Source organism: Lissotriton vulgaris, chromosome 10 (assembly GCF_964263255.1).
Source record: "Lissotriton vulgaris chromosome 10, aLisVul1.2, whole genome shotgun sequence".
In the NCBI taxonomy this organism is placed as follows: domain Eukaryota; kingdom Metazoa; phylum Chordata; class Amphibia; order Caudata; family Salamandridae; genus Lissotriton; species Lissotriton vulgaris.
In genome coordinates this window covers 247,464,422-247,536,510 of record NC_141698.1, presented here as the reverse complement: position 1 = coordinate 247,536,510, position 72,089 = coordinate 247,464,422, and positions in this window count along the sequence as shown.

Genomic DNA, 72,089 nt, shown 5'->3' with positions numbered 1-72,089 from the left:
AATAAGGCTTGTATTCAGGGGCAGTTGGGGATTTCTTGTGTAAGATCTACTAGAGTGGGTGGTTGATTTGGGTCTTTTGAAGTGTTCAAAATACTTTATTCAGTTTACCCGACCCATCAGAGTGCAAAAATAAAAACATTAAATATATTAAAAATAGACAAAATCTATCATAAATAAATTTGATATCAAAATACAGTCACATAAAATCATTTAAGTTACGATTTATCGAAATAAAGCCTTTGAACTAGAACTAGAACTATTACCAGGGAACAGAAAACTAGAACTTCAAGGGTACTAGGAATTAGATGTACACTTACAATTTTCAATAGTCCAAGACTAAAAGAACAGTCAAATTAATGGCTACTAGCTAAAACTGAGAGAAACCATGATAAGAAGAAATTCATTCGAAAAAAATAGTTTGCTGAAATCCAGGAGCAAGATCAGGCTATGAAACTCCCTACTCAACCTAAAACTCACTATCCTACAGATGAAAACACTCATTCAACCAACACTTCAGGACCAAATATTTGGCTCTTTTGTTCCAGACACTGAACAAGAAGCAACTAACTGCAAAAAATAGGGCTAGAAGTGTCTATTTGTAAAACTCTCAGAGCTTCCCTAAAATGAGGGGTACCCACATTTCGACAAATCTGCAGTATTCACTTACAGCATGCATTTTAATACAGAACAAAAAAAGTGTTCCTCAGTTTCTGAGTTTTGACCACAAACTGGGCAAATAGCAGAAGACAGAACTTTATTCCCCTTAAAGTAAAAAAATATAGGGCCAGATTTAGGAAGGCTATTACCGGTCGGTAAAGGCCGAAATCGACCGTTACTGACCGTTAATAGGCTTTTCCTATGTAGGTGGTAAATTTACCAATTCGGTACATAACGAATCGGTATTTACCGATTCGGTATTTACCTAATCAGTAAATGACATGTAGGAAGCTCTTTAAAGAGTGCTTCTGTGCTTTAAGGATTCGTTATTTACCACCAAGTATTAGTTGGTGGTAAATAACGAAAACCCCTGTAAATGCAAATCTGAGCATTTACACCTGTGCCATGTGACAGACATAAATGCCCTTAGGGCATGTATGTGTGCCACATGTGCACACAAGCACTATTCAGGGGTGCAACAGGGTGTCAAAGTGACACCCTGCCACCCTTGACTCTTTCCCTATTTTACCGAATCAGTAATTACCGATTCGGTAATTGACATTCATTCCTATGGGCCTCATGGCCCATAGGAATGAATGGCAAATGCCGAATCGGTAATTACCGATTCGGTAAATACCGAATCTTAACGATTCAGTAATTTTTACCGAATTATTACCTACATAGGATTTACCGAATCTAAAATACCGAATTGGTAAAATTCAGTATTTTAGATTCGGTAAATCCTATTTACATACATCTAGCCCATAGTCAATAAACAGCCTAGGTGAAACCTCACATAAAGACTCCTGGCCAGTGGCGGAGTAATGGAGTCTAGGAAAAGTTCAAACTGAAGGTGCAGTTTAAGCTCTAGGAACTGAGTGGGCAGACTGCCAGAGAACCCACTTAATATCTGACTCTCAAGAACATAGTTCCGATGTATAGATTTAAATTTTAACAACCCTGACCTATGGATGGCACAGGGGTTGTTCCACAGCTTACTCAACCCACGTTTCCTGTACCAGCATGATAGAATCTTAAACCGAGGACTTTAGATGCACCTCTTGTGTCCAATAGGTCAACAAGGCATTCCTGGCACACTGAAAGCTCAGAGGTGGTCAAGATGCGTAACCAGTAAAAATAGTTTGCTGAAATCCAGGAGCAAGATCAGGCTATGAAACTCCCTACTCAACCTAAAACTCACTATCCTACAGATGAAAACACTCATTCAACCAACACTTCAGGACCAAATATTTGGCTCTTTTGTTCCAGACACTGAACAAGAAGCAACTAACTGCAAAAAATAGGGCTAGAAGTGTCTATTTGTAAAACTCTCAGAGCTTCCCTAAAATGAGGGGTACCCACATTTCGACAAATCTGCAGTATTCACTTACAGCATGCATTTTAATACAGAACAAAAAAAGTGTTCCTCAGTTTCTGAGTTTTGACCACAAACTGGGCAAATAGCAGAAGACAGAACTTTATTCCCCTTAAAGTAAAAAAATATAGGGCCAGATTTAGGAAGGCTATTACCGGTCGGTAAAGGCCGAAATCGACCGTTACTGACCGTTAATAGGCTTTTCCTATGTAGGTGGTAAATTTACCAATTCGGTACATAACGAATCGGTATTTACCGATTCGGTATTTACCTAATCAGTAAATGACATGTAGGAAGCTCTTTAAAGAGTGCTTCTGTGCTTTAAGGATTCGTTATTTACCACCAAGTATTAGTTGGTGGTAAATAACGAAAACCCCTGTAAATGCAAATCTGAGCATTTACACCTGTGCCATGTGACAGACATAAATGCCCTTAGGGCATGTATGTGTGCCACATGTGCACACAAGCACTATTCAGGGGTGCAACAGGGTGTCAAAGTGACACCCTGCCACCCTTGACTCTTTCCCTATTTTACCGAATCGGTAATTACCGATTCGGTAATTGACATTCATTCCTATGGGCCTCATGGCCCATAGGAATGAATGGCAAATGCCGAATCGGTAATTACCGATTCGGTAAATACCGAATCTTAACGATTCAGTAATTTTTACCGAATTATTACCTACATAGGATTTACCGAATCTAAAATACCGAATTGGTAAAATTCAGTATTTTAGATTCGGTAAATCCTATTTACATACATCTAGCCCATAGTCAATAAACAGCCTAGGTGAAACCTCACATAAAGACTCCTGGCCAGTGGCGGAGTAATGGAGTCTAGGAAAAGTTCAAACTGAAGGTGCAGTTTAAGCTCTAGGAACTGAGTGGGCAGACTGCCAGAGAACCCACTTAATATCTGACTCTCAAGAACATAGTTCCGATGTATAGATTTAAATTTTAACAACCCTGACCTATGGATGGCACAGGGGTTGTTCCACAGCTTACTCAACCCACGTTTCCTGTACCAGCATGATAGAATCTTAAACCGAGGACTTTAGATGCACCTCTTGTGTCCAATAGGTCAACAAGGCATTCCTGGCACACTGAAAGCTCAGAGGTGGTCAAGATGCGTAACCAGTAGGTCAAGGGTTTCAATTGCACCAGACCCGCAATTTGCTTCAAGCCTAAGTATAAAAAAAGTGGTAAAAGAGGTGTTGTTACCAGAAGTGGGATAAGTGATCTAATAAATAAATTCTCTGCTGCGGTAAGTCTGGGCATCAGCATAGTCCCACAGTTCGGCACCAAAAAGTGCTACACTCTGAACCTTTGCTCAATAGGCCTCAAGAGCAGGGGAAATAGGTCGTGAGTAGGAACGTTTATGAAAATGATAAATGGCACTGGATCAGTGGGTCAATAGCAGGGAGCTTTTGATAACCTCAGAGCTACAAGATTGGTTGTAAGTCAGTCTGACTCCCAGGTAATCAAAGCTACAAACTCACTCAAGAGGCACATTGTAAACATTGCAAACACAGTGGCGGGTTTTCCCAGATCCAAAAACTATAAGTACATTTTTATTAATATTTAGCTTGAGGCCTCGCTGATTACAATAACTCACAAATTAATTCAGAAGCAATTGCCCATCCATAGGAGTCCTCAAAATGAGCAGAGAATCGTCTGTGAATAATGGAATGGTCACGTTATTACCATTCAGAGGCAGAGAATCTTCCCAACCCCTCTCTCTCTCTATCTCTCTCTGTCTCTCTCTCTCTCTCTCTCTATATATATATATATATATATATATATATATATATATATATATATATATATATATATATATATATATATATATATATTCACTGAAAAAACCATAGGTTATAGACCATATATAGTTAGGAATTAGCATTAACAAAACCTTGAAAATTCACTGAAAAAACCATAGGTTATAGACCATATATTGTTAGGAATTAGCATTTACAAAACCTTATTTTACTCACACAAAACCATTGAAATTCGCATATATAGTTAGTTGCACTAACTATATATCGCGCACCCGCATTCCACTGCTGATCATGTCACATATTACATCATTCATGACATGGTCAGTGACATCACTGATGACATCACTGATGACATCTCAAATGACATCACTGATGACATCACTGATGACGAGTAAATAAACAGAGAGTAATGTGAAAAGAAAGACAAATAGAGGGAGTAACACACAGTTACTGTTGAAAGAGGGACTGATAAAACGAGTGAAAAGAGTAGTATAAATAAGTAATAGAAAAAGAAATGAAGGAAGTAGCAAAGGCAGGAAACTAAGGGTTAAAGAAATGAAGCAGTGGAACTAATAAAAGTTAAATGTGATAGACATGTAACGTAAAGAGTACTAAACACTTACCTTATAATTGTCATTAACGTAGTCAATTATCATTTTTATACTTTTAATCTGTGTAAGAAAGAACAAAAAAGTTTAAATTAAAAGAAGGTAGTAAAAAAAGAGTGAGCATGAGACAAAATGAATACATATTATAAATCACAATTCAAAGTACAAAATTAATTATACATATTTAATGGTTTATTTTTGCTGTTATCAGAAAATATCAAATTTCACTGAAAACAGTGAGTTGAAGGTATTCATCATATAACAGCGGGGAAAAAAACACAATCAAAATGATTGTGTTTAAAAACCCCAAATAATATGACTAATCAGAAATCAGAACTCCTCAAAAGTAACTTACTTTCTATGACGTCAAAGGATGTCCTATGAACAGCTTATACTCTGTTGTGCTGTTACTATTTTCTGCCCGCCACTTTCTGAAAGATAAACTCCATCGTTTTAAGAAAAATGAGACATACAAAGCAATTTAAAACAGCACACTAAATTACAGCAACACCTAGAATCATTATAGTCCAGTTACCTACCCTAAATTCTCACTTCAGTAAACAAGTCAAAAGGCAACATTGCTTCATACTCAATTGGTAATGTTTGCTGAAAGACTAGCCTTTTTTATATTTCAAATAAGCTGTATAATATCCTGATGTTGTCAAAGGACCATCATAATATATAATAGCTGCAGTTGCAAATGTTCTTCCTGAAATCGATGACTGTGTAGCCAAAACATTTTTAATTAAACTTAACAACTTTTTTTCATCCACTTTATGTAGTTGAAATTGTAAAATGACATTTCACCCATAAGTTTCCATAAATAATATGGACAGCATTGCAGACTTACATTTCCTCTACTCCTTATTTTGATCTGCTGCTTGACTTAGCTTATAAACACAAACAGTTTTCGCTCTGTACTACAATTATCCACAAGGCCATATAGAGTAGGAGCCATTAGAACCTCTGGAAATTCCTCTAAACAAATCCCATGATTCCTTTCTTAAAATTTGGGTTGTAAGAACACCAGGTAAGAATTTTGAAGGTGGAAAGGCAATCTTTTTTTGAAAGTTAAAACAGAATCATTGCAGAATGACCAGCCGTTTCCAGATTTTAAATAAGCTGTATAATGTCCTGAAGTAGTTGAAGGACCGTCATGATATATAATTGCTGTAGTTATAAAAGTCCTTCCTGATATTGACAACTGCGAAGCCACAAAATTATTAATTAAAGTTGTCAATTTAGTTCCATCAGGCCTACATCGTTGGAACATTAAAATGACATACTGGCCATAACTTCGTAAAATTAACATGGACAGCATTGCAGACTTACATTGGCTACACTCCATGTTTTGATCGGCTGCCTTTACTAGCTTATTGAAGGATACTGATTTACTGTCAGGCAAAGTTAAATTTATAAATCTTTCTGAGTCTACACTAGTAGTACTTGATAGCCTACAGTTCTCGCAATCATGCTGCCATAGATAAGAAAGGCCAAACAGATATTCTACATCTACACCTTCATCTTGCAATACATCAAGCATATACATTAAAAACTCCTGACAATCCTGCTGAATATTTTCAGAGAATTGTGTTTGACCTGAACATTCGTCTAACAGAAAACGACTTTCAGACACACTTTCTACTCTTGTTTTATCAGCGCTACATTTCTCTAACACAGAATTCAACTTTGTTCCGAATTGATCACAATCTGTTCTTTTAAAGTCTCTAGTGAAAAGAGAACATTGACAACTACATTAGCATAGCAGTTGACACCAGAACTATTTTTAAATTCAAAACCAACAACATTTTCAACAGAATTCATTTTATTCCTGCTTACAATTTTTGGTTCATCGACTTTTGGTCTTTTTGCTTCAACCTCCCTACTATTACTGATATTTCTTCGTTTCCGGCCTACCACACGTTTCTCAAACAAAGGATATTGAGGCAAATGTGGCGCATACTCTCTTCTTAACCTATTGTATTCCTTAACACAATCTAGATCCGCACAAATGTTTGTGACATCACAGTCAATCAAGTACAATCCCGATAAAGTTCTGACTCGTGACAATGCTACATAAGCCATACCCTCTTTGAACACAGAACTACCAATATTCACTAAAGCAGTGTCTACACTTAAACCTTGCGATTTATGAATTGTCACCGCATATGCCAAGCAAACAGGAAACTGCTTACAGCGAACATATAAGTCTTTTACAAGCAAAAACCTTGCTGTGCAACGACCAATTAGCTGTACTTCCTCAATGCCATCAAATTTAATTTTTAAAAATTCAATTCCATCTCTACATCTGTATTTCTCAAAATCAACAACATTACCCATTGATCCATTTACCAGACCTCTTTCAACATGTAAATTCCTTCTCAAAATGATACGGCAATTTAAGCACACATTCAGAGTCTTTTCAAAACCCTCAGTTTTAGATATAGTCTTCTCTAATGAATCCAATTTAGATTTCAAATTCTCAGACAAAATAATTGTTGCTCCCATCTGCTCTATTTTGTCAATAGCTTCCAGTTTCACAATCTCTTGTTTTTCTAAATTCAACATTTTGTTGTTGAAGATGGAACATTCTGCAAGAGTTGGCATCAAACATATTCCAGATTTCTTCACAGTAATTTTCTGAAAAATATCCTCTGGCAAAACGTCTTCTTCTGGATATAAATTTGACAGTAATCGTGCATGTAAAGCTTCTTTCCCACGCTCAGTCACTTTCCAGATTCTAACATCTTGTAGAATATTCTTGTAATCTTCGTTCTTCGCCTGACGCATATTTTCACGCAGCTCAGCATAACTGAAGTTTAACCATATGTTAATGTTGCCAATGCTCCCTAGGCACTTCTTGGTATCTTCATGTGTAAGCAGTTTAAACACTGGTTGTCCTTTCACTGGTGTCAGCTGCAGAAGATCACCAAAAACAATGATGTGTTTGCCACCGAATAACACATCATACTCTGTTTTAAGAACTTCCTGCATTCTCAAATGCGCAAAGGCAAGCATGACATTGGAAACCATGCTTACTTCGTCAATGATAAGAAGTTTCATCTTCTTCAACACTCTAGATACTACACAACAAGCATCCCCAGATAACTTGTGGTATTGTAATTTGTTATCATGCTTCACTGGCAGCATCAGTAGCCGATGCAAAGTAATCCCTTTAATGTTATGAGCTGCCAGTCCAGTTGGAGTGGTCACAACACAAGACAGCGATGACTCAGTCCTTTTCTGCAGATAACATGAAATTGCTTTAATAAGGAAACTTTTTCCAGTTCCTGCTTCTCCACTCACGTATAGTCGGACAGGCTTCAACGACGTACATGAGCACTCTTTCTTCTCATGACTTAATCCATGCTCAATTTGGTTGGTAACTTCGTCATATATTTTCCTCTGCTCAACGTTGAGTTGTCTTTCCAAATCTTCTAAGTTAACCGCATCCTCCTGAGCATGTGCCATGGCTCTTTCCACTTCAATCATGGCAGTGGCAGCTTCATTGTCGATAACTGGTTCTCCTAGTGGATCCTGACTCAATGAAACAGAACTCTGACTGTCCTGAGAACTGTCTCTAGCAATCTCAGCTGCAATTGTTGCTTCCTGCTCGATTTCTGCATTCAACATTTCTAGATATTTTGGAGAAACAGGACATTCTATGGACTCCTTGGCTGCATTGAAAGAGTCTTTGTAACAGAGGAAATCCCCAAGCAGTTCCTCTTCTGCACGCCAAGGCTTGAAAAGTTGCAAAAGAGCTAAATAGAAAAACTCTTTTCTTTCTGGTGATTCGCAATCCAATTTTCGATGATTTACCAAATGACATTTTCTTTGCTTGACCAGACAACCCTCACTTCCAATTACAGCATACACTCCTTTATCAATATCTTCTTTGATGTTCCTCTTGAAAACGTAATTTTGAAGAACATCATACAGACAAACATTCTCCAGGTGACTGCTTCTATTTGGATAATATGTATCCAACATGTTGGTCTTCAAAATATCTGTACTGTTTGGCTCCTTCTCCGCCAAATACTCAATTTCCTGTACAGGTTTCAGAACTCGATTACGCGTTGCAGCAAGTCCAAGACTCGCCCAAATGATACTCCTAGATTTGGCATAGAGACTTGCTGAAGATAACCGGTCAGAACATTCGTAAGCTCCGATTTCTCGATGCGACAACATCTTCAGACTGAAACTGTACAACTTCTTACTGAGGCTCTTTTCATGGGAAATATTCTCCCACATATCCTTCAATTCTGTCTTTTCTTTTTTGGTGATGTAAGACGTCACATACCGAGCCACAGCCATACAGTTGTCAGCCACAAACTGTATATCCATGTTAGCATTCCACATGGACAAAATCACTGGGTTGTAGTCGTTAATGTACTTGGACTCTTCGTTTCTTTTCAAATTGTATGTGTTTTTGGGTGATTTCCTCGTCACATTATGTCGCAGCGAAGACATCAAATTGTTAACTCTTCCTTTTGATATCACCGACCGTGGAAATGCAAAACGACATTTGGTGTAGTACTTGTCCTTGTTTCTGAATTTACGACGACAGTACTTTCCACAACGATGGCTTTGAAACCGTAAAACTTGTTCTCTTAGACTTTTGTCTTCGTTTGTCTTTAGAACAACACATGTAGCATACTGTTCTATGAAACTCATCACTAAGTCATCCGGATCTGTTCCAAATTTGGGTGCATCTTTGATCCATAGCAGCATATGTATATGAGGAGCTCCTCTTGCTTGATACTCCTTTCTCCAGAAGAAATCCAACACCTCTCCAAGAGGTGGATTTTTCTTGTTCATGATGAAAGACATCATAGCTTCAAATCTATGATTGAAGTACCTGCATACATTCACTGGATCGAAAGAGCACAGTTCTCCGGGTGTCTTGAATTCGATATTTTCAATATTTCCATTTGCCTCTCGTAGAAATTCTAGTAAGTCTTCCCAGCCATACTCAGCACAGCTGAGAGTGAGGAACCATGTGGGAGTTCCTAAGTTCCTCAGCATACATTTTAAGTCACCATGACGACGGTACCAATACTCATTAGTACCACGCTGACATGCCATCAGATTAATCAGGTGAGAATCCAAAATACTGTCTTGCACATTGACTTTATCCATAAAGTCCCTTGCCGAGATATTTTGCAGTTGTACACCACTTTTCAAGATGTGGTTCACTGCATAAGACAATCCAGAGAGATCACTTTCAAACAGTAGATGAAATAAATAGGGAATGCATTGACGAAACCTAGGATCTTCTGCATACAATCGTAAAGTCCGGTATTCTGAAGCAGGAATTTGAACAGGTCGCTCATCATATCGTCCTCCTCGACCTGTGGGAAATAACTGTGGGAAACACAGAGCTTCCAAACTTTCCTCCCAAACACTAATGGGACTCCCTTTGGCTTGTTTCATTTGAAACAAATCAATAGCATTCCCCATGACTTCCTTGGAATGCAAAGGATGAACACTATAATGTTCATATATTTCTTCCTTTTTAGAGGCTTCTACTTTCTCAATTTGTCCAGGACACAAATCGCTGTCCTCTTCTTCACTTACTTCCTCTTCTGCAACACATACATTCTTGTAGTACTCATTATTTTTTATCAAATACAATGTTGCCTTTTTGACTTTCCTAACATCCACTAAATCTTGCCAGATTTTCTTACTCTTTGTCGGAACACCCTTAACTATGATACCCAGAGGTTCCTCTTCAACTTTGTCTACTCCAATTGTATTAATATTTTTCTTCAAATCCAAAGGCAAACAAACAACCCTTCCCTTTAATCCTCTCTGTAAATCTGATGGAGGCAACTTCCCTGTCTTTGGCTCCATTCGTACAATAGCCTGAAAGGGATGGACACTTTGACTCAAAATAGATTCATAAGTATTTAAATCCTTCAATTCAGAAGGAATGTCAACTAATTCCAGATTATTATAAACCGCTCTAGCAGGCATCTGGTTTTTGGTTTAATTTGTTATAGCAATAAGTACACATACGTTGGTCTGCTCCCAAATCAAAACAATATTCTACCATCAAGTATGTGACAAAATCCTTCCATTCACTATTGTTTTCCATATCACTTTTTGCATATAAATCCACTAACTTAGTCTGATTCTTATAATAAGTCGGTCGACAACACACACAAGTGAAATTAGGCCTCTCACATGTTTTCACCATAAATGTAGAAATTTCCTTGTGAAACTTATGTGTACTGAAAATCTGTACACTGTCTTCCACATTACCTTCTTCTAGTGGTTCAATATCAACATTGTTCTCTTTACCAGCAAAGTAACAGAACTCAATTTCTTGACAAATATTCTTCACATCTACTTCAGAACCATGCAAAAGAGCTCTGCTTAATTTTTTAAGCATAATTGCTAGACTCTTAGCATAATACAACATTCTAACTAATTTCCTCACTTTATTATGATGCACTGCTAGCATCCTGAAATGATGAAAAACACTCTGGCATACTCTCCTACAAAGACAAGCCAGTGAATGACCATGCAAACCTGTCACTTCTCTCACTCTGCAAGGATCTAATTCTTGCAACAACTTTATTTTTTGTTTTAAACTTTTCTTATTAAATGTCCGTATAAAATCACAAAGCAAATTGATGGAATCCTGTCGCACACTGCAAATAGAACTACACTTCCAGGTGTACACTGGTCCCTTAGGACGTCTCCCTAAAACCTCATCATTTAACACCTCTTCTGCATCTGCAGACACAAGTATTTCTTTTTCAACCGGACGACCATCTTTTATCTCATATGCTCGACCACTGCTGTCAACTGCATGCACCAAATCATTGTCCTGAAAATAACTCTCCTCATTAAAAAATGCCTCACTATTTGAACTATGCATCCATTCTCCTAAGAAAACTTCACAAAAATTATTTTGATTAACTTCTCTCTTCCATCTACTATTTGATTTGAAAACATAGATTACCTTGTTTAGTTTCCTAATTCTATTAATTACCAAAATAAATAACTTTCGCTTAATTTCGAAAACCTGATCAATAATTTTCTCTACATTTTTCTTTTTCTTATAAAATGCCACTTTCTGTTGACCTTTCCTAAATTGTTTTAGCAAATTGACAATTACCCTGTTGCGGAACATTCGCCTACGAATGTCCCTGAATGTATTTTCCCTTCTACTGCCATGCACAGAGTTATCTCCTGCTCTAGCAGAAACTTTTTCGACGGGCCTTTCCTTTCCATTTAAATTGGCTCTCTTTTTCTGGACTAAAACTTGTTCTGTAGTTATACTTTTGTTTCTACAAATGTTTCTAAGGAATGATTTCATTCTCTTACCCGGAGCTTTCTTCGTGCGTTGAGGTGATTTTAATGTAGAGGACTGCTGCAAGCATTTAGTAATCTGCTGTCTTTGACGTTTCGTAGCCTTTCGGATTCTATCCTTAGACGGCATTGTCTAATTTCTAAATAATCTGCAGTTGAATCTGTGGTAAAATATAATAAAAAATGTTATTAACCACTATTACCAAACAGTAAATCAATAACAGTAAGAATTTGATTCAGCAATGCTATAAAGATGATTCAGTAAAATGTTCTTAATTTTACTGTGATAGTGATAGTATTACAAGGCTTTCATGCAAATGACTGCCCACCCTGCAACAAAAAGCCCACATGAAACTTTACGCACATTAAATTGTGTACTTACCTTCAATAATCCATATGCCAGTGTTTAGGTCCCTCCTCCCTGCCCCTCCCCCTCCCCGCCTGCCTGCCCCACCGTAACTCCCTCCACGACCCACGGCTGCTATCTTGCAACATGGTGCACACATGGGAGTGTATTTACAAGGACCTTGCTCCAGGGGAAATGTCTTAAATTAAAATTTGAAAAATTACATCAAAGGGACTCAAAGACCTTGTAAATATGCCCCAAACAACCTATGAAACACTAGCAGTACATATCAAGAAACCTAATTGATTTCAAAAAACGTTTTTAAACCTTTTATGTAAAACAATTATATACAAACATTCATGGGGAAATGACTTAAAATGCCCTAATACACATGAAAACGTTTTTTTAAGGTACTTGCACCTTTTTTTCAATAACTTTTAACATGGCTATGTAACTCAAACAAACAAAATCAAAATTTTTCAAGCACACATGGGGGCGTATTTACAAGGGCCTTGCACCACGGGGAAAGTGACTACAAATGACCAGACACACATGGGGACATATTTACAAGGCCCTTGAACCACGGGGAAGTGACTTGAAATGGCTAAGCACACATAGGAGAGTATTTACAATGCCCGTGCAACACTTATGCATCATTTTTTATATGTACACTGTAGAGCAGCATGGGACAATAACAACACAGATTTATCATGCATCTGTTCCACAAAAACGACACATTGCAGGAGTCACATCACAAGTAAATATATTCTCATAATTTTTAAAGCATTCCTTTTCCTTAAAAATGATTTTCTGATCATAATTTGAAAACACAGCACAGCTCCTATGTACAACCACACCTTGTCAGTACTAATACTTTACATTATCTGCAATTACAATAGGAAAAAGAATGCAAAATCGTCTTTGAAAGCATAATGCAAACAATTGACTCAAAACATCATTTTAAATACACAGCTGGCTTTCTTATTTACGCAAAAAAGCATACTAGTCTTTATCTAAAATATAGAAACGATAACTCACCTTTACAAATTCTTTTTGAATTTCCAAACAGTCTCAGAAACACACCAATTTTTCTTTAGCAGAATTAAAGGTATGCACTCCGGAGGCTGCAACCAACAAAGGCACTGAAATGCTGATATTCATCACACATATCTCTCATGTCAGCCAATCAAAACTCTTCCCTCACTATTTTCAAATCAACACCCTCCCCCCCTCTGCCCTTTCGGCCCTTTTTCCATAGCAACTACCGCCTGCCAGACCTCTCATGTTTACAAGTGCACACAACAATGTTTCAAATGAACTCTGAACTCTCAGTGCACCTGCTAATCCACTGCAATGTTTCATAACATCCTTTTTAAATAACCATTCAAATTACATCTTTCAAAGAACACATCCATGCACCCTAACTTTCTGTTTTCAGCAATGGAAATACACCAATCACTACTTATGAATCATTTACACTCAAACTCCGCAGTTTTTTTTCATTACAAACTTCACTATTTCAACTGCCATTTCATTCCCACACTTCATCTGACTGCAGCAAAAACTCCTCTAGCCATGTTTTCAGTCTGGATTCTTGGACATAGCTACATCCACTGGGCTCACAAGTATGCTGATAACAGAAATTTACACAACCTCAATTTACAAAATGTGGAAATCAAATGGATTGGCCGAAAAGGATTGAAATGTCACCAATTGATACCATTGGTGAAAAGCTTTTTACATTTGCCAAACCCTGACCTCATAATAGTGCACTGTGGAGGAAATGATTTGGGCACTTTGACTGGGGTAGGCCTGGAAATGCTCTTAAAAGACACTTTTGAGCAATTGATGACACTTTTTCCTCAAACTGCCTTGGTATATTCCAATATATGCCAAAGACAAAAATGGAGGTGGTCTAATCAATTTTGTCCACAAATTGAGAAATCGAGGTAGCATGTAAATAAGTCTGTTTCAGCTTACATGAGAGACCATGGAATGGGTGCTATCTACAACAATAACTTGTGTTACTATATGCAAGATATCTACAGAGGAGATGGCGTGCATTTCTCAGATGAGGGGAACAGAGTTTTCATACTAAATTTAAGAATGTGTATTGGTTCCTACTTATAAGTACCTAGAACTTACACAGAACCCAAAAGCTCTTTTCAGAGCTACCTTAACTTTATTTACTCTTTTTAAATTTCGAATGTACCTTTTTTCACTAATTTTCACTTATGTTCGCTTCCCAGTTCGCTACTCGGTTCGCGTACCGGCAGCTAACCGCGCGAAAAATTCAAATTTTATTTTCGACATATATGAGCCTCCTCAGCCACCCTCAGAAAACCTAGGGGGTCAGGATACGTCTAAAGTACCCCCTTCTACCCATTCTGAACATTATTTACCCTCCATCTTGTATCTCAATTCTACCAAAACACAAAATGGAGGACTCCCGTAACGCTGCAGGTTCGCATACCGGGACACGCACTGACAAGCACTCGCTCAAAAAAGGTGGGAAAGTAATTTACAGAAAAACCACTGGAGACACTTTCACCAATTAAACATTAGCTCATACTACATACCAATCCCTACCATTTTCACAAATTTGGTTGGAATTCCATTTAGCCATTTAGCATGTAGAACTCTCTAAATTCCCCGAGGTAAATTACTTCACAAAACATATCGGAAGTGTTGGAATTGACAACCAATTAAAATATTACTTTCAATTTCTACTATTATATCATGACATTTGATTGGTTATGTACCTGAATATATATAAAGAAAGAGAGAGAAACACAGCTATTTTGACTACTACTTCTTGAAGTACATATCAACTACATTTCAACTGATAACTTCAAGTTCTTTTTGAAAGGTAAGATATTATTTTAAAAACTGAAGTATGTTCTGTACTGTAAGCTAATTAGGAAAACATTTTCTGATAGTTATATTCTATCACTCTGTAATACTTATAGAATAAAATAGACTTCTCTGTTTTATTTATGGATGGAGTTAGACTTGTATTGTATAATTAAGAATTGACTTAGAGTTTATTTCATAATTGTTTTCATATTTCTACTTCCAGTTTGATACCATACACTGCCCAACGAAAAAATCACTGTTTAAAAAACCAAACTACCTGTCTGTACTTAAACCCAACAGTGCCCTATCTGTACTGATATATTTTTTTAAAATTCATTTTACAGCATACAAAATGGAAGAACAACAGAAAAATAACTTGGAAAATGTTGCAGGAACCAAAACAGATTCAGAAATTGACCATGAATTCAATGATGATTCACGGAACAATGAACTTCTGCAATGTGTGGAAGCAATAGATTTCCTACTTGAAAATGAAAAAAAAAAAGATAATGAATTATTAGAATTTCTTTTAAATTTTGAAAAAGAATCAGAAAAATAAATTTTTATTTAATAATTCAAAAATTGTTTGAGACATTATTCATTTTTATATGTATTATGTAAACTAGTAGCAAATTGATTATAATGTAAAGTCAGACTTTAAATATACTGTGCAACTTTTTTGTGTTACATACTAAGTTTGCTCATAGTTACTTCCTTATGGCTGAGATACCCGCCACCCCCTCTCAACACAATCCCCAAGGATGGGAAACTGGAAACCGATATGAAGTTTTTGGAAGACGGGAGGGAGTGACCCTCCCGGCCGTATTTATTAAAATATGAAACAAAATTAAAACATTAAAATAAACAGTTTCATATTATGTACAATTTCATTACCACATTGCGATGTTTGGCTAACCTTAACATATTCTCTAATACAAAGGTTCTCCTAGCCGAACTAACATCCTACAAAACATTTACTTGAAATTTTGAAATTGTACATCCTAACGTTTAAGGGCCAACGGCAAGGTCGTCACCGGTGTCAAGATCCCTAACCCAGAAAAATCCCACTCACTTGTGAGGGGCGACCGCACAGAGGCATACCTCAAGTGCAACTACCAATTTCCCTTGACTTGACGGGGGCCCCAATAAAACTCGACGCCATTTAAAGGTCGTACGAGGACTCGTGTGAGGTATCTAGAAGGTAGCGTAGACCCCCCCCCCAAATCCCACACAACTTACCACATCTGCCGTCGCAGACGTCCTGGCCCCGGGAAATTCCCCAGGAGGGGGCTGTAACCCCTCCTACCCAGGAAGGGGCCTTCACCGCCTTTCCTTTCCTTTCGGCGACCCATCCTTAGAAGGGACCGCCTCCCCGTTGAGGGGCCAATGGCCACCTCCCCCGAGCGCTCCCATCCGTAATGGGTGATGCCCACTCATAGGGATCTTCCAATTAGTGCTCACCGATCATGACCTTACCGCCCGACCAAAATAAATACGACAATGTTTAACTAAATTACTAAATGGCTAAATACTGAAAGACAGTAGCAACACAATTTTATTAAGAGCATGCTTACTAACGCAGAATTCTTTATTTTGAAAAACAAAACACACAATTGACCATTCTTTATTGCATACTCAAAGTCATCACGATAATAATCACAACCTGTAAACGAAAATCAGAGTTATCCATCAAACTTGCTGTCCTCAGGGGCTGGTGGGTGGGTCAAAATTGGCTCTTCGTTCCGTCTCGAGCTCACGTGCAGCGAGAAGGTGCAGCTTCAGAGCACAGGAACAAGAGGATGTCTTCTTGGCTTGTCGCTCCTTTTATCCGTCTTCAGGGCGGGCGTAAACCCGCCCCTGCCTGCCCCGAGGGCGTGGCCGGCCGCGTCAGTGTCTAGGCCAACCCACTCTAGGGCGGGAAAAGGCGCGCCCCGGCTACGCCGCTTCGGGCATACCAGCCGAGACTCGCCTCCCGCCCAAGATGGCTTCCCGGGGGGATCGTGGTACTCCGCCATACGTTCGGGGGGACCGAGTGGTCGCCCCTTTCCATATGGCTGAGATACCCGCCACCCCCTCTCAACACAATCCCCAAGGATGGGAAACTGGAAACCGATATGAAGTTTTTGGAAGACGGGAGGGAGTGACCCTCCCGGCCGTATTTATTAAAATATGAAACAAAATTAAAACATTAAAATAAACAGTTTCATATTATGTACAATTTCATTACCACATTGCGATGTTTGGCTAACCTTAACATATTCTCTAATACAAAGGTTCTCCTAGCCGAACTAACATCCTACAAAACATTTACTTGAAATTTTGAAATTGTACATCCTAACGTTTAAGGTCCAACGGCAAGGTCGTCACCGGTGTCAAGATCCCTAACCCAGAAAAATCCCCCTCACTTGTGAGGGGCGACCGCACAGAGGCATACCTCAAGTGCAACTACCAATTTCCCTTGACTTGACGGGGGCCCCAATAAAACTCGACGCCATTTAAAGGGCGTACGAGGACTCGTGTGAGGTATCTAGAAGGTAGCGTAGACCCCCCCCCAAATCCCACACAACTTACCACATCTGCCGTCGCAGACGTCCTGGCCCCGGGAAATTCCCCAGGAGGGGGCTGTAACCCCTCCTACCCAGGAAGGGGCCTTGACCGCCTTTCCTTTCCTTTCGGCGACCCATCCTTAGAAGGGACCGCCTCCCCGTTGAGGGGCCAATGGCCACCTCCCCCGAGCGCTCCCATCCGTAATGGGTGACGCCCACTCATAGGGATCTTCCAATTAGTGCTCACCGATCATGACCTTACCGCCACAGGCCGGATAGTTGACCAGCTATCCGGACCCCCCACAGCACTCCTACCTAAAGGTCATGTTTTAACGTTTTTAGCCAAGCTATGAAGTCTCCTATGAGTAACTCATTCCCCACCCAAGACAAATGCACACCATCCCCCAAATACATACTGTCATTATTAATACAACCATGCGAAATGGAATGCAGTGTATTGGAACGGAACAACCTACTTACTTTGTTATTAATTTTTCTTACAGAATGATTCAAAGCAGAAACAGAAAAAGCCCCCCGCCACACTTTTCGTGGGATCATATGGGACCACACAATTGTACACCCTGGAACTCTCCTCGCTAACCAACTTACAGTGGAAAGCATCGCCTCAAGAAGAAGTCGTCTACCAGTGGTGACCAAATCATTGCCCCCAAGATGTACTATGACTACAGACGGCGGTGACCTCGTCCGCCCTAGCAAACCCTCAAAGAATGATTGAAACTGGTCAATACAGAGACCGCCCCTTCCGTAGAAGGACACCCTGTACCCGTATTCCCCAGCCACGTGAATCATGTCACCTGCCTTGAATACGTCCGCGGCACGCCTCACGTATGAGTGGCCCACGACCCACACCTCCTTTTTCACAGCCGGTGATGTCTGACCGCTGGCCCGGTGTTGGGTTGACTGCATAGTCCGCCCCGCCTCGTAAGCTTGCGCAACTGAAAACCAAACAAAGACAAGAAGCGTGAGTATATCATAACAGCTTCACAACATGTGCAACCGCACATACCTTTTATAACAATTGGAGGACCAACGCCCCACACGTTTAACTTGTTCCACATTCAGACCCCTGGCTGTAGCCTCTGTAGCAGCCCCTATCCGAAAGGAATGGGTCCCACACTCGCCCGGGTTCAAGCCCGCAGCGGTAATCGACATCGCAAGCACCCGCTGAAACTGAAACCTCGTCAGTGGGGTGGCGTCAGCGTGTCTCAACAAGGTCCCCCCCCCATGATGCCACCCTTTGTGCTAAATAAACCTCTAAACACTTCACCGGGCACATGGAGGACCCGGGAATCCTGCGTATGATTATGCAGTCACCCATCCCGCTCTGATCGGTCTTGGACCTGACAAACGAGACAGTCATTGTCTCCCCTCTGATCTGAACATGCTCTCGGCACAGTCCCCCCGTCACATCCTGCTTGTTCCTTGCCACTAGTTCGCTTACCCGCATAGCCCCATGGAATGCCAGCGTAAAAGCGGCTCGGAATAACACTGTCTCAAACTGAGATGAACATGTTGCAGGGAGTGTGGATAATAACAGGGCCAACCTATCCCAACCTATCGGGCGCCTCTCATCTACTCTGCGACCCTCAAGGCGTTGCCACCCACGTAGCGCTTTTTGTACAACGAAAGACGCTGTCGGGTCCTGGATCCCATGAGCCCTAGCAACAAAGGAAATGGCAGCCCGATGCCTCTGGGCCGTAGCCACCGATTTCCCTGCCAGATGTAACGACATCAGAAATTTCACTACCCATTCCTCCTGGTCCCAAAACTCCCCTCTAACAGTCCCCAAAAAGGCCAAATAGGAACGGAACGCCCCTTCATATGCCTTCCTTGTCCTGGGTGCTAAACTCTCTCCCACGAGGTTACGAAGTTCGGGGCACCGAGAGACCAGAGAGCTTCGGGAAAGGGTGCCGGCTCCGGGTCCGCTGTGGGCAGAAAACCCCAGAAGGCCTGCATACGAAAACGAGAAAGGGCATCAGCCGCCTGGTTCATCACCCCCGGGACATGTCTTGCTTTGAATAGCACATTCAGTTGCATACACAGTAATACGATTTCCTTGAGTAGTCTCAAAATCCATTTGCATCGTGCTGCCTGGCTATTGATACACTCAACCACGGTCATATTATCAGACCAGAACACCACAGAGTGATCTCTGAACCCCTCGGGCCATGTTCTAAGGGCCACCAGAATGGGAAAAAGTTCCAGGAAAGCAATGTTACTTGTCAATCCATTGTCATGCCACCATGCCGGCCATTTTTGTGCAGACCATCGAGTGCCGAAAATGGCGCCAAAACCTGCGCTCCCCGCCGAATCTGTCCACAGCCCCAGCTCCTCAGAGGACACGGCCGGCTTGCTCCAGACAACTCGACCATTGAAATCCGCCAGAAAAGCCAACCAAATGCGCATGTCCTGGCGAACCTCCGCCGAGAGCCATGTGCGATGATGACCCTCTTTCAGGCCGACCATGGCTTGAGCGATCGAGCGGGAAAAGGGGCGGGCCATTGGTATAACTCTCAGGGCAAAATTCAACTGTCCCACTAACTGCTGTAACTGATGTAGCTTAACCTTAGACTCATTTATACACTTTTGCAGGGATGCCCTGAACCTTAACACTTTGTCACCTGGTAAACGAAAACAACCTTCTCTGGAGTCTAACTCGATCCCCAGAAACTCAAGGCAAGTCGATGGACCCACAGTCTTACCTGGTGCCAATGGCACGCCGAACTGATTCATTAAGACACAAAATGCAGCCAAAGCCTGCGCACATTCCGGATCCCCGGCTGCCCCCAGGAACAAGAAGTCATCAAGATAATGCATCACATGTTGAAAACCCGTCTTCTTTGTGAAGACCCATTGCAGGAAAGTACTGAATTTTTCGAAATAAGCACAAGATATAGAGCACCCCATCGGCATACACCTATCCATGTAATAATGTCCTTGAAACATGAAACCCAAGAGACGCTGATCGTCTGGATGTACCGGGAGCAACCGGAACGCTGACTCGATATCAGATTTTGCCATCAGCGCACCGGGCCCCAGGCGATTCAAAATGGCTACGGCCTCATCGAAGGATGCGTACCGCACCGAACACACTTCCGGGTCTATCGCTTCGTTAACGGAAAGACCACGTGGGGCTGATAAATTATGTATCAACCGAAACTCACCCGGGTCCTTCTTGGGGACCACCCCTAGGGGGGAACAAACAAAGCTAGCAACAGGCGGTACATTAAACGGACCGGCGACTCGACCTCGAGTGACCTCCTTCCGGATCTTATCCTGTACTACGGTCGTATGCTGTAAGACCGACATCTGGTTTTTACATTTAGCTACACCCTGAAAGTCCCCCACTGGGATGCGGAAACCATATGAAAACCCGTTTCGCAACACCCCAGCGGAAGCACGATCCGGGTATTCGCTGAGCCAAGGAATCATTGCCAAGGTATCAATCGGAGTAGGTAAAGGCGCCCCTCGGACTATGTTAGACCTGGTTGGCGCCTCCTCTACCCCCGTTATCACCTGTTTTGGCTCTACACGTGGACTCAGGATGGGATGATTGCCCACACCCACTACATTCGTGTTTAAATTTGCATGATCCCTGCGGCCTAGTACATTTTCCCCTGTTAAAGTTCCAACAAACCCCCCTTTTACCTGTGTTGCCGGTAGGCCTCGAGTGATTGTCGGTACTCGTACCTGAACGAAAGGGCGTCCCCGCATATTGGCGGGAGGATTCGCCAACGTTACTCCCTACTAATGGCAATTTCAACATACCAGTATCCTCCATTTTGGACCATGACACAGAATCATAACAATCCCAAGTTAAGTTTTTATCATGTTCTTTTGCTTTTCTGAAAAGATTATCATAGCAGAACCAATGATTTCCCTCGTGTGATACAGAGTACCCCATAATCCGTGACTGATAAATCGGCAATTCGGGAAGCAATTCGGGCCTACGTTCCCCCAAGATGGATGTAAAAATCCCCCACGCCTTACCCCAATTGCCAATGTTTTCGTTTACCTTAAAGGCGGCCATCTTTGCGCGCCAAACACTCGGATGCATGAGGTCTTTCTGGCACTTAACATGCTCCATCTCATAATGGTCAGTAAGCAACGAGAACATGTTTATATATTTCCCTGCCCATATCTTCTCTTTAATCGCTAAAGGAACATGCTGACCCAACTTTTCCCTTCGAGAGGGTGCCGACTCAACCCTCGTAATCGGCAATGGCCGCTTACCTGAACCGGTCGCTGTCTCTGAGGCTGAACCCATCCCCTGAGGTTTCTCCACTGCCGCAGCCGGCGTAGACGCCTTCGCTGCTTCCCGTGTTTCACGCAGTTGCTTCATCAACACCTGCGCGTCGACAGCCGTGGCGCCCTCGCTATCCTTTCCCAACCACGCTGCTAATTGTGCTGCCAGCTCGGGCGGCATATCTTCCCCGGACACGGGGGTGACCACAACGGGAATTGGATTCCCTTCCGCCGGCACAGGAGTGGGCGCTTCGAGCGGGGTACTGGGACCTGGGATGTCTCCCCCAGCTGCTCCCCTTCTGGGCCTCTTGCCTTTTCCCCCCGGAGCTGCTCCTGCCAAAGGACGTTTCGGTCCCCCTTCTTCGTCCTTATCCGCCATTCGCCTCTTCAGATCGGTCACCTCCTTCATGAGAACTCGCAGCATCTGGTCAGTAGTCATTCGCTTTCCCGCCTTCTTCGGCATTCTCCAACAGAGTATCTGGAAAACAAATAAGAACGATTACAACGCTCAAAATTGGCTCTTCGTTCCGTCTCGAGCTCACGTGCAGCGAGGAGGTGCAGCTTCAGAGCACAGGAACAAGAGGATGTCTTCTTGGCTTGTCGCTCCTTTTATCCGTCTTCAGGGTGGGCGTAAACCCGCCCCTGCCTGCCCCGAGGGCGTGGCCGGCCGCGTCAGTGTCTAGGCCAACCCACTCTAGGGCGGGAAAAGGCGCGCCCCGGCTACGCCGCTTCGGGCATACCAGCCGAGACTCGCCTCCCGCCCAAGATGGCTTCCCGGGGGGATCGTGGTACTCCGCCATACGTTCGGGGGGACCGAGTGGTCGCCCCTTTCCATTCTTCCACTATATTATCTCCAATGTGTATTTAACATCTCTTTATCATCTCCTACCTCCATATTGTTTCGGCTTTCCAGACAGACTATGGTATGAATTCCATATACCACAAAAACTTCAGAAACAACTTGCAAGATATCTACAAAGGAGACAGTATTTATTGATTTTTAGACTCTGCATTGGTACCTACATGTTGCTACGTAAATAAAAATAAACAAAAAAAACAACAAAACGAACAATCAATAAACATACAATATTTTAAAAGTCAATCAATCTTGTTTCCTCATAGTACGCTCCCCGGACCGCTCTCCGGTGCGCGTACCGGGCGCACCCCACGAAAAAAAATGATTTTTTTTTTTTTTTTTGGCCCCGCGGGGCCCTTTAAAAGCCTCCACATCAAACATAGGGGGTCAGGGAGGATCTACTATGCCCCCTTATGGTCATTTGCCCCTTCGTTTTGGCCTCCTCTTGTCTCTCGATCCTACCAGGAGACAAGATGGCGGCCGCTCCGGACTGTTTAGAATGTTTACAGACACCGGAGAGCCAATCAGCTTCGCTTCGCAAAGCTCCGTTACGCGAAAAGTACGCGAACCGGAGCGCTACCCGGGAAGCTGTCACAGATATATCTGTTTTTTTAAACGTTAATTTCTCAAAATCCACTGGAGCACATATATTGAGATCCAGCAAAGGCACATCGGGCTAACAGTCCCTACAATTTTGCCAAGTTTCATGCAAATCCATTCAGCCGTTCGAGCTAAAAGTGAGGCCAAACGCCCTAAGGAAAACTCAATGTTAAAAACGCGTTTTGGGACCCCCCTTTTTTCTCGACCCCCCCTTGACGAAACCCCCCCAAATTTTCAGGGGCTGCTCAGAAACAAAATGTGCCATTTTCAGCCGATTCCGTCCACAAACGCCAAAGTTATTAGACATAGAATTTTCAAAAGTCCCATAGAGAAAAAATCCTAACTATATATACCTACTGGCGACCGCCAGTAGGTAATATAACCTACTGGCGGTCGCCAGTAGGTAGTTATAGTTAGGATTTTTTTCAATGTTAAATCTCAAAATTCTATTTGGAATAACTTTGGCGCCGGTTGACGAATCTGACTGGAAATTCCTCAAAATGGACTCGCGGCGTTCCGGTCCTTCCCTGAAAGTATGGGGGGGATTCGTCAAGCGGGGGCTGAGATAAAAGGGGGTCCCAAAACGCGTTTTCCCCATGTTAATTTCCATAGGGCGGTCGATTTCACTTTTAGCCCGAACGGCTGAATGGATTTCCATCAAACTTGGCAAAATTGTATGGACTGGTAGCCCGATGTGCCTTTGCTATGTCTCAAGATATGTGCTCCAGTGGATTTTGAGTAATTAGGTTCAAAAAAATATATATATCTGTAAGCGCGCCCCGGTACGCGCACCGGGGCGCGTACCGGACCCGCCACGCGACTTGCGCGCGGAAAGCTGATTGGCTCTCGGGTGTCTGTAAACATTCGAAACATTCCAGAGCGGCCGCCATCTTGTGTCTCTGTAAAATCGAGACACAAGAGGTGGCAAAAACAAAGGGGGGAATTGACCATAAGCGGGCAGGGTAGACACCCCTGACCCCCTAGGTTTGATGTGGGGGCAATAAAAGGGCCCCGCAGGGTCAAATTATTATTATTTTTTTTCGATTTTCGCGGGGGGAGCGCCCGGTACGTGCACCGGGGAGCGCACCGGGGAGCGTACTATGGGGAAAAAAGAATCACTTTTAAAAATGGTATGTTTATTAATTGTTCTTTTTGTTGTTTTTCTTTTTTTTATTTAAGTACCAACATGTAGGTACCAATGCAGAGTCTATATTTTAATATACACCGTTTCCTTTGTAGATATCTTGCATGTTGTTACAGAAGTTATTGTGGTATATGGAATTCATAGCGTAGTCTGTCAGGAAAGCAGAAACAACATGGAGGCAGGAGATGATAAAGAGATGTTAAATACACATTGGAGATAATATAGTGGGAGAAAGGAAGTAACTATGAGCAAACTTTCTATGTAACTCAAAAAAGTTGCACAGTATACTATAAGTCTCACTTTATATTTTAAACATTTTTGATCTACTTGATGAATTACATATAAAAATGAATAATGGCTCGAACAATTTTTGATTATTAAATATAAATTTATTCTTCTGATTCTTTTTCATAATTTAATAAAACTTCTAATAATATATTGTCTGGAATGTCCTCATTTACATTCTGTGTTTCCATCGATTCCACACACTCAAGTAATTCAAGGTCCAGAGACTCATCCATAAAGTCAATGTTATCATTTTCAGCATTTTTTCCATCATGGTTGTTGTCCAAAACAATTTCAAAAGAAATATTCTTTTCTCCTTCCATTTTGTTGCTGTAAATTGCATAAAAAATAATTATATCAGTAGAGATAGGGCACTGTTGGGTTTAAGTTCAGACATGTAGTTTGGATTTTTTAACAGTGAAGTTATCTTTGGGCAGTGTATGGTATCAGGCTGGAATTAGAAATATAAAAAAGTGTATGTGATAAAGCCTAAGTAAATGTATAATTATATAAGAGAAGTGTACCTTAATCTATAACTATTACAGAGACGCCTATCTTGATCTCTAACTCTTACAGTGGGATAGTATATAACTAACAGAATATCTCAAATTAACTTAAAGTGAACAACATACTTCACTTTCCAAAATAACAACTTACCTTTGAGAAAGCAGTTGAAGTTGTCAGTGTAATTTCTTTTCAAATGTACTTCAGGAAGTAGTAGTCAAAATGGCTGTGTTTCCTTCTCTTTTATTTATTCATGTACATAACCAATCAAATGTCAGGAAATCGTAAAAAATGAAATAAACTTTTTAATTGGTTGTAAATTCTTACACTTCATATGTGTTTTGGTCATGTAATTTACCTCAGGATATTTAGACAGGCCTGAAGCGTAAATGTCTCAATGGAATTCCACCAAATTTGGGCAAATGGTAGGGACTGCTATGTAGTAGGGCCTATTCTATATTTGATGAAAGTGTCTCCAGTGGTTTTTCTGTAAATAACTTTCCCACCTTTTTTTATGGAGCGCTTACCGGTGCACGCTCCGGTACGCGCACCGGCAGCGTTACGGGAGTCCTCCATTTTGTGTTTCGATACAATCGAGACACAAGATGGAGGACAAACAACGTTGGGAATGGGTAGAAGGGGGCACTATAGTCACTTCCTGACCCTCTAGGTTTTCTGAGGGGGGCTTAGGACGCTCATATAGGCAAAAAAATAAAAACAAATGAAAAATTTCGCGGGGGGAGCGCTCAGTACGCGCACTGGTAAGCGTACCGGGGAGCGTACTTTGGTGAAAAATAGTGAAAAAAGTTAGAAAAAGATAAACGTTTTGAATGATCAGAGGTAGGGTAGCTCTGAAAAGAGCTTTTGGGTTCTGTGGCTGTTTTAGGTACCTACAAGTAGGTTCCAATGCACAGTCTTAAATTCAGGAGGAATATTCTATTCCCCTCATCTGAGAAGTGCACACCATCTCCTCTGTAGATGTCTTGCATGTTGTAACGCAAGTTGTTGTTGTATATTGAACCCATTCCACAGTCTCTCATGTAAGCAGAAACAGATTTATTCACATGTTTCCGTGCTTTCTCAAATTGTGGATAAAATTGGTTGGACCGGTTCCATTTCTGTCTTTGGCATATATTGGAATATACCAAGGCAGTTTGTGGAAAAAGTGTCATCAATTGATCAAAGGTGTCCTTTAAAAGCATTTCCAGACCAACCCCAGTCATAGTGCCCAAATCATTTCCTCCACAGTGCACTATTAAGAGGTCAGGGTTTGGCAGATGCAAAAAGGTTTTCACCAATGGTATCAATTGATGACATCTCAATCCTCTTTGGCCAATCCATTTGATTTCCACATTTGATAAATCAAGGTTGTGAAAATCTCTGCTAGCTGCATACCTTTGAGCCCAGTGGATGTAGCTATGTCCAATAATCCATACAGAATACATGATGTGAGAAGGTTCTGGTGCAGTCAGATGAAGTGTGGGAATGAAATGTCAGTTGGAACAGTAGGAGTTTACAAAAAAATAATTGTGGAGTTTCCCTGATGTTGAATCACAAGCAATGATTGGTGGATTCAGTTAGTTGAAAACAGAAAACTAGGGTGCATGGCTGTGTTGTGTGTAAGAAGCAATTTGAATGGTTAAGAAAAAGTCACTTAAAGCAATAATGCATTGGATAAGCTGGTGTATTGAGAGGTCAAACATCCTTGCTGACTTAATTTGCAACATTGTAGAATAAACTTTTGAACCTGATAGTTCAGTTAGGAGGGAGTTGCTATGGTAACAGATAGAAAGGTCTGAGAGGGGGATGGGTGTTGGTTTGAAAATAGTGAGGGAATACTTTTGATTGGTTGAAATAAGGCATATGTGTGTAAAGTTAGAGATTTTCTATGCCAGTCTTGGTTTCAGTGTATTGAGTGCACACCTTTTGCTCTGCTAAAGAAAAATTGGTGTGTGTGTCTGACACTGTTTTCAATCTCCCAAAGCATTTGTAAAGGTAAGTAATAATGTATTTAATTTAGATAGAGACTTGTTTGCTCTATGGAGAATATTTGGAAGCAGATAGTTAAGTTTCAGTAGTGAAAATGAATGCTTGTACATAGGTCCTGTGTTGTGCTTCTAAAATGTTATTCAAAAAACGATTTTGGGTGCAAATCAATGGTATTTTCATTTGGCCCTTATTTATGATTGCCTTGTGCAGCCGGTGCATCACTTTAAACATGGGAAATAAGTGACGCTCTTGTGGCGCAAGGCCTACATAAATAAGGCCCTGAGTTTGTTTGCTGTTGGTTTGTTTTTTGCTTTTTGATAATGCTTGATATCAACATTTGCAAGATAGATGTTTTGTATTTTGGGAAACAGTGAGGTTTCAAAAGTGATATTGAGGGGTTGTACATAGGTTCTGCCCAATGTTTCTAAAATGTTATTCAAAAAATGATTTTGGGGGCAATTAAATGGTATTTTTATTTGGCCCTTATTTATGATTGCCTTGTGGCGCCGGTGCATCACTTTTAACATGGGAAGAAAGTGACGCACTGGTGGCGCAAGGCCTTTATAAATAAGGCCCTGAGTTTGTTTGCTGTTGGTTTCTTTTTTGCTTTTTGATAATGCTTGCTAAGAACATTTGCAATATATAGGATTTGTATTTTGGGAAACAGTGAGGTTTCAAAAGTGATATTGAGTGCTTGTACATAGGTTCTGCGCAGTGTTTTTTAAATGTTATTCAAAAAACGATTTTGGGGGCAAAGCAATTGTATTTTTATTTGGCCCTTATTTTTGATTGCCTTTTGGCGCCGGTACGTCACTTTTAACATGGAAAGAAAGTGACGCACTGGTGGCGCAAGACCTTCACAATTAAGGCCCTGAGTTTGTTTGCTGTTGGTTTCTTTTTTGCTTTTTGATAATGCTTGCTATGAACATTTGCAAGATAGAGGATTTGTATTTTGGGAAACAGTGAGGTTTCAAAAGTGATATTGAGTGGTTGTACATAGGGTCTGCGCAGTGTTTCTAAAATGTTATTCAAAAAACGATTTTGGGTGCAAATCAATGGTATTTTCATTTGGCCCTTATTTATGATTGCCTTGTGCAGCCGGTGCATCACTTTATACATGGGAAATAAGTGACGCTCTTGTGGCGCAAGGCCTACATAAATAAGGCCCTGAGTTTGTTTGCTGTTGGTTTGTTTTTTGCTTTTTGATAATGCTTGATATCAACATTTGCAAGATAGATGTTTTGTATTTTGGGAAACAGTGATGTTTCAAAAGTGAAATTCTGTGCTTGTACATAGGTTCTGCCCTGTGTTTTTTAAATGTTAATCAAAAAACGATTTTTGGGGCAAATCAATGGAATTTATATTTGGCTGTTATTTATGATTGTCTTGTGGCGCCAGTATGTCACTTTTAACATGGGGAGAAAGTGACGCACTGGTGGCGCAAGGCTTTCATAAATAAGGCCCTGAGTTTCTTTGCTCTTGGTTTGTGCTCTGCTTTTTGATAATGCTTGATATCAACATTTGCAAGGTAGAGGATTTGTATTTTGGGAAACAGTGATGTTTCAAAAGTGAAATTCTGTGCTTGTACATAGGTTCTGCCCTGTGTTTTTTAAATGTTAATCAAAAAACGATTTTGGGGGCAAATCAATGGAATTTATATTTGGCTGTTATTTATGATTGTCTTGTGGCGCCAGTATGTCACTTTTAACATGGGAAGAAAGTGACGCACTGGTGGCGCAAGGCCTTCATAAATAAGGCCCTGAGTTTCTTTGCTCTTGGTTTGTGTTCTGCTTTTTGATAATGCTTGCTATCAACATTTGCAAGGTAGAGGATTTGTATTTTGGGAAACAGTGATGTTTCAAAAGTGAAATTCAGTGCTTGTACATAGGTTCTGCCCTGTGTTTTTTAAATGTTAATCAAAAAACGATTTTTGGTGCAAATTAATGGTATTTATATTTGGGTCTTATTTAAGATTGTCTTGTGGCGCCGGTATGACACTTTTAACATGGGAAGAAAGTGACGCACTGGTGGCGCAAGGCCTTCATAAAGAAGGCCCTGAGTTTCTTTGCTTTTAGTTTGTGTTCTGCTTTTTGATAATGCTTGATATCAACATTTGCAAGGTAGAGGATTTGTATTGTGGGAAACAGTGATGTTTCAAAAGTGAAATTATGTGCTTGTACATAGGTTCTGCCCTGTGTTTTTTAAATGTTAATCAAAAAACGATTTTTGGTGCAAATCAATGGAATTTATATTTGGCTCTTATTTATGATTGTCTTGTGGCGCCGGTATGTCACTTTTAACATAGGAAGAAAGTGACGCACTGGTGGCGCAAGGCCTTCATAAATAAGGCCCTGAGTTTCTTTGCTCTTGGTTTGTGTTCTGCTTTTTGATAATACTTGATATCAACATTTGCAAGGTAGAGGATTTGTATTTTGGGAAACAGTGATGTTTCAAAAGTGAAATTCTGTGCTTGTACATAGGTTCTGCCCTGTGTTTTTTAAATGTTAATCAAAAAACGATTTTTGGTGCAAATCAATGGAATTTATATTTGGGTCTTATTTATGATTGTCTTGTGGCGCCGGTATGTCACTTTTAACATGGGAAGAAAGTGGCGCACTGGTGGCGCAAGGCCTTCATAAATAAGGCCCTGATTTTCTTTGCTCTTGGTTTGTGTTCTGCTTTTTGATAATGCTTGTTATCAACATTTGCAAGGTAGAGGATTTGTATTTTGGGAAACAGTGAGGTTTCAAAAGTGAAATTCAGTGCTTGTACATAGGTTCTGCCCTGTGTTTTTTAAATGTTATTCAAAAAACGATTTTTGGTGCAAATCAATGGTATTTATATCTGGGTCTTATTTATGATTGTCTTGTGGCGCCGGTATGTCACTTTTAACATGGGAAGAAAGTGACGCACTGGTGGCGCAAGGCCTTCATAAATAAGGCCCTGAGTTTCTTTGCTCTTGGTTTGTGTTCTGCTTTTTGATAATGTTTGATATCAACCGTTGCAAGATAGAGGATTTGTATTTTGGAAAACAGTGAGGTTTCAAAAGTGAAATTCTGTGCTTGTACATAGGTTCTGCCCTGTGTTTTTTAAATGTTAATCAAAAAACGATTTTTGGTGCAAATCAATGGAATTTATATTTGGGTCTTATTTATGATTGTCTTGTGGCGTAGGTATGTCACTTTTAACATGGGAAGAAAGTGACGCAGTGGTGGCGCAAGGCCTTCATAAATAAGGCCCTGAGTTTCTTTGCTCTTGGTTTGTGTTCTGCTTTTTGATAATGCTTGATATCAACATTTGCAAGGTAGAGGATTTGTATTTTGGGAAACAGTGATGTTTCAAAAGTGAAATTCAGTGCTTGTACATAGGTTCTGCCCTGTGTTTTTTAAATGTTATTCAAAAAACGATTTTTGGTGCAAATCAATGGTATTTATATTTGGGTCTTATTTATGATTGTCTTGTGGCGCCGGTATGTCTCTTTTAACATGGGATGCACTGGTGGCGCAAGGCCTTCATAAATAAGGCCCTGAGTTGCTGTTGTATAAACTTAAATATGTTGCAATTTATTGTTTATATCGTTTGCTTTTTGTCATTACTTTGTTGTTTGCTAATAGTGGTTTTTAATGTGTTTTTTTTCAGAACAACAGATTCAAATCAACTTTTTAAAAGCAAGCAAAAATGCCTTCAAGGCAAAGAAGTATCAAAAATACCATACGTAAAAGGAGAACATCAGCAACAGAATTTATGGAATCCTCTACAACAACTACTTCAAAAAACACCAGAAAAGCTCCTGGTAAGACAATTAAGTCTTTTCTTCGCAACATATGTTGTACAAAAAGAAATGATATTGGTAATGTGAATATTCAGAAAGAGACAGCAAATCTAAAAAGGAAGGAGGGGCCCACAAAAAATGTCTCGATTGGAGTAGGAGAGAAGAGAATGGATAGCAATAGAAGGGTAAATCAATTTAGGGACATTCGTAGGCGAATGTTTCGTAATAGGGTAGTTTTAAATTTGCTAAAAAATGATAAGAAAGGTAAACAGAGAACTGCTTTTTATAAGAAAAAGAAAAGTGTAGAGAAGATTGTTGATCAGGCTTTTGAAGTTAAAAAAAAATTATTTATTTTAGTAATCAATAGAATTAGGATACTTAATAAGGCAATTGATGTTTTCAAATCGAACAGTAGATGGAAAATAATTATTAATCGGACTAATTTTTGTGAAGTATTTTCTGGCGAATGGATGCATAGTTCAAGTTCTGAGCCATTTTTCAATGAGGAGAGTTACTTTCAGGAAAATGATTTGGTGCATGCAGTTGACACCAGTGGTCGAGCATATGAGGTGAAAGATGGTTGTGTGATGGAAAAAGAGAAACTTGTGTCTAGAGATGCAGAAGAGGTGTTAGCTGATGACGTTTTAGGGAGATGTACTAAGGGTCCAGTGTACACATGGAAATGCAGTAGTATTTGTAGTGTGCGACAGGATTCAATCGATTTGCTTCGAAATTTCTTACGTACATATAGTAAGAAAAGTCTCAAACAAAAAATGAAGATCTTGCAAGAGTTAGATCCTTGCAGAGTGAGAGAAAGCACAGGTTTGCATGGGCATTCACTGGCTTGTCTTTCTAGAAAAGTATGTCAGAGTGTTTTTCATCATTTTAGGATGTTAGCAGTGCATCATAATAAGGTGAGGAAATTAGTGAGAAAGTTGTATTATGCAAAAAGTCCAGCACTTAAGCTTAAACAGTTAAACAGTGCTCTTTTGCATGGATCTGAAGTGGATGTGAAGACTATTTGTGAAGAAATTGAGTTTTGTTATTTTGGGAACAGAGAGGACAGTGTAGAAATGGATATAGTAATGGATGGTAATGTGGAAGACAATCGACAGATTTCAAGTACAGAAAAGTTTGACGAGGAAATTACCAAGTTTAAGGTGAAATCCAGTGAAAGGCCTAATTTAACTTGTGTGTGTTGTCGACTGACTCATTATAAGATTCAGACTAGGTTAGTTGATTTATATGCAAAATGTGAATTGGAAAATAATAGTGAATGGAAGGATTTTGTAAGTTATTTGTTGGTGGAGAATTCTTTTGATTTGAGTTTTGATCAGCGTATTTGTAATTATTGTTTGAAAAAATTAAATGAAAATAGAATGCCTGCTAGAGCAGTTCATAATAATCTTCAGTTGATAGATATTCCTTCTGAATTGATGGATTTAAATACTTATGAATCAATTTTGATTCAATGTGTCCATCCTTTTCAAGCTATTGTTCGCATGGAGCCTAAGATAGGGAAATTACCTCCTACAGATTTACAAAGAGGATTAAAGGGAAGAGTTGTTTATTTGCCTCCAGATGTCAAGAAAAATATTGATACAATTGGTGTAGAAAGAGTAGAAGAGGATCCTCTAGTTATTCTAGTTAATGGGGTTCCGACAAAGAGTAAGAAAATCTGGCAAGATTTAGTGGATGTTAGGAAAGTCAAAAAGGCAACGTTGTATTTGGTCAAAAACAATGAGTACTATAAAGATGTAAGTGTTGGAGCAGAGGAAACAGGTACAGAAGAAGACAGTGATTGTTCAGTTGGCCAAATTGAAAAAGTTGATGTGTCTAGAAGTGAAGAAATATATGAACATTATACAGTTCATCCTTTGCATTCCAAAGAAGTAATAGGGAATGCAATTGACTTGTTTCAAATGAAAGCAGCAAAAGGAAGTCCCATTAGTGTATGGGAAGAAAGTTTGGAAGCTCGTTGTTTTCCACAGTTATTTCCAACAGGTCGTGGTGGACGATATGACGATCGACCAGTTCAAATTCCTGCAGATGAATACCGGACTTTAAGATTATATGCTGAAGATTCAAGGTTTCTGCAATGCATTCCGTATTTGTTTCATCTACTGTATGAAAGTGATTTGTCTGGTCTTTCTTATGCAGTTAATCATATATTGAAAAGTGGAGCTCATCTGCAAAATGTTTCTGCAAGGGACTTTATGGAGAAAGTCAATCTGCAAGATAGTATTTTGGAATCTCAGCTAATCAATCCCATGGCATGTCAACGTGGAACCAATGAGTATTGGTTCCGTCGTCATGGAGAATTGAAATGTATGCTAAGAAACTTAGGAACTCCTACATGGTTCCTCACTCTTAGCTCTGCTGAGTATGCATGGGACGACTTACTTCAATTTCTACGAGAGGCAAATGGAAACATACAAAATATAGAATTGAAAACACCTGGAGAACTGTGTTCTTTGGATCCAGTGAATGTTTGCAGATATTTTAATCATAGATTTGAAGCTATGATGTCTTTTATTACCAACAAAAAAAATCCTCCCCTTGGAGAGGTTTTGGATTTCTTTTGGAGGAAGGAATATCAAGCGAGAGGTGCTCCTCATATACATATGTTGTTATGGATTAAAGATGCACCCAAATTTGGATCAGATTCGGATGAAATAGTAATGAGTTTCATTGAAGAGTATTCAACATGTGCTGTTCCAAAAACTACTGAAGAAAACAGTTTAAGGCAACAAGTTTTACGTTTTCAATCTCATCGTTGTGGAAAGTACTGTTGTTGAAAATTTAAAAACAAGGAAAAGTACTACACGAAATGTCGTTTTGCGTTTCCACGACCAGTGATTTCTAAGGGAAGAGTAAATAATTTGATGTCATCTCTACGACATACTGTGACGAGGAAATCTCCCCAAAATACATACAATTTAAAAAGAAACGAAGTCTAAGTACATCAACGATTACAACCCAGTGATTTTGTCCATGTGGAATGCTAACATGGATATTCAGTTCGTTGCTGACAACTCTATTGCTGTGGCTCGATATGTGACATCTTACATCACAAAAAAAGAAAAGACAGAACTGAAGGAAATGTGGGAGGACATTTCACATGAAAAGAGTCTAAGCAAGAAATTATACAGTTTCAGTCTGAAGATGTTGTCGCATCGAGAAAATGGAGCATATGAATGTTCTGATCGGTTATCATCAGCAAGTCTCTATGCCAAATCAAGAATAATCATTTGGGTGAGTCTAGGTCTTGCTGCAACACGAAACCGAGTTTTGAAATCTGTACAAGAAATTGAATATTTGGCGGAGAAAGAACCAAACAGTACAGATATTTTGAAGACAAATATGTTGGATACATACTATCCAAATAGAAGTATGGAAAGGGGCGACCACTCGGTCCCCCCGAACGTATGGCGGAGTACCACGATCCCCCCGGGAAGCCATCTTGGGCGGGAGGCGAGTCTCGGCTGGTATGCCCGAAGCGGCGTAGCCGGGGCGCGCCTTTTCCCGCCCTAGAGTGGGTTGGCCTAGACACTGACGCGGCTGGCCACGCCCTTGAGGCAGGCAGGGGCGGGTTTACGCCCGCCCTGAAGACGGATAAAAGGAGAAGCAAGATCGGAAGGCATCCTCTTGTTCCTGTGCTCTGAAGCTGCACCTCCTCGCTGCACGTGAGCTCGAGACGGAACGAAGAGCCAATTTTGAGCGTTGTAATCGTTCTTGTTTGTTTTTCAGATACTCTGTTGGAGAATGCCGAAGAAGGCGGGAAAGCGCATGACTACTGACCAGATGCTGCGCGTTCTCATGAAAGAGGTGACCGACCTAAAGAGGCGAATGGATAAAGACGAGGAAGGGGGACCGAAACGTCCTTTGGCGGGAGCAGCCCCGGGAGGGAAAAACAAGAGGCCCAGGAGGGGAGCAGCTGGGGGAGACAACCCGGATCCCAGTACCCCGCTCGAGGCACCCACTCCCGTGCCGGAGGAAGGGAATCCGATTCCCGTTGTGGTCACCCCCGTGTCCGGGGAAGATATGCCGCCCGAGCTGGCAGCACAGTTAGCAGCGTGGTTGGGAAAAAGTAGCGAGGGCGCCACGGCTGTCGACGCACAAGAGCTGATGAAGCAATTGCGTGAGTCACGGGAAGCAGCGAAGGTGTCCACGCCGGCTGCCGCAGTAGAGAAGCCGCAGGGGACGGGTTCAGTAGCAGAGGCAACGTCCGGTGCAGGTAAGCGGCCATTGCCGATTGCGAGGGATGAATCAGCACCCTCTCGTAGGGAAAAGTTGGGTCAGCATGTTCCTTTGGCTATTAAAGAGAAGATATGGGCAGGGGAGTACGTAAACATCTTCTCGTTGCTTACTGATCACTATGAGATGGAGCATGTTAAGGGCCAGAAGGATCTCATGCATCCGAGTGTTTGGCGCGCAAAAATGGCCGCCTTTAAGGTAAATGAAAACATTGGCAATTGGGGCCAAGCATGGGGGGTTTTTACATCGATCCTGGGGGAACGAAGGCCCGATCTGTTACCCGAATTGCTGATTTATCAGTCACGAATCATGGGGTACTCGGTATCACACGAGGGTAATCATTGGTTCTGCTATGATAACCTGTTTAGAAAGGCTAAAGAACATGATAAAAATTTAACGTGGGATTGTTATGATTCTGTGTCATGGTCAAAAATGAAGGATACTGGTATGTTAAAATTGCCATTAGTAGGGAGTAACGTTGGCGAATCCTCCCGCCAGTATGCGGGGACGCCCTTTCGATCAGGTACGGGTACCGACAATTACTCGAGGCCTGCCGGCAATACAGGAAAAAGGGGGGTTTGTTGGAACTTCAACAGGGGTAAATGTACTAGGCCCCAGGGATCGTGCAAATTTAGACACGAATGTAGTGGGTGTGGGCAATCATCCCATCCTGAGTCCACGTGCAGAGCCAAACCGGGTGATAACGGGGGTAGAGGAGGCGCCAAACAGGTCTAACATAGTCCGAGGGGCGCCTTTACCTACCCCGATTGATACCTTGGCAATGATTCCTTGGCTCAGTGAATACCCGGATTGTACTTCTGCTGGGGTGTTGCGGAACGGGTTTTCTTATGGTTTCCGCATCCCAGTGGGGGACTTTCAAGGTGCAGAGAAATGTAAAAATCAGCTATCGGTCTTCCAGCATACGACCGTGGTACAGGATAAGATCAGGAAGGAGGTTACTCGAGGTCGAGTCGCCGGTCCGTTTAGTGTACCGCCGGTTCCTAACTTTGTTTGTTCCCCTCTAGGTGTGGTCCCAAAGAAGGACCCGGGTGAGTTTCGGCTGATACATAATTTATCAGCCCCACGTGGTCTTTCCGTAAACGAAGCAATAGACCCGGAAGTGTGTTCGGTGCGGTACGCATCCTTCGATGAGGCCGTAGCCATTTTGAATCGCCTGGGGCCCGGGGCGCTGATGGCAAAATCTGATATCGAGTCATCGTTCCGGTTGCTCCCGGTACATCCAGACGATCAGCGTCTCCTAGGTTTCATGTTTCAGGGTCATTATTACATGGATAGGTGTATGCCGATGGGGTGCTCTATATCTTGTGCCTATTTCAAAAAATTCAGTAGCTTTCTACAATGGGTCTTCACAAGGAAGACGGGTTTCCAACATGTGATGCATTACCTTGATGATTTTTTGTTCCTGGGGGCAGCCGGGGATCCGGAATGTGGGCAGGCTTTGGCGCAATTTTGTGTCTTGATGAATCAATTTGGCGTGCCATTGGCACCAGGTAAGACTGTGGGGCCTTCCACTTGCCTCGAGTTTCTGGGGATCGAGTTAGACTCCGGAGAAGGTTGTTTTCGTTTGCCAGCTGACAAAGTGTCAAAGTTCAGGACATCCCTGCAGATGTGTTTAAGTGGACCTAAGGTTAAGCTGCATCAATTACAGCAGTTAGTTGGCCAGTTGAATTTTGCCCTGAGGGTTATACCAATGGCCCGCCCCTTTTCCCGTTCGATTGCTCAAGCCATGGTCGGCCTGAAGGAGTGCCATCATCGCACAAGGCTCTCGGCAGAGGTCCGCCAGGACATGCGCATTTGGTTGGCATTTCTGGCGGATTTCAATGGTCGAGTCGTCTGGAACAAACCGGCCGTGTCCTCTGAGGAGCTGGGGCTGTGGACAGATTCGGCAGGGAGCATAGGTTTCGGTGCCATCTTCGGCACAAGATGGTCTGCACAAAAGTGGCCGACATGGTGGCATGACAGTGGACTGACAAGTAACATTGCTTTCCTGGAACTTTTCCCCATTTTAGTGGCCCTGAGAACTTGGCCCGAAGGGTTCAAAGATCACTCTGTGGTATTTTGGTCTGACAATATGACCGTGGTCGAGTGTATCAATAGTCAGGCAGCACGATGCAAATGGATTTTGAGACTGCTCAAGGAAATTGTTTTACTGTGTATGCAATTGAATGTGCTATTCAGAGCAAGACATGTCCCAGGGGTAATGAACCAGGCGGCTGATGCACTGTCTCGTTTTCGTATACAGGCTTTCTGGGGTTTCCTTCCCACAGCGGACCCGGAGCCGGCACCCTTTCCCGAAGCTCTCTGGTCTCTCGGTGCCCCGAACTTCGTAACCTCGTGGGAGAGAGTTTAGCACCCAGGACGAGGAAGGCATATGAAGGGGCGTTCCGGTCCTATTTAGCCTTTTTGGGGACTGATAGAGAGGAGCTTTGGGGCCAGGAGGAGTGGGTGGTAAATTTTCTGATGTCCTTACATCTGGTCGGGAAATCGGTGGCCACGGCTCAGAGGCATCGGGCTGCCATTTCCTTTGTTGCTAGGGCTCATGGGATCCATGACCCGACAGCGTCTTTCGTTGTACAGAAAGCGCTACGGGGGTGGCAACGCCTTGAGGGTCGCAGAGTAGACGAGAGGCGCCCAATAGGTTTGGATAGGCTGGCCCAGTTATTATCCAGACTCCCTGCTACGTGTTCATCTCAGTTTGAGACAGTGTTATTCCGAGCCGCTTTTACGCTGGCATTCCATGGGGCTATGCGGGTAAGCGAACTAGTGGCGAGGAACAAGCAGGATGTGACAGGAGGATTGTGCCAGGAGCACGTCCAGATCAGAGGGGAGACAATGACGGTCTCATTTGTCAGGTCCAAGACCGATCAAAGTGGGATGGGTGACTGCGTAATCATACGCAGGATTCCCGGGTCCTCCATGTGCCCGGTAAGGTGTCTAGAAGATTATTTAGCACGAAGGGTGGCATCATGGGGGGGGACCTTGTTGAGACACGCTGACGCCACCCCACTGACAAAGTTTCAGTTTCAGCGGGTGCTTGCGATGTCGATTGCCGCTGCGGGCTTGAACCCGGGCGAGTTTGGGACCCATTCCTTTCGGATAGGGGCTGCTACAGAAGCTACAGCCAGGGGTCTGAATGTTGAACAAGTTAAACGGGTGGGGCGTTGGTCCTCCAATTGTTATAAAAGGTATGTGCGGTTGCACATGTTGTGAAGCTGTAACAATGTACTCACGCTTCTTGTTTTTGTTTGGTTTTCAGTTGCGCAAGCCTACGAGGCGGGGCGAACTTTGCAGTCGACCCAACACCGGGCCAGCGGTCAGACATCACCGGCTGTGAAAAAGGAGGTGTGGGTCGTGGGCCACTCATACGTGAGACGTGCCGCAGACGTATTCAAGGCAGGTGATATGATTCACGTAGCTGGGGAATACGGGTACAGTGTGTCCTTCTACGGAAGAGGCGGTCTCTGTATTGACCAGTTTCAATCATTTTTTGAGGGTTTGCTAGGGCGGACGAGGTCACCGCCGTCTGTAGTCATAGTACATCTTGGGGGTAATGATTTGGTCACCACTGGTAGACGACTTCTTCTTGAGGCGATGCTTTCCACTGTAAGTTGGTTAGCGAGGAGAGTTCCAGGGTGCACAATTGCGTGGTCCCATATGATCCCACGAAAAGTGTGGCGGGGGGCTATTTCGGTTCCTGCTTTAAATCATTCTGTTAGAAAGCTTAATAACAAAGTGAGTAGGTTGTTCCGTTCCAAGACACTGCATTCTATTTCGCATGGGTGTATTAATGATGACAGTATGTATTTGGGGGATGGAGTGCATTTGTCTCGGGTGGGGAATGAGTTACTCATAGGAGACTTCTTAGCATGGCTAAAAACGTTACACCATGACCTTTAGGTAGGAGTGTTGTGGGGGGTCCGGATAGCCGGTCAACTATCCGGCCTGTGGCGGTAAGGTCATGATCGGTGAGCACTAATTGGAAGATCCCTATGAGTGGGCGTCACCCAGCACGGATGGGAGCGCTCGGGGGAGGTGGCCATTGGCCCCTCAACGGGGAGGCGGTCCCTTCTAAGGATGGGTCGCCGAAAGAAAAGGAAAGGCGGTCAAGGCCCCTTCCTGGGTAGGAGGGGTTACAGCCCCCTCCTGGGGAATTTCCCGGGGCCAGGACGTCTGCGACGGCAGATGTGGTAAGTTGTGTGGGGTTTGGGGGGGGGTCTACGCTACCTTCTAGATACCTCACACGAGTCCTCGTACGACCTCTAAGTGGCGTCGAGTTTTATTGGGGCCCCCGTCAAGTCAAGGGAAATTGGTAATTGCACTTGAGGTACGCCTCTGGGCCGCCCCTCACAAGTGAGGGCGATATTTCTGGGTTAGGGATCTTGACACCGGTTACGACCTTGCCGTTGGCCCTTAAACGTTAGGATGTACAATTTCAAAATTTCAAGTAAATGTTTTGGAGGATGTTAGTTCGGCTAGGAGAACCTTTGTATTAGAGAATCTGTTAAGGTTAGCCAAACATCGCAATGTGGTAATGAAATTGTACATAATATGAAACTGTTTATTTAATGTTTTAATTTTGTTTCATATTTTAATAAATACGGCCGGGAGGGTTACTCCCTCCCGTCTTCCAAAAACTTCAGAACTGTTTCCGGTTTCCCATCCTTGGGGATTGTGTTGAGAGGGGGTGGCGGGTATCTCAGCCATATGGAAAGGGGCGACCACTCGGTCCCCCCGAACGTATGGCGGAGTACCACGATCCCCCCGGGAAGCCATCTTGGGCGGGAGGCGAGTCTCGGCTGGTATGCCCGAAGCGGCGTAGCCGGGGCGCGCCTTTTCCCGCCCTAGAGTGGGTTGGCCTAGACACTGACGCGGCTGGCCACGCCCTTGAGGCAGGCAGGGGCGGGTTTACGCCCGCCCTGAAGACGGATAAAAGGAGAAGCAAGATCGGAAGGCATCCTCTTGTTCCTGTGCTCTGAAGCTGCACCTCCTCGCTGCACGTGAGCTCGAGACGGAACGAAGAGCCAATTTTGACCCACCCACCAGCCCCTGAGGACAGCAAGTGGTTTTTGAATAAAGTTGATGGATAACTCTGATTTTCGTTTACAGGTTGTGGTATTATCGTGATGATTTTGAGTATGTAATAAAGAATGGTCGATTTGTGTTACGTTTCGCAAATAAAGAAATTCTGCTTTAGTGTTCATTGGTAAGCATGCTTTTAATAAAATTGTAGTTGCTACTGTGTTTTTAGTTTAGTCATTTAGTTAGCATTGTCGTATTTATTTTGGTCGGGCGGTAAGGTCATGATCGGTGAGCACTAATTGGAAGATCCCTATGAGTGGGCGTCACCCAGCACGGATGGGAGTGCTCGGGGGAGGTGGCCATTGGCCCCTCAACGGGGAGGCGGTCCCTTCTAAGGATGGGTCGCCGAAAGAAAAGGAAAGGCGGTCAAGGCCCCTTCCTGGGTAGGAGGGGTTACAGCCCCCTCCTGGGGAATTTCCCGGGGCCAGGACGTCTGCGACGGCAGATGTGGTAAGTTGTGTGGGGTTGGGGGGGGGGTCTACGCTACCTTCTAGATACCTCACACAAGTCCTCGTACGACCTCTAAGTGGCGTCGAGTTTTATTGGGGCCCCCGTCAAGTCAAGGGAAATTGGTAATTGCACTTGAGGTACGCCTCTGGGCCGCCCCTCACAAGTGAGGGCGATATTTCTGGGTTAGGGATCTTGACACCGGTTACGACCTTGCCGTTGGCCCTTAAACGTTAGGATGTACAATTTCAAAATTTCAAGTAAATGTTTTGGAGGATGTTAGTTCGGCTAGGAGAACCTTTGTATTAGAGAATCTGTTAAGGTTAGCCAAACATCGCAATGTGGTAATGAAATTGTACATAATATGAAACTGTTTATTTAATGTTTTAATTTTGTTTCATATTTTAATAAATACGGCCGGGAGGGTTACTCCCTCCCGTCTTCCAAAAACTTCAGAACTGTTTCCGGTTTCCCATCCTTTGGGATTGTGTTGAGAGGGGGTGGCGGGTATCTCAGCCATACTCACCTTGAGAAAACTTGTTTGTATGAAGTTCTGCAAAACTACAGTTATAAGAGGAACATCACAGAAGATATCAATAATGGAAAATATGCAGTCATTGGCTATGAAGGATGTCTAGTGAAGCAGAAAAAAGGCCATTTGATTAATCATCGAAAATTGAGTTGCGAAGCTCCAGACAAAAGAGAATTTTACTATTTAGCTCTTTTGCAACTCTTTAAGCCATGGCGTACAGAAGAGGAATTACTTGGGGATTTTCTCTGTTATGAAGGCTCCTTTAATGCAACTAAGGATACCATAGAATGTCCTATTTTTCTAAATTATCTGCAAATGTTGAACGAAGAAATAGAGCAAGAAACCACAATTGCTGAAGAGATTGCTAGAGACAAATCTCAAGACAGTCAGAGTTCTACTTCATTGAGTCAGGATCCACTAGGAGGACCTATTATCCAAAATGAAGGTGCCACTGCCATGGATGAGGTGGAAAGAGCTATGAAACAAGCTCAAGAGGATGGAGTTAACTTAGAAGATTTGGTAAAGCAACTAAACGTTGAGCAGAAAAAGATATATGATGAAGTCACAGAACAGATTGAACATGGATTCAGACATGAGAAAAAAGAGTGCTCATGTACATCATTTGAGCCTGTCCGACTGTACGTAAGTGGAGAAGCGGGGACAGGAAAAAGTTTTCTAATTAAAGCCATTGCAAGTTATCTGCAGAAAAGGACTGATTCACCGCTGTCTTGTGTTGTAGCTGCTCCAACTGGTCTGGCAGCACATAACATTAAAGGGATTACTCTACATGGTTTACTGATGCTGCCAGTTGAGCATGATAATAAATTGCATTACAACAAGTTATCTGGAGATGCGTGTTCTGAAGTTTCAAGAGTCTTGAAGAAAATGAAACTTCTTATCATTGATGAAGTAAGCATGGTCTCAAATCTAATGCTTGCTTTTGTGCATTTGAGAATGCAAGAAATTCTTAGAACAGAGTATGATGTGTTATTTGGAGGAAAACACATTATTGTTTTTGGAGATCTATTGCAGTTGACTCCAGTAAAAGGACAACCAGTGTTTAAAATGCTCACGCATGAAGATACCAGGAAGTCCCTTGGAAGCATTGGAAACGTTAATATATGGTTACATTTTAAATATGCTGAACTGCTTCAAAATATGCGACAGGCAAAGGATGAAGATTATAAAAATATTCTACAAGATGTAAGAATTGGAAAACTAAGCGAGCTTGGGAAAGAAGCTTTACATGCTCGATTAATTTCAAATTTGTATCCAAATAAAAACATTCTTCCAGAGAATATTTTTTTAAAAATTACTGAGAAGAAATCTGGGATATGTTTGATGCCAACTCTGCAAGAATGTTCCATCTTCAACAACAAATGTTAGAGTTAGAAAATGAAGAGATTGTGAAACTGGAAGCAATAGATAAAATAGAGCATATGGGTACAACAATTGTTTTGTCCGAAAATTTGAAAACCAAATTGGATTCATTAGAGAAAAGTATATCTAAAACAGCTGGTTTTGAAAAGACTCTGAATGTGTGTTTAAATTGTCGTATCATTTTGAGAAGGAATTTAAATGTTGAAAGAGGTCTGGTAAATGGAGCAATGGGTTATGTTGTTGATTTTGTGAATTATAGAAATAGAGATGGAATTGAATTTTTAAAAATAAAATTTGATGGTATTGAGCAAGTACAACAAATCAGTCGTTGTTCTGCTAGATTTTTACTTGTAAAAGACTTATATGTTCGCCGAAAACTGTTTCCTGTTTGTTTGGCATATGCAGTAACAATTCATAAATCTCAAGGTTTAAGTGTAGATAATGCTTTAGTGAACATTGGAAGATCTGTGTTGAAAGAGGGTATGGCATATGTGGCATTATCCCGAGTCAGAACTTTATCAGGATTGTACTTGATTGCGTGTGATGAGACAAAGATTTGTGTAGACCTAGATTTTGTTAAAGAATACAATAGGTTAAGAAGAGAGTATGCTCCACATTTGCCTCAATATCCTCTGTTTGAAAAACGTGTGGTAGGCCGAAAAAGAAGAAATGAGGATAATTGCAGTGAGGTGGTAGCAAAAAGACAAAAAGTAGATGAAACTGTAATTCAAAACAGAAAGAAAAAGGATTGTGATGAAAATGTTGTTGGATTTCAGTTTGAAAACAGTTCTGGTGTCAACTGCTATGCTAATGTAGTGGTTAATGTTGTTTTTTTTCTTCAAACTTTACAAGAACAGATTGTTGAAAATCGGGATCAAAGATTGTGTGGTTTATTGAATTCTGTGATAGAGCAAAAATAGAAAGTGTAACAGAAATTCGAAATATTTTAGATATGTGTTCTGGTCAAGATAAATTTTCACAGAACATTCAGCAGGATTGTCAGGAATTTTAAATGTATATGTTTGGTGTTTTGGAAGATGAAGGTGTAGATGTAGATAATCTTTTCAGCCTTTCTTATCAATGGCAGCATGACTGCCACAATTGTAGTTCATCAAGTAATACTAGAATATATACTGAAAGATTTATATATTTGACTTTACCTGACTGTAAATCAGTGTCATTTAAAAATCTAGTTAAAGCAGCAGATCATAATATGGTGTGTACCCAATGTAACTGTCCAATGCTATCCACATTATTTATACAAAGTTATGGTCAGTATATCATTTTAGTTTTCCAACGATGTAGACCTGATGGAACTAAATCGTCAACTTGTATCAGAAATTTTGTGGCTTCTCAGTTATCAATTTCAGGAAGAACCTTTACAACTGAAGCTATTATTTATCATGACGGTCCTTCGACAACTTCAGGACATTATACATGCTACTTAAAATGTGAAAAAGGTTGGAGTTACTGCAATGATTCTCATTTGACTTATAAACAACGTTTGCCTTATGACTCTAAAAATTCTTACCTAGTGTTTTTAAAACCAAAGTTTTAGTAAAGGGAATTGGCCTTTGAAGACGGGAATAGATAATAAAAGTTAGTTAGTTAGTTAGTTAATCTAATGTTTTAAATTATTTATCTCATATAGGTACTGTAAGTGGATCTCAAAGTAAAAAATACTCATATATCAGACACGATTTGGCCGTAAGGAAAGTGTAAGGTATGATGTTCTTAGATTTTCTTTCATAGGAAGTCGATGAAATGGAAGTTATAGAGAACAGCAGACTTTTTTTCCACCAAAAGGACCTTCACTATCTTCTATTTGGCCTCACGGAAATGTAAGTGAATTAAAGATTAGTGTACTTATATGAGTTGTAAGTGTTTACGTTTTTTTTAAACACAATCTTTTAGATTGTGTTTTTTTTTCCCGCTGTTATATGATGAAGAGTTTGTACTCACTAATTTAAGTGAAATTCAATATATTCTTAGAACAGCAAAAAAAACTATGTAACATGTTGTATAAGTTATTCTATAGTTTGCATTGTGTAATTTATATTGTATTCCCATTGTCTCACACTCATTTTCCTTTTTCCACCCTTATTTAGCTCTCTTTACTCACTTACACTGCCTTTCTTTCACTTTGTTTCATCACTGTTCCTTTACTCCACTTCATTCACAACTCCTCAATCCAATTTCAACTGTCTGCATTTCATCTCTCCCTTCCACCACTTTTCATCTTTCTCACATTCTCTCAGTACCACTGCTTTAGTTCTCTTCCCCTCTATTTCCTTCTTTTGCTCCTTTACTCTTTTTGCAATTTTCACTCATTGTACCGCAGTTCACTCAGTCCTTCTCTTTGTCTTTCTGTGTACTTACTTCCTCACTCCTTTTTCCTCTGTCGTTCTATTTTAACCTCATTCCTTTCATCCCTTCACTCTGTGACTCCCCTTCACTCACTCTCAGTCACCTTCCATTCCTGTTTCTTATTAATGGATCATCATTTAGACTCCTTTCCCTTTCCCTCATTTTCCTTTTACTTACTTCTCTTTCCTGATTTCGTTTTGGTATCCCACATTCTTTTAGTATTTTACTTATCTTCAGTAATTTGTTCTCCTTCGATTTCTTTTTCCGTCTTTATTGTCTTTCTACATTACTTTATTTCTGTTTGTGTATCCTTCACTCTTGCTTTATTTCTTAGTATACTTGTTTTGTTTTTTTTCCTCTTGACCTGTTTCTTCTTTTTTAAAATATATAATTTACTTATTATAACTTTTTTTTTCTTTTGTCTTTCACAGATACAAAGTGTACTTTTAACATGGAGTAAAGTTTTCAATAATTATATGGTAAGTGTGATTAAAAAAGTAGTTTATCATCACCCTTTGCTTTAACCTCACTACTTTTCTCTCACCCTACCTCACCCCTAATTCTTTAGTGTGCTTCCTTCACTTATTCTTATCCTCCATGTTTACTTCTCTTTTCCTTACTTTCCTACCACATTCAACTTCTTTCAGTGCCCCTGCTCATCCACACCCCCTCACTTACCTTTTTTTTCTGATTCACTTAGTCCCTTTCTGACACTCCTTCCTTTACTCTCTCTGTTTTTTCTCTCTATCACTCCCCATGTCTTACCCTTATTCACTTTTATCCACCGTCTTTCACTCCTCTTTACTTACACTCACTGCTATTTTGCTTCCCTCTGTCACCGCTGTTCCTTTTCTCTGGTTCTGTCACTACCTGTCATTCCCCATCCTTTACTCTCCTTCCTTTTACTTTCATCACCCATTCACATTCTCCCAGAACTTCAACTTTAGTCTTCTTCCTCTTTCTTCTCTTCTTTTGCTCCCTTATTTATTTTCCTTTTCTCAGTTACTTCCTTTTATACCTTTTCTCTGTTTTACTATATATTACAGTCCCTCTGTGTTCCTCCCTCTAGCTCTCTTTCTCTTTACACCACTGTTTCTGACCCCTTTTCTCCTGCTCTCACATTCTTTTTTTATTCTTTTTTTTTGGTGCGCTAACGGGACGCGCCCCGGTACGTGCACCGGGGCGCGCCGAAATAGTGCGCTTACCGGTGCGCTCATTGGTACACGCACCGGGAGCGCTCCAGGTTGAAAGATAAAAAAAAAGGAATATAATTACAAAAATATATATTATATTAATATACAATATAGGATTCATTTTTAGAAAAAAATACATTTCTTAGATATAGACATTTGGTAATAAATAACCTTAGAAATACAATAAAAAAAACAAAGGTTTCACACCAGTTATAGTTAGGAATTAGCAGTTAAAAAACCTATGAAATTCACTGAAAAAACCAAAGGTTTCACTCCAGTTATAGTTAGGAATTAGCATTTAAAAAACCTTTAAAATTCACTGAAAAAAACGTAGGTTTCACACCAGTTATAGTTAGGAATTTGTATTTAAAAAACCTAATAAATTCACTGAAAAAACCATAGGTTTCAAACCAGTTATAGTTAGCTGGAAATTTTACATAAAACCATTGAAATTCCACGTTATAGTTAGTTGGACTCACTATAACTGGCGCGCCTGCAATGCACTGCTGATGACTTCACATATTACATCACTCATGACATGGTCAGTGACATCACTCATGACATCACTGATGACACCATCCTTGTGACAGACTGACAGACTTCCTTTCAGTGTAATGTAAGCCTTGAAACACATATTCGAATATAGAAACTAACATTTTCAAAAAAATTGAGATACCCATACCAGTTACAACAACCAATTCAGTAATTCCACCATCTATATACACATCCACTCTTTCACCAACAGTTCTATATAGTCACTCATACATATACTCACTCATCTCATGTAGTGAAACACCTATACATCCTGTTACACACCGACAGTCATCCAAAAGTTACTCACACACATACTCACACATGCAAATAAACTATTGAACACCCATTTATTTGCATATACATACACTACCACCTTACTTCTAAGGAAACTTACACATACTTACTCTCTTAAACAATCACTTATAGAAACACATACTTATTTAAACAGGAACTCTTACAATCTCTCACTCTCACATATACTCACTTATATACATAAATACTCACATATACTAGATTAAACATATGTCGTTACTGATAAAGACACTAGTGAGGCAGGCATTCATTCACTAACACACACATATACACACTCATCCACCCATACAGTCCTGCACATATGCTGTCTTCAAAACACATACAAACAGTGAGTCAGTCATTGATGCATCTATATGCTAAGTAACACCCCCACCAAACCATACAGACAGTCATACTGATACAAAAAAAGACATCTAATAACACATATACACACACATGTAGCTACTCACCAATCCATGCAGCCACTTATACACAAAGTGAAACACTGATACAAACATTTAAATATTTAAACAATACTCGCTAATATATGTATTCACTAAGATACACTTAAAAAGCCAGTTAACCAATCATTTAAAAAAAAAAAAAACATCCATTAAGACACTTATTTAAACATTTATTCTTCCATCGACCTTTACATATACATATATAAAACATATTTATTTTTCAGAAAGACACACATTCACTGGATGGTGTCATCAGTGATGTCATGAGTGATGTCACTGACCATGCCATGAGTGATGTAATATGTGACGTCATCAGCAGTGCATTGCAGGCGCGCAAGTTATAGTGAGTCCAACTAACTATAACGTGGAATTTCAATGGTTTTATGTCAGTAAAATTTCCAGCTAACTATAACTGGTTTGAAACCTATGGTTTTTTCAGTGAATTTATTAGGTTTTTTAAATGCAAATTCCTAACTTTAACTGGTGTGAAACCTATGTTTTTTTCAGTGAATTTCAAAGGTTTTTTAAATGCTAATTCCTAACTATAACTGGAGTGAAACCTTTGGTTTTTTCAGTGAATATATATATATATATATATATATATATATATATTACCTACTGGCGGTCGCCAGTAGGTATATACAGTTAGGATTTTTTTCCTATGGGATTTCTGAAAATTCTATGTCGAATAACTTTGGCGTTTGTGGACGGAATTGGCTGAAATTTTCAGGAAAATGGCACATTTTGTTTCTGAGCAGCCCCTGAACATTTGGGGGGGGTTTCGTCAAGGGGGGGCGGAGAAAAAAGGGGGGTTCCAAAACGCCTTTTTAACCTTGAGTTTTCCATAGGGCGGTTGGACTCACTTTTAGCTCGAACGGCTGAATGGATTTACACGAAACTTGGCAAAATTGTAGATATGGTTTGCCCGACGTGCCTTTGCTAGGTCTCAAGAAATGTGCTCCAGTGGATTTTGAGAAATTAACATTATAAAAAACAGATATATCTGTGACAGCGTCCCGGTTAGCGCCCCGGTTCGCGTACCTGACGCGTAACGGAACTTCGCGAGGAGAAGCGGATTGGCTCCCCGGTGACTGTCAACATTCTAAACAGTCCAGAGCGGCCGCCATCTTGTGTCTCGGTAGGATCGAGACACAAGAGGTGGAAAAAACTAAGTGGGAAATGAGCATAAGGGGGCAGAGTACATCCTCCCTGACCCCCTAGGTTTGATGAGGGGGCTTTAAAAGGGCCCCGCGTGTCAAAAAATAAAAAAAAATATTATCTTTTTTTTTTGCGGGGGGAGCGCTCGGTACGCGCACCGGGAAGCGGTCCGGGAAGCGTAATATTGGGAAAATGGGATGAAAGAATGTTCAAATATTGTATGCTTATTGATCTTTTTTTTCATTTTTTTTATTTTTTTTATTTAAGTACCAAGATGTAGGTACCAATGCAGAGTCTAAAAATAAAAATACACCGTTTTCTTTGTAGATATCTTGCATGTTGTTTCAGAAGTTATTGTGGTATATGGAATTCATAGCGTAGTCTGTCAGGAAAGCAGAAACACCATGGAGGCAGGAGATGATAAAGAGATGTTAAATACACATTGGAGATAATATAGTGGGAGAAAGGAAGTAACTATGAGCAAACTTATTATGTAACACAAAAAAGTTGCACAGTATATTTAAAGTCTGATTTTACATTATAATCAATTTGCTACTAGTTTACAAAATACATATAAAAATGAATAATGTCTCAAACAATTTTTGAATTATTAAATAAAAATTTATTTTTCTGATTCTTTTTCAAAATTAAAAAGGACTTCTAAAAATTCTTTGTCAGATTTTTTTTCATTTTCAATTAAGAAATCAACTGATTCCACACATTGCAGAAGTTCCAAGTCTCTTGAATCATCATAGAATTCAGAGTCTATTTCTGTATCTGTGTTGCTTCTTGCAACAATTTTCAAGTTAGTTTTGTTCTCTCCTTCCATTTTTGTGCTGTAAAACAATTTTTTAAAAAATATATCAGTACAGATAGGGCACTGTTGGGTTTAAGAACAGACAGGTAGTTTGTTTTTTTAAACAGTGATTTCATCTTTGGGCAGTGTATGGTATCAGACTGGAAGTAGAAATATTAAAAAAATTATGTGATAAAGCCTAAGTTAATTCTTAATTATACAAGACAAGCCTAACTCCATCCATAACTAAAACAGAGATGTCTATCTTATTCTATAAGTATTACAGAGGGATAGTATATAACTATCAGAAAATGTTTTCTTAATTAACTTAAAGTGCAGAACATACTTAAGTTTTTAAAATAACATCTTACCAATCAAAAAGAAGATGAAGTACTCAGTTGAAATGCACTTGATATGTACTTCAGGAAGTAGTAGTCAAAATGGCTGTGTTTCTCTCTCTTTCTTTATATATATTCAGGTACATAACCAATCAAATGTCATAAAATAATAGAAGATATTGAAAGTAGCATTTTGATTGGTTGTCAATTCTAACACTTAATAAGTGTTTTTGTTAGGTAATTTACCTCAGGATATTTAGTCATGCTTACAGCATAATTTTCTTGATGGAATTCCATCAAATTTGGGTAAATAGTAGGGACTGCTATGTAGTAGGGCCTATTCTATATTTGATGAAAGTGTCTCTAGTGGTTTTTCTGTAAATTACTTTCCCACCTTTTTTTATCGAGCGCTTACCGGTGCGCTCCCCGTCGCGAACCGGCAGCGTAACGGGAGTCCTCCATTTTGTGTATCGGTAGAATTGAAAAATAAAATGGAGGACAAACAATGTTAATGGGTAGAAGGGGGCACGGTAGACACTTTGTGACCCTCTATGTTTTCTGAGGGGGGATTAGGACGCTGATATATGCAAAAATAAAAAAAATAAAAATTTGGAAAATTTCGCGGGGGGAGCGCCCGGTACGCGCACCGGTAAGCTAACCGGGGAGCGTACTTTCGTGAAGAAGAAAAAAAAAAAAAAAGATAAACGTTTTGAATGATCAGAGGTAGGGTAGCTCTGAAAAGAGCTATTGTGTTCTGTGGCTAATTTAGGTACCTAAAAGTAGGTTCGAATGCACACTTTTAAATAAAGGACGAATATTCTATTCCCTTCATCAGAGAAGTGTACACCATCTCTTCTGTAGATGTGTTGAATGTTGGAACGCAAGTTATTGTTGTATATTAAACCCATTCCATAGTCTCTCATGTAAGCAGAAACAGATTTATTCACATGTTTCTGTGCTTTCTCAAATTGTGGAAAAAAATTAATTTGACCACTTACATTTTTGTCTTTGATATATATTGGAATATACCAAGGTAGTTTGGGGAAAAAGTGTCATTTAAAAGAAAAATACCTTTTACAGCTTTTGATATTTGCTATTAAAAAACCATTGAAATTCACTGAAAAAAACATAGGTTATAGACCATATATAGTTAGGAATTAGCATTTACAAAACCTTGAAAATTCACTGAAAAAACCATAGGTTATAGACCATATATAGTTAGGGATTAGCATTTTCAAAACCTTATTTTACTCACACAAAACCATTGAAATTCGCATATATAGTTAGTTGCACTAACTATATATCGCGCACCCGCAATCCACTGCTGATGATGTCACATATTACATCATTCATGACATGGTCAGTGACATCACTGATGACATCACTGATGACAACTCAAATGACATCACTGACAACATCACTGATGATATCACCCAGTGACTGTATGTGTCTGTAAAGTTAAAATATGTCTTACATATTGAAGAATGAGTGGATGTATAAGTGTCTGGATGAAGGATTTAGTAGACACATGACTGACTTTATGAGAGAGTGATTAAATGTGTCTCACTGAGTGCATGGGTTAGTGACTAAACTGTCTTAATTTGTGCATCATTATGTCTGCTGTTCTGTAAACTGCTGCATGTGTTGATCAGTACCTATAAGAGTAACTATATGGGTTATTGATTGGTTGCCCAAGTATTTGTATGGGAGACTGAGTATGTGTGTGTGGGTGGCTGGGAGGTGTGTGACTCTGTGCATAGATGTGTGAACAGTTGATTCACTAGATGTATGGGTTCAAAACTGCATGTGGAAACAGCTGTATGAGTGGTTGACTGTGTGCATGAGTGTATTGGTGAGTGAATGGATATCTCAGTGCTACATGTCAAAGTAAGTACATATGTAAAACACAGTACATGTGAGAGTTGACATATATAAATTACTGTGTATAAGAGCCAGTGAATGTGTGAGTGATTGCATAGATCATTGAAAACTTGTATCAGTGATTGTATAAGAGAGTAATTAAGAGTTAGAATATGTTTGAATAAGTAAGGTGTGTATAACTGTATAGTTGAGAAAATGGAGGTGTGATTGATTCTTTGCATGACTGACTAGGTGTATGAGTAACTCCATGGATGAGTGACAATCTGTGAGTGTCTGTTTACACTGAGTGTATCTAAGGTTATATTAGAGTCTGAAGAGGTTCATCGTATTATCACATGAATGATGTCATCAGTGATGTTGTCAGTGATGTCAAATAAGATGTCATCAGTGATGTCACTGACCATGTCATGAATGATGTAATATGTGACATCATCAGCAGTGGATTGCGGGTGCGCGATATATAGTTAGTGCAACTAACTATATATGCGAATTTCAATGGTTTTGTGTGAGTAAAATAAGGTTTTGAAAATGCTAATCCCTAACTATATATGGTCTATAACCTATGGTTTTTTCAGTGAATATATATATATATGTGATCAAGGTCCAGGTTGGACCGAAACGCGTCATGGCGGCATACTGATGCGTGGCGAATTTTTCTTTCAATAAAAACTGAAAAGCACGAAAGATTGGGTCCGCGCTTATCTATCTGAGTCCTGTCCTTTGAGTGGATTCGTTTGATAGAGTACTGGTATATATATATATATCCTGGTGCTTGGGATTGAGGGCGACAACGACTAAATAAAGCGATGCCAAATTCTGAACCACTTGTGTCCGTGCTTCCTTCCATGGTGTGCCGTGGGAGGTGGATTGTTTGGTTCATATATATATATATATATATATATATATATATATATATATATATATATATATATATATATATATATATATATATATATATATATATATATATATATTACCTACTGGCTATCGCCAGTAGGTATATATAGTTAGGATTAATTCCCTATGGGATTTTTGAAAATTCTATGTCTAATAACTTTGGCGTTTGTGGACGGAATCGGCTGAAATTTTCAGGAAAATGGAACATTTTGTTTCTGAGCAGCCCCTGAAAATTTGGTGGGGTTTCGTCAAGGGGGGGCTGAGAAAAAAGGGGGGTCCCAAAACGCGTTTTTCCCATTCATTTTTCCATAGGGCGGTTGGACTCACTTTTAGCTCGAACGGCTGAATGGATTTGCACGAAACTTGGCAAAATTGTAGGGGCTGTTAACCCGATGTGCCTTTGCTAGGTCTCAATATATGTGCTCCAGTAGTTTTTGAGAAATTAACGTTCAAAACAAGATATATATCTGTAACAGCGCTCCGGGCTGCGCTCCGGTCCGCTTACTTTTCGCGAAACGGAACTTTGCGCGCAGAAAGCTGATTGGCTCTCCGGTGTCTGTCAACATTCTATACATGCCGGAGCGGCCGCCATCTTATCTCTCGGTAGGATCGAGAGAGAAGAGGTGAAAAACGAAGGGGGAATTTATTGAAAGGGGGCAAGGTATACACCTCTTGACCCCCTAGGAATGTTGTTGGGGTTATTAAAGGGTCCCGTGGGGAAAATAAAAAAAAAATGATTTTTCACGGTAGAAGCGCTTCCCGGGCCGCGAACTGGGCCGCAAACTGGTAGCGAAATGGGAATTCGCCATTTTGTGCTTCGTTTTAATTAAATTACTAGGTATAAGGGGGTGCGGGAGACGTATCTTAATCCCCTTATGTTTTCTGAGGGTGGCTGAGGAGGCTCATATTTGTTGATACATCTCTTCCAGCGGCTGTGCGTGAGCTTTTTTTTTTTTTTTGCTGCGTGACGTCTGTTAACGTTCCATTCGATGGAAATCAGGAAGTGTTGACCGCCAATTTGTCACTGCGATAAAATATTTTGTTATAAATGAATCCTTATTGATAAATATTGTCTGCGCCATCTTGCCTTTTTGTCCAATGCCACAATTTTGTCGTGCACGGCAGCCATTTTAGATGCCTTGACCAGGCCCACTCTCTGCACGCCGTCGATTCTCAGCACGGCTCCCCACCCTCGCAAGCATCTCCCCCACGCACTGGTCACCCCCGCTCTCTCTCTCATGCATCAACACCACCCTTTCACCCTATTCACTACCGCACCCTCTGACACTCCTCTTCCTCTGTGTCCGATTGTCCATGCCGGACCCAGGCTATCACCTAGCCCTGCGGATGTAGTTTATGGCCCCAGCTGTAGAGTATCCAGACATGCCAACCCTCCCGATTCAGGCGTGAGACTACTGATTTCAGTGCTAGTCTTTCGCCTCCCGATTCCTGCAAGGAAAAATCCGGGGGCATATTACTAACATCTAGCGATAATTTTTGTCTCTAACTTGTTTAGAGACAAAAATTATCGCCGCACATCGGCGAATTTTATCGCACATAAACCTTGCTATTAGCAAGGTTTATCGCAAATGCGATAAAAAACGGCCGCAATGCATGAATATCGCTGAAAAGTCAGCGATATTCATGCATTATCCAGCAAATGCTCTTAGCCATGTTATCCACTTTCCATTGGATAACATGGCTAAAAACTGCTCAGGGCAGGTGTTAGGTTTTGGAGATATTCGCGCTTAGCGCGAATATCTCCAAAAGTTGGTAATAGGAGATAGCGATGGTTAGGGACTGTTTCCAGTCGCTAAAATCTTGGCACGCCCACTTTGCATGTCATTAGTGATAAATATCACTGACATGCAAAGCGGGGCCCAAGATGGTCGCTATCTCCTTTTAGCTGTCACTAACTGGTGTTAGCGACAGCTTGGTAATAGGGAGATAATTTTATCTCTTTTTTTTTGTCTTTTAAAGCCAAAAAAGCGGAAATAAACCCCCTTGATAATATGCCCCATGATTTCTCGGGGGTTTCAGCTGACAGGGCTTGGTATTGTGTTACGTGCTAATTCTTCCAGGAAACGTCAGAGGGTCGATGCAGGGGTTCTAGAAGGGGTGATAAACCATTTAAGCCTCATGAACAAGCGCATGGTCTTTTAAAGATTTGTGAAGTACTCGGGGCGGCGGTGTGTGTGTGCCATCTTTCAGGAGCGGGCGGGGGGGAACTGCCAGCAACTTGTCAGGCCAGGCAGTGTTCAACACGTGCAGCATCCTTTCTCTGCCTGCTATTGCGCTCCATGCTTCGGAAAGTTAAGAAAAAGAACGTGCATTTGAGTTTGAAATGTCCGATCCTGTAGCAGTACACTTGCAAAGCCCACACATGACAATAACCCGATTCAAGGCCCCATTCACCCGATTTTTTATAAATATATAGCACTCCAACAAAGTTAGATTTTAAAACTTTATTAACTTTTAAATATAACGAACGCAACAAAAACTGTAAATATATTTAAACATTTTTTTAAATTAACCAGAACTATAACGATAACAACAACAACAACAATAATATAACTTTTATGCCTAAATTACGCAAACATTTAGCTAATCTGCTAAAGGGGGGAGTCGCCATTTCTTTACAATAATCAATAATGAAAAATCAACATCAATAGGGTTGTCCGTTTTCTCTATGCAGCACTATAGTGCAACATACACAGCACCTGGGGTGTCAAGAGTGAACAGGTCCTAGCTGCTTAACCAATGACTGAGAAATGCTATATTAAACACTTACTATGTATAATACTTGCGTTCACAATAGTTTTACTTTACAAAATAGAACAAAAGATGTCCCCTGTAAGTAAACCCATATTAGCTGTTTCAGTTATTGAACATCCTAAGGTTTTATGACATGGGGAACAGTGGTGATATCCTGGGCGGGTGATGGAAAAACATCTACAAAGAAAACTATTACTATAACGATAACAACAACAATAATATAACTTTATTAACATTTAAATATAACGAACGCAACAAAAACTGTAAATATATTTAAACATTTTAAGAAATTAACCAGAACTATAACGATAACAACAACAACTATAATATAACTTTTATGCCTAAATTACGCAAACATTTAGCTAATCTGCTAAAGGGAGGAGTAGCCATTTCTTTTGATATTTTTGATAATTCATCCGTAGCCTCTCTAATCTCCATTACAATATGTTTCTTGCTGTCACTAGCTGATGAAAAAACTAAAGTGATTACTTCCTCATCCTTATTTTGTCTTTCTTTGTTCCTTAAGATGTTATCTGTGTCAATCTCTTCCGAGAATGCTGATGCGTTAGGGATTTCCTTGTGTTTCTTAATAGCATTGGTGTCTGCACACTTCTTTGTCAATTCTGTGAACATGATACCTGCTTCATAAACAGACGATATCTTTGTTTAGTCATTAGTGTTAAGTGTGTCTGAAACTACAGTGCCCTTCTGTTTTTCTTTCTTCAGGCTCTACAGAGTTTTGTGTGTTGTTCTTTTGAGCGACAATTATTCCAGAGGTTTCAGGTTCACTTGTTTTGTCCTGCAGTGAGTTAACAGCTTTAGAGACTTCATGTTTATTTGCTATGTCCTACTGTTCGTCAACTGCTTCAGAGACGTCAGCCTCATTTGTTATGTTTGACTAGATCCTGGACCTGCTCGGCCGCGCCCAAAATGGCGCCGGTGTAAATGGGACTCGTAACTGCTTGTTGTGTACTGGTTGCCCAACCTTGATATCACAAGATACATATGCAGTTTTGAAGCACATGGCGGAGGCTCGTCTGCTGTAGTGGGGCGCCCCTTTATCGTTTCAGTCGCCATTCCGCCCGCTTTTGGTACACTGTGCATTTTCCGCCATTCAGCTGTTTACCGCCCGCTCTTACGGCTACAGCGTCTCGCTCACCATGTAGTTGAGTTGCTCCCACTCTTGCGGTGCAGCGATAGGCGGCTGCCACAGGAGTCTTAAAATGGCGGCCGGCTCTTCGGATTTGGGCCTGGTCCAGTAAAATGGCCCTGGGACACCTTGGAACTCGGACGCTTGTCTGCTAGGGCTTGGGTTCCATTCTCGAAAGCGTCCCCTCAGCCTTGAATATTGTACAAAAGTCTTGGGGGCCGTCGACTCCCGCAGGCTTCCGGTGGGGAGCGGCTGCCATGATTGCTTGCGGAATGGCCACGACTGAGCTACGAGATGGTGGTGCTCTCATGGTGACGCCAGCTTCAGTCTGAAACATCCAGAAACAAGGTGGGGCTTTCATCGTTTCGGAAAAAAAAATGTTTTAATCCAATGAAAAGTGTTATTTTTAGGTCACATGACCTAGTCTTACATCATTAGGAAAACAAAAGTAAAATGAACCAATGAAAAGTTTTAATAACAAGTCACATGACCTGTTATGCTTACGTTACGCGCTGGGCGGCGCGCTCTGGATCGTTTCCGGAAAGCTTCACCTTGCGCACCGGAGCACTTCCGGGTGCGCTAACGCGTCGCGTCATATGACGCATTACGCGACAATGCAGGTCCAGAATATAGTCAAAATGTCTCCACCAACCAGCGGTCGGAATACAACCGCTTTCAGCAGTCCAAAAAGTTTGGTTAAATCTTAAGAGCGGGAGCAACTCAACTACATGGTGAGCGAGACGCTGTAGTCGCAAGAGCGGGCGGTAAACAGTTGAATGGCGGAAGAGGCACAGTGTAGCAAAAGCGAGCGGAATGGCAACTAAAACGGTAAAGGGGCGCCCCATGACAGCGTGTCTTCAGGTCAAACAGATTGTGGGACAAGGTCCAGAATGGAAGAGTCATCAAAAGGGAAAAAAATCCGCCGGACCCCGGGAGCCGGCCGCCTATGCCGGGGGCGATCTCAGGCCACACCAGGACAACACGACTTGGGGAGGGGGCAGGAGCCAAGCGCCCCCTCTCAGTCCGCGCCATCTCACCGCCCCTCGGGGGCCTCCGTCAAGCGGTTTAGGGAGGCACCGTATCACATTGTTTTCCAATGCAGTCAGGTCCACAAACGGACCCCACTTACTTTGAATAGTGAAGCTGCAGCAAGTGCAAATAAGGTTTAAACATTGTTACAAGCGCTGCTTAGAACTCTGAAGTATGGGACTCAACATCCAGGACTTATGCCATTTGTGTAAGGCAGTGACATCGAAGTAACTCAGGGAGAGAAAGCATGAACGAACATTCACGTATGAAAATCTTATTTGGGGAAGGGGTAGAATCCAAACGCCCCCTCCCAGTTTGCGCCACTACACCGTATGTGGAAAATCTGAAGCCATCGTTCTACAAACTCTCAACGCTTGCTATCAGTGCATGAGTTTCATGCTCGATCGATTGAGCTAGCCGGATCGGGCAATAAAAAGTATAAAATAGTTATGTAAATAGTTATTTAATAAAATGTTTTACCCTGTTTCTTTGCTGGTGTGTTGTCTATATTTATAATATTTGCATAGGGTTTGTCGTTATTTTGGGCGGGGTGGGTGGCGGAGTCGAGCTGTCTTGCAGCCCTCATGGTGTGGAGCTCAGTTCTTATCACTATTTTCGTATTTCTCATGAAGGGTTGTTCCTAATGTTTGTATTTTACCGAGGTCAAAAAGAGATCGAATTAGTGGTCTACTGATTTTGCTCGATTACTTTTATTTTTTTACACGATTTTTCACTATCTGCAAAGACTAAACAGAGTATTGCGACTTTGTGCTTGTTTGTAAATAGAGAATGATCCAAAGAGAACCAATTCTAAAACAGTAAATGTTTGGATAACAATCAATCAAATGGAGAGACAAGCAGGTACGACGGATTACAACGGGGGTAATGGTCTGCGTTAACTACCCTTCACTATCTTTAAAGAGAGAGTACTACTAACAGAAAAGAGGGGAGTGGGGGGGGGGGGCAGCGTTCAAAGGACATCAGCGTGCATAAACACGAAAACGTTTTTACCTATCACGTACTTGACATTTGACAGCTTTTGATATTTGCTATTAAAAAACCATTGAAATTCACAGAAAAAACCATAGGTTATAGTCGATATATAGTTAGGAATTTGCATTTACAAAACCTTGAAAATTCAATGAAAAAACCATTGGTTTTAGGCCATATATAGTTAGGGATTTGCATTTACAAAACCTTATTTTACTCGCATAAAACCATTGAAATTCCATATATAGTTAGATGCGCTAACTATATATCGCGCACCCGCAATCCACTGCTGATGATGTCACATATTACATCATTCATGACATGGTTAGTGACATCACTGATGACATCACTGATGACATCTCAAATGACATCACTGATAAAATCACTGATAACATCTCATTTGACATGACTGATCACATCACTGATGATATCATTCATGTGATAATACCATGAACCTCTTCAGACTCTAATATAACCTTAGATACAATCAGTGTAAACAGACAGTCACAGACTGTCACTCATCCATGGAGTTACTCACACACCTAGTCAGTTATGCCAAAAATCAATCACACCTCCATTTTCTCAACTATACAGTTATACACACCTTACTTATTCAAACATATACTAACACATATTTACTTTACTCTCTTATACAATCCCTGATACATGTTCACAATGATCCATACAGCCACTCACACATTCACTGGCTCTTATGCACAGTTATTTATAGATGTCAACTCTCACATGTACTGTGTTTTACATATGTACTTACTTTGACATGTAGCACTGAGATATCCATTCACTCACTAATACACTCATGCACAGTCAACCACCCATATAGCTGTTTCCACATACACTTTTGAATCCATACATATAGTGAATCAACTACTCACACATCTATGTACAGAGTCACACACCTCCCAGCCACCCATACACACACACTCAGTTTCCCATACAAATACTTGGACAACCAATGAATAACCCATACAGTTACTCATATAGCTACTGATCAACATATGCAGCAGTTTGTAGAACAACAGATATAATGATGCACAAATTAAAACAGTTTAGTCACTAACCCATGCACTCAGTGAGACACATGTAATCACTCACTCATACAGTCAGTCATGCACCTACTAAATCCTTCATCCAGACACTTATACATCCACTCATTCTTCAATATGTAAGACATATTTTAACTTTACAGAAACATACAGTCACTGGATGTTGTCATCAGTGATGTCATCAGTGATGTCATTTGAGATGTCATCAGTGATGTCATCAGTGATGTCACTAACCATGTCATGAATGATGTAATATGTGACATCATCAGCAGTGGATTGCGGGTGCGCGATATATAGTTAGCGCATCTAACTATATATGGAATTTCAATGGTTTTATGCGAGTAAAATAAGGTTTTGTAAATGCAAATCCCTAACTATATATGGCCTAAAACCAATGGTTTTTTCATTGAATTTTCAAGGTTTTGTAAATGCAAATTCCTAACTATATATCGACTATAACCTATGGTTTTTTCTGTGAATATATATATATATATATATATATATATATATATATATATATATATATATATATATATATATATATATATATATATATATATATATATATGTATGTATATGGCTTATATCGGTCCAATGATTATGCCTTACACAATTTTTTCACTAAATTCTCTTTGGCTCTCATGGGTCGTTCCGAGAGATATAGAGCCATTACCAAGAGAAGCTCTGTGTAACGCACTACCATCTATATACAGAGCTCTCTGTATGGTGCCAGCTCGAAGGGGGGCCACTGGAGTCAATAAAGCAAGCTCAAATTCATCTGATGGCGAATGAGGACTTAAAAAAAAAAAACAACCCTAAAAACCCTTTGCCATTGATTGCGGAAGAAGCGGGGCATTCGCTCTTTTCTTATGCCGATGATACTCAGATCATTTTTTCCTTATCAGCGGACAAGTTAACTGGTTCTTCTACCCTGCAATTGGGCTTGCGGAATATTGCATCTTGGATGCAATCTAACTTGCTCAAGCTCAATGGGGAAAAAAAGGAAGTCCTCATTCTTGGTAAAAATACAGATCTTTGGGGCCTACAACATTGGCCCGATGAAATGGGACCTCTACCTTTGCCCACTGCTCAAGGCCGCAATCTGGGTTTTATCATTGACAATAAATTGTCGATGAAACAACATGCAGTCAAAAAATCGGGTGTTTTACCATTCTCAAATGGTTAAAGAAAATCTTTTGGATGCTCCCTGCTGCTACCCAAAAGACCGTAGTCCAGGCATTCATAACATCTCGCCTGGATTATGGAAACATCCTCTTTTTGAGTGGTAACAGGGATGTGCTGTGTAAGCTCCAGGTGGTGCAGAATTCTGCAGCAAGATTGCTTTGTAGATTTCCAAGAATGTCTTCTGCCTCGAATGCCTTGAGAGATTTGCATTAGCTCATGGTGGGAAATCGAACAAAATTCAAAGCCCTGAGCTATATGTTCAAAATCAAGAATGGCACTGCACCTAAATTCCTGCAAAACCTGGTACGCCCCTACCAACCTTCTCGTTTGCTACGTTCTTTTACTGAAGAACAATTTGAGATTCCTAGGATCAAACTTGTGAGAATGGGTGGTCGCTCCTTCTCCTACCTTGGTCCAATTTTGTGGAACTCTCTTTCCTCTTTGATGCGCAAAGAAACATTGTACTCTAATTTTCGTAAACAACTAAAAACCTGGCTGTTCAATCAATGATTTTTTAATCGATGATTTTTACCTTTTCAGAGTCTCTTTCTAGGTTTGCGCTGGGAAACTCTTTCTGGGAAGCTGTGCGCATTATAAAAATAAATTAACACAACATAACATAACATAACAATGGATGATATATTTTTGGGTGAGATTGTTGAGCAGACTAATTTGTATGTGGAACAGTACTTGAGGGACAAGAGTGACAGACCCAGGCCCCACTCTAGAGCTACCCAGTGGACTCCCACAAATCTGGAAGAGATGAAGAAGTTTTGGGGTTTTACTTTTTTGATGAGTTTGTTAATATGAAGCCATCCATTGCTTCATATTAGTCTACCAGTCCATTGATGGCAACAGCCATATTTCCTGCAATTATGAGTCATGATTTGTATTTACTTGTGCTTCGGATGCTGCATTTGTTGATTATGCTCCCGCCTTGCTCACCCTGACTATGGCCATCTTTTTAAGACTGGGCCTGTTCTTGATCACTTTTTAGATTGATTTTCAGAGATATATACTACGGGAAAAGAAATAGCTATTGATGAGTCTTTGGTTCTGTTCAAGGGTCGTTTGGTTTTTAGACAGTACATTCCTAGCAAGAGGACAGGTTATGGAATTAAGATGTTTGTGTTGTCTGAGAGTAGGACAGAATATGTTTAAAATTTCTTTGTGTACACAGGTAGGGATTCCACTTTTGTCCTCCCTGGTTGTCTATCGACTTTAGGAGTTTCAGACAAAAATGTGGAGGAATTTGCTAGAGGACATTTTAACAAAGGTCACCATTTGTACCTAGATATCTTTTACACTGCTGTGCAATTGTTTACGGAATAGTTCAAACTGGACACTTTTACTTGTGGCACAATCCGCTCTAACAGTAAAGCTTACCCAGAGTCTGTGATAGGTAGCCTTGTTGTAGTGGAACAGGAAAGTGTTCATTCAGTTGGAGTGGTGAAGGATGTGTCTAAATTGAATGATCGCCACTTTCCCAATTTAATTCCTCCCTCGCGCCAACAAAACAATCCCTGTAAGAGATGTAGATTCTGTTTGCAAAGAGGTATGTTGAAGGAGAGTCATATGAACTCTGCTGATTGTCCTTCTAATCCTTGGCTGGATGTGCCCACATGTTTCAGATTGTATCACACTCAAAAGAGATTTTGGGATCAACTGTGAGTCTAATAGTGTACTGCCTGGTCTGTATGGTTTTTTAATTGTTGTTTGTTTGGCATTAGAATGATGTCTTTAGTTACCATTGTTGTGTTTGTAATTACAGTTTTGTATCTAGTTCCAATTGGTTGGTGTTTTCTTTCTTGTTAAAAGTTAACAGTGTACATGGACTGGCACTTGGCTGGTGGTGTGCATGGACAGGTGCTTCACTGGTGGTGTGCGTGGACTGACGCTTGGCTGGTGGTGTGTTGACTGGCACTTGGCTGGCAGTGTGAGTGGACTGGTGCTTGGCTGGCGGTGTGCAAGGACTGGCGCTTGATTGGCGGTGTGCGTGGGCTGGTGCTTGGCTGGTGTGCGTGGGCTGGTACTTGGCTGGCGGTGTGTGAGTAGTGACTTGCTGCTGGTCAATACACACTTGCTAGCCAAGCGCCGCTACACACACTATGTCAATCACCAGACAGTGTGATTGCTCTATCAGTCATGTGGGTGTATGAAAGTGATGGGCCCTTGAATGGCGCTGTTTGTTGATGTGAATGTTGTAATGTGCTGGGTCCGCGGCTGGTGTTTTGAATGGTCTTGTGTGTCACATATGAAAGATGTGTGAATGGCCTGTAACGAGTTGGTGCCTTGCCGTGCTTTACAGCTCACAAGCTGTGAATCATTGGTTCAGGGTTTAACCTTTTAATTATTAACAGTGCATTTCCTTTTTGTGAAATCTCACCCTCGTGCCAAATCCAACAAGTATGTGTGTGTACTTAAGGAGTTGTTTGTTTTAAAGTAAAAATTCGTTGTTCTGTCTCTCTCTGCCAGGGTGTACATACTCTCCACTGTCTGTTGATGTGAGTGTTGAAATGTGCTGGGCCGCAGCTGGTTCTGTGAAAGTGTGTGAAATTTAGCTGAAAGAAACATATTTTCCGCATATTTTTGATACCTCACTTGTTTGGGTGTCCAAAGTAGAATTGCCTAAAAATGTATTTTTTTTTAAACAAAATGGAGCTCTTAGAATTTGCTGTGCTATGCACCTAAGCCCTATGATTTTGGCTCTTCCTAGTCACAGGCCCTTGCCCCACCCACACAAGTGGGGCATCATTTTACTCAGGAGACTAAGGAGAACGCTGTGGGGTAGGAAATTTGTGCCAGCACGCCGATCCCACTCAAAAATATGTGGAAAAAGTGTTTTTTTCAACTACATTTTAAGTTTGCAGGGGATTCTGGGTAGGAAATTGTTGGGGGGGTCCATGCAAGCCATGCCTCGCTGGATTCCCCTGGGTGTCTATTTTTCAGAAATGTGTGGGCTTGGTAGTTTCCCAAGATGGTCACTAAACACGTGGCCAAAAACCCAGGTGACCCCCCCTTGCAAAACCAGGTTGTTTTGTGATAGTTCATTTTGATGTCCCCTCAATATGTTTTTGGGCCCTTGGCTGTCGCAGGTACTTGGGCCACCCACACGAGTGGGAGACCTTGGGGAACGCTGGGTGGTAGGAAATTTGTGTCAGCCCAGTGATCCCACAACTTTCCCACACAGAAATCTGGGAAAAAAGTTATTTTTTCCACCTAAATTTGAGATTTTCAGGGGATTCGTTGGGGGGTCCATGCAAGCCATACCTCGCTGGACTCCCCCGGGTGTCTAGTTTTTAGAAATATATAGGTTTGGTAGTTTCCCAAGATGGCCACCAAGCCTGTGGTGGCCATCTTGCCATTTTGATTTGTCCTCAAAAGGTTTTGGGCCCTTGGCTGTTGCACGTACGTGGGCCACCCGCACGAGTGAGGTATCATTTTTATCGGGAGACTTAGGGGAACGCTGGGTGGTAGGACATTTGTGTCAGCCCAGTGATCACACAACTTTTCCACGCAGAAATTTGAGAAAAAAGGGATTTTTTTCAGCTAAATTTAAGGTTTGCAGGGGATTCTGGGTAGGAATTCATTGGGGGTGGGGGTGTCTAGTTTTTTTTATTTTTCCTTTATGACCAACATCATGAGGCAAGATGGTAGCCCGACATAGCTCCGCCAGTCTGGCCCGAACTATCTACAACTAAACGACCCCAAACTGCACCGCGCTGTGGTAATTACTCCAAGGAAGTTGGGGACAACAATATCTGTATGACAATTTCTGCCATAACCGTATGATCACTTTTCTGACTTCGAGGCAGCACTTGGATCGGCTCGGCTTACTAACGACATCACGTCTGACGGCCAGGTCGTTGACGGCTGCACCAAGCAGGGAACCCAGCGGCTCCAGCATCCTCGCTTCACGCAGCTCTGCGGCTGCTCTCCATAACGTGTGGCACTACGCTATCGCTATCGGAGATCTGGGGACTCCTGACGACAGCACTGGTCACAGCACAATGAGGGAACCACTGCTTCAAGACGCAACAATGGATACTTTGTGTCCCGGTAGCCAACAGCACCAAAGAGAAACAAGTAAGGATGTCGGGGCGAGGAGGGAAAGTATTGAAAGCTAAAAGTAATCAAGAATTGGCCCCTGTAAATAAACCCACACAGCTTAACAGACTGGAAAGTCTTCAATGACGCCCAGAAACACAGGGACTGAAAAATAAAGAGCAAAATGAGCAAATGTTAGCAGAAGATAAGGCAAAGCAAAGTAAAAAGCAACAATATAACCCCACAAAACTTTTGGAAACAGCACACAACTCACAACCACTAATTACCAAAAGTTTAGCCCGGTAGAGATGGGGAGACATGGTAATAGATCTGTAGAAGGGGCAGCATCTGGAGTCCAGTCAGAAGTATCTGTACCAGAGTCACTCTTAACAGATGGAGGGGTAACTCAAAATTCTACTACTTCTTCACCAGTGATCCTTATCACACCAGCAGCACACCCCATCCTACCTTCTACAACCATAGATACAACCAGTAAGCTAGCAAATAATGCTGGAACTATACAGCTGAAAGATACTCCATTGGCTGCTCCACCTCCCCAGGACTCAGGAGCTTTAGGGTTGGAACAGAATTCAACAAATAATCAGCTAGGAAATGCCGAAAGTCCTGAACCCCCCAACATCCTGGAAAGACCTAACCCACTTACAGATGAGTCTGAAATGTACGAAACTGGTATATCAATATCCAGTGATGGGGAAAACAATGGAGGAAAGCATGAATGGGTTGACAGCACTGACTCCAAGACCCTATGGCAAAAGGCTGCGCAAGAAAAGAAAAAGACACATAATGAACATAAAACTGGGGAATCCACGGATCAAGGTACCAACCCCGAGCTCAGATGGGATTACTCATCCTCCCAATTCGCAACACCATCAGACTGTACTGTACGGTCAGGTCACAACCTCTCCGCGACTACAAACCCGAGCAGGAGCTCTAGAAATATGGAAGAACCCACCCTGCTAAAGTCTTACAGTCGATCAAGGGCTTCCAAGAAGAAGTCAAGCAGGATAATCGGAAAAGCCGACAGGCCACACAAAAACTGCAAGGCACTATCAGAAAAGTGGGTCGAACATGCACTGAAATTGCAGACAGAATGTCATATGTTGAAGTTCGAACTGAGAACCTAGAGAAAGATGTCTCCTCATTGAAAGAACAGGGGGATGCGCATGATGCCATAGTTAAAGACCTGTTTGGGAAGAACGAGGAACAGGAGAACAGAATTTGACACAACAACTTACGCATTCTTGGGATCCCTGAGGGACTGGAAGGGATTGACCCGAGGGCGTACATAGTATCACTCTTTAAAGGCGCATTTCCTGAGATGCAATTCTGGGACTGGGATTAGGAAGTACAACACGCACACCGATTTCCTTTGACACTTTCTAAACGACCCACTTCTCAAGACCAATACCCCTGTGCAATCTTAGTGTATTTTGGAAACTTTCTTTTGCGCCAAGCTCTCTTTGACATGGCCAGACCTACAAGCAAAAAGGAATATAACGGCGTCACCTTCTTCACCAGGCCAGACTTCACTCATGCCACTGTTGAGCGTCGATGGAGGTTGAGACAAATATTTACACCATTTAAGCAAATCGGAGCTACAGTATACCGACAGCATCTGGCATGCTTAAAAATCATCTTTAATGGGGTTATTCGCAGCTTCACATCTGAAATTCAAGCTCAAGCATATTTGAAGGAAATTACAAGGTCAAGCAGAGACAGATCCAAAGTTTGAACTGCTATAGACTCAACACTTAATGTTTACTCATAATGAAGTTTCAAATTGGGGATATCACCATATGAATAGACATAGATAAAATGTGCAGTTTAGGGCACGGGCCGGGCCGGACCGGAGGGGAGATTCAGGACTCTGCCTTCTCAGATGTCCACATCCTGGTTCATGCTGAGCCAGGCAGGCCTCAGTGGTAAGTGGCGAGGGGGTCTCGTTGGCGGGGAAGGGGGTGGAGGCAGATGGAGAAAGGGTTGACTCCAAGAGCATCGGATTCAGTTATGGGTTTTTCTTTAATTTCTTTCTTTTTTTTAATCTCTCTTTTTCTTTATGCTGGTACGTGGTCAGCAGACACTGTCATGACTGGTCCAGGGTCTTAGCAAATGGGCTAAACTTCAGGTAATGAAATGAATAAATTACGTACAGCTACATTAAATATATGCGGCTTGAATGATCCAAGGAAGCGTCGAAATACCGCTGTAGCCCTTAGATTACTTAAAGCTGATATCCTATGCCTACAGGAGACACATATTGACAGGACATAGACTCACCTTTTAGGCACACTTGGATTTACAGTAATAGGAGCTACCTCACAGAGCGTTAGGACACGGGGTCGCAATATTATCTGCCAAAGGCACACTACAATTTCCACGTACATCAGTAGATCAGAATGGGAGGTGGGCTATTACCGAATCTCTCAGGGAGAATGGGGATATAATCACGATATGCACGGTGTACGGCAGTATTGTTGATGATCCTGCAGTCTTTACCTATCATCATCTGCGGCGATTTTAATATAAATATACCGTCTAGTCAAAGTATTTCCTCAGACACCAATTGAAAGTACACAGGCAGCAAACCCTAGATTTTTAAAGCCTTGAGGACCTTAAGTCAGAAACAGGCATTAATGGATGTTTGGCAATCATGCTACTCTACAGACCCGGGCTATACTTTTTATTCTTTTCTGCACAAAAAAACGGTTCGATTAGATTACATCCTTGCATCTCACTCTATTCTTCACAAGTGTTCAATAGAAAAGTATACACGAATCTTATCGGATCACAATCCCTTGGTTCTAGAAATAGGAGGGGAAAAAAGGGTTAATCGAGATACGATCAGTTGGTGGTTTGATCGTTCTCTACTTTCTAATGACGAATACTGCAAACATATGAGGCTTTGGATCCCCCAATTTATTAAGGAGAATCTGGACAGTACCGGGATAGAAGTGGTTTGGGATGCACTCAAGGCCGCAATTAGGGGAGAAACAATTAGCTTTTCGCTAGCTCTTAATAGGGAAAAATGCCAATTATTGGATATCTTACAATCGCAATTGGCAGCTGCAGAAGAAAGCTTGATTACTGTATATAGAGATGGCGAGGATCCTACAGAAGCACTGGCTAAAATACTTTCAGCCAAATCATCAGCTATGGAAGTAATCGTCAAAAAGGCAGCAGATAGATTGGAGACTTGGAGAAAAGAAGCATACGAGTGTAGTGAACAAGTTGGACACCATCTTGCGATCAGGGCCAGACAAAAAGCCATAAAAAATACTATTACGGCAGTGAAAGATACCTCCCAGGCCATAATTACAGACCCAGAAGGTATACGCAATGAGTTTTTAACCTATTATCAAAATCTATATCAAGAAACCACCAAATCTCACCCAAATAATATTATGACTTACCTTAACCAACTTCCAACAGAACAACTATCTTCAGACAATCAGGCCCAACTGGAGGAGCCCCCTCAAAAGGTTTATGCTCTGCTGTGTATTAACAGCCTCCCTAATGGCAAAGCAACAGGCTTAGATAACATTCCGGCTGAGTTTTATAAAACTAATTCCACAGAAACAAGGGAAGTCATTTTTCCTTTGTTTGTACATGTTTTCAAGGGGGGAAGACCACCGGAGTCATGGTCACAGGCAAAAAAAATAGTTTTTTTCTGAAAAAACATAAATCAGCACTAGCTGATCGGTCAATTACATTAATAAATGCGGATAGTAAAATCTACTCCAAAATATTAGCGACCAGATTAGCAGGGGTAATTCATAAAGTTATATCCCTAAGGCAACATGGGTTCATCCCGGGATGCGGTACCATAGATCCCATAAGAAGAACCATCTCACTCTTTGATGCAGCACAAATCTCCGGAGATCCTATGGCACTCATTTTACTCAATGCTGAGAAAGCCTTCGACAGAGTTTCCTGACCGTTTCTTTGGGAGTCTCTGCCGAGGGTTGGGATAGGCCAACATTTCATCCAGGCATTTAAGATGCTGTATTTTTAACCAACCGAAAAATTATTTATAAATGGTACACTTACTAACACCTTTAGAATAACTCGAGGCACACGCCAGGGATGCCCTAGCTCACCTCTGCTATTTGCCATATATATCGACCCCTTCTTACACACTTTGGAGTACAATCAGAGGATTAGGCCAATAATCAGTCAAGGCTGGGAAACAAAAGTATTGGCATATGCCGACGACATAGCACTTGTAACATCAAATCCGATAGAATATATGTCTGAGGTAGAGCGAGAGGCGATGAGATTCGGCCTTTTGTCAGGATATTCCCTAATTCGAACCAAAACCCAGATTATTTGCAAAACTGCCAACATGGGTGACGACATGAGACAGGTAGAAATGCCACCTATTTACCACCCCCTTTTGTACCACCTATTTAGGGGTAGACATTACCACCAATACCGAAAAGCTAGTCGATGCAATATCGACCCCATGATTGATAAAAATGAAACCAGAACTGAGGCGATTACATAATCTGCATCTTTCAATAATCGGAAGATGTAATATAATCAAAATGCTTTTCTTCCCTAAGATCTTATATCTTAAAAGAGCTATTCCATTAGAATTTAATTCCAAATGTTTAAAAAAGATCGAAGATACATTTTCCCGGTTCATTTGGTCTTATGGGAAACCTAGAAGAGGACATAGGTTCCTTTCTCTACCAAAGGATAGGGGTGGTTTGGCTCTTCCAAACATTAAACTTTACTATTGGGCAACTACTCTTTTACACAATTACACCCTTTTTTCCGACAAGCCACTAGACAATTCACCTAGCCATATCCCCACACCTATAGAACTAATAATGGGTAATCAGGCCTGCGGATGGGCCTGGAGATTCTTGAATGATTCTCACTACAAAAGAGTACGATATAAGACGCTGGCTGCGGGATATAAAACCTTGAAGGCAGTCCGGAAGATGCTAGGATTGGTCCGTCTGAACTATTATACCCCGATCAGTAATAACTTTAATCTGCCCAGAATCTTTAAAGACCCCACAATTAGGAGATGGATAGACAAAGGCCTATCCAAGCTTGGAGATTTTTATTCTCTCTCTGATATAATCACTTTTGAAAATCTTAAAACAAAATATGGACTAGATTGGAAAGATTCTTTCAAGTATTTACAAATAAGTGATTTTCTAAGTAAGAAGTGTGGAGGCCCAATAGGTTTCTTAAATAACTCAATTATAGATAAACTAAGACAGAATAATCAATCAATTGGAATGGTATATAATTCGCTTAACTCCTTGATGACTGATGATATCGAGCAGCGGGCTAGCAAATGGAAAGTAGAAATTGATATTTCAGAGAGTTTATTTCAATATTCCACTGAATTAGCACAGAAACTTTTAATACCAGCACGACTACAGGCGCAGTATTATAAAACTTGCTTTTCGCTCTATTATACGCCAAAAAGGATCGCTGCATGGGGAACAGGGAAGGGGACCTTATGCCCTTGATGTTCACTGCCTCAGGCGGATTTAGAACATATGCTGGCTTCCTGTACTACACCAAATACCTTAAAATCTGACATCACAATTTTTTTTAAAGAGGTCCTAAGAAGGGATATAAACCTTTCATCAGCCCTGATTTGTCTAGGGGTGGATCAGGAGACCCAAGGGATGCCCGGAAAACAACTAATTTTTATAAGTATGGTAATATATCGCTTACCCTAACATCAGCCTGGTTAGATTCATCCCCGCCAGGGTACTGTCAGTGGTTAACACGTCTAATTGCGAATTACAACTTTGAAAAAGCAATATATGGAAAAAGGGGAGCTCAATCCCGTTCAAAAGGGTTAAAAACCTGGGAACCACTGACTAAATGGCTAGTGAGATAAAAGCAGTGGAACACAACACTTCAGATACCCCTAGAATATCTAAGATTTACCAACAAAATATCACATTTAGATAGATGGTCAACCCAGGAGAGGGGGGTGGAAATCTCTAAAAAAATATGCATGAGACCATATTATCGAAATGTTACAGATTTGATTTAAGGCCTTTTTCCTCTTTTTTTCCGCTATAAGCTCACTGGCTTTAAAGACATGCAATGTTATGAATATTGAATCTGTAACCATGTAATTTATTCATTTCTCCTAATTGAACATGCAAACTATAAGGTTATTGTGTAAACATTGAAATCATGCACCAATAAAAAGGTTTTTTTTTTAAAAAAGGGGGTGGGGGGTCCATGCAAGCCATACCTCGCTGGATTCCCCCGGGCGTCTAGTTTTCAGAAATGTGTGGGTTTGGTAGTTTCTCAGGATGGCCGCCGAGCCCAGGGTCAAAAACCCAGGTGACCCTCCTTGCAAAACCAGTTTTTTTTGTGATAGGTCATTTCTTCTCAATACGGTTTGGGCCCTTGCTTGTTGTAAGTACTTGGGCTACCCACACAAGTGAGGTATCATTTTGTTCTGAAGAATTTTGGGAATGCGGGGCGGGTGGAATTTCGTGGATCCACGCAGATTCCAGAACTTTCCATCACAGAAATGTGAGGGAAATGTGTTTTTGTTTTCAAAGTTTGAGGTTTGCAAGGGATCCTGGGTAACAGAACCTACTAAGAGCCACACAATTCACCCCATTCTAGATTTCCCTGGGTGTCTACTTTTCAAAAATGTATACCTTTGCAAGGTTTCCCTAGGTGCCTGCAGAGCTAAGGTTCAAAATCTACAGCTAGGCACTTTGCAAAAAAAGGGTCAGTTTTCACTGTAAAAATGTGGTGTCTCCATGTTGCGTTTTGTGCCGTTTCCTGTTGTGGGCCCCAGGCCTACTCAAACAAGTGAGGTATCATTTTTATCGGAAGACTTCGGGGAGTGCAGGGTGGGTGGAATTTTGTGGATCGACGCAGATTCCAGAACTTTCCATCACAGAAATGAAAGAAAAATGTGTTTTTTCTTTTTTTACAAAGTTTGAAGGATTATGGGTACAAGAACCTGGTGAAACCCACACAAATCACTCTATCCTATATTCCCCTCGGTATCCAGTTTAAAAAAATGTATAAGTTTGCTAAGTTTGCCTAGGTGCCGGCAGAGCTAGGGTTCAAAATCTACAATGAGGCACTTTGCAACAAAAAGGGTCAGTTTCCACTGTAAATATTTGGTGTGTTCACGTTGCGTTTTGGGCATAAGTGAGGTACCATTTTTATTGGGAGACTTAGGAGTACATAGAATTGTTGAGCAACTGTGATTACCTATTGACTTTCCATACTTTTTTGCCTTCCAAATGTAAGACAATTTGTAAAAAAGAAATCACTTTGAAAA